Raw genomic sequence first — 72089 nt, 5'->3', positions numbered from 1 at the left:
AAAAGTATAACCATGTTGTGAGTGGTACAGGTACCTATTTGAAGTGTATGAGGTGAGCTCAACATATGCTATGTGAATTGTATTGGATAGTGATGAGTAAGTTGTGCTTATGCCTACTTTTGTATTATGAGCATGATGATGAATGGTAAAGTTGTTGTTATATTTATCTGCATGCAACTTACTAAGCTTTATGCTTACTCCCTCTCCTTTCCATTTTCTTATAGTGCCGCCTAATTAACTCGAGGATCATCGGACGTCGGAGGCATCGATCACACTATCATCCGAAGCACTTGGTACAATTGGTTTTATTATTTTGAATATGGCATGTATAGGTCTTAGACATTTGAGCTTTGTGTCAATGTTATTTTGGCCAAATGTGTTGGCTTGAGATGAATCCCTTCATTTTGTATAAAGCCTTGGATAATGGCTAATGTTCATTTTTAATATATGCAAATGGTGAGATTTAACCATTAGAAATCTGCATGGACAAATATGGACAACCATTAAATGAATTATAAGTTAAATAGCCAAGGGTAAACTAGTAAATTATGCATAAATTAAAGATTAAATAAAACAAATTAAATATGACTGTTCTCATCTTATATTTGTCAAAAGTGATGAAAGAAAAGAAGCTATTTTTCAAGCTTCAGGGTTCGCCCCTTGTTCTTTTTAATTTAGATCAAGGATGAAAGAAATCGAAATTAGATCGGGCAAAGTCAAAAGTTGTAGAATAATCGACTCGTTTAGCCGTTCTCATTTCCGAGGTAAGTTCATATGCAAATAAATGTATTTTAATTGAATAATATATGTTTGATTGTTGTGGAAATGTATTAAATTGCTATGAGAACTGAATAATGGAATCCAAGAAAGTATCAACAAAGTTACAACATCCGAAAGCCCATAGTATAGGATACATATGTCGTGACATAGGATTCCGATGTGTGATATCGTGTACATGTTTGGGACGTTGGCATCGACCTGAGATTTACGTGTAAGATCATGTCTAAGACATCGGCATCGTATATGATTTCGTGTATGACCTTGTCTGGGATAGTGGCATCGATATTTGGTTACATGTAAGACCATTTCTGGGATGTTGGCATTGTACGAGCTTTCATAGGTATCTGAGTATCCTTATTGCTTCCGAACGGTTCAACGGGCATTATCGAGGAAGAAATTAATATGTGAATGAATATCTTTGTAACACCCCTTACCCGTACCTGAGGCCGGGATAAGGTACGAGGCATTACTGGACAAACATACAAACATTAAACTAAAATACGGGCCATAAAATTTCATTCATTTTTCAAAACGTTCATTCACTTACACATAGTCACTTATTTGAGTCTACGGAGCCCAAAACATACTTTAAAAAGGGTTTGGGACTAAACCAAGAACTTACAAAAATCTTGAAAATTTCATGCTTTAAGGCTCCACACGCCCGTGTACCAAAGTCGTGTTCCATACACGACTAAGACACATGGTCGTGTCTCTGCCTGTGTAGAATATACCTAGGCTATTTTCCAAGCTTTGGTCAACCTTAATCTCTTACACACTTATACATTTATACCAAGATTATCATCTTACCAAATATCTTCAGCTTAATCATCAAGCATTCATATTTAAAGCTAGATCATATCTTTGTAAAATACCACAACTCATATGCGCAGAATAACATGTTTGCCTGAAACATTTCAATTCAACTCCATACCCAACAAGCATTACATTGAGACTAGTCATATATATATATATATATACGTGTCATGATACATATCATTCTCTTTCTGTTTTTTTTATAAACACATCATTTATTTCATTATATCAATATTCCATATACCATAGTTTCCATGTATTTCACATATATTTATTTTCCTCCTCCTCCTCCTCTCCATTCCACATCCTTAATGTATATAGCATTCTTGTAAGTACGATTTCACAATTTACTAATAAATGCTAACATCAAACTGTCCACACGAGTCATAGTCACTTACTTATTTATAATTCGAGGTACAGAGCTCCAAATTAAGATCCATAAATTTCCCCTGAAACTAGACTCACATATCTTTCCACCATAAAATTGTCATAATTTTTGGTTTAGCCAATTAGTACAGTTTATTCATTAAATTTTCCCCTGTTTCACTTTCTGACAATTATGACCTCTCTTCACTAAAAATTAATTATCTCACAGTACAGAACTTGGATAATATTATTGTTGATTTATATTTAAAATATACTCATTAAGAATTTTAAAAATATAAGTTTGAGCCTCTAATTATTTTTCTCCAAATTTTTGTGATTTTCCAAAGTCAGAACAGGGGATCACGTAATCATTCTGAACCAGTCTCACAAAAATATAAATATCTCAAAATATAGAACTCCTTTGCTTTCTATGTTTCTTTTATATGAAAATAGACTCATTAATATTTAATTTGATATCTCATTCAGTCTCTGATTCAATTTATACTATTTTTGGTGATTTTTCAAAGTCACGTTACTGCTACTATCCAAAACAGTTTTATTGCTAATTCACTCTTTCACACTTTCTTTGTATTAACCTCATTTTAACATACATATCACAAATCATTTTCATCACATTTCATACATCACAAGTATAGGCCCATGATCACAAGGTCACCATAAATCATCCTCACATATAACTTACTTGTTTATAACCTTACCACATCTCGTTCACTTAATGTACACATCATTCACATAACCAAGTTCCTGCACTTATTCATCACAAAACTCACAAAGCAATACATAGAGAGTCTCCCGTTGAACACTTCGGATCAATCCTCGATACTTGGTGGTTTCAGCACATAGCTCCACCCATCATATAGTTAGGCTCTCTTGTACACATGGTGAACACTTAGTACCACCCATGTGACCTAGCCAGTTTATCTCGTAGCGCGACCTAGCTACATATATCCCGTAGCTCTCTTGTCTACATGGTGTACACATAGTATCACCCATGCGACCTAGCTACATCATAATGTCTTTTAGCTCTCTTGTACACATGATGTACACTCAGCACCATACATGTGACCTAGCTACATACCATCTGTATCATCCAATCTTTCTGAAGGTTCAACCGGGATTTCTCTCTTTTCCAACAATTTCACCAATCAAGTAATTATCAATAAGCATATCTCCAATATTATTATAAAATATCATAATACAAGTAAAATTGCTGTATTACTTACATATAAACTTACATCTCATTTAATATCAATGCAATAACATTAAATTACACATTGCCTTATTAAAAATCATATGAACTTACAATTTCCCATAATATCCATAATCATAGAAATCACATTTATGTATTATAATTCAATGCACTTCATGTACCATAGACATATTTTTAAATCAATACATAAACCGGGCACCATAAACATTTAATTTAACATAATTCAATTAATTCACTAAATTTAACTTTCAAATATAAATTACAGCATTATTGCTGTATTATTATCACACCAACTTACATACTTTCAACACCTCGGTAATTATAGTAAATATATAAATTTTACATTGAAACATGCATAAATTAATGCTTATTATACATATGAACTTACCTTGATACTAGAACGACCATTTTACCTACTTTTCCAATTTTCGATTTTTCTCTCATTCTAGGTTCAAATCTCATTTTTCGGGATCTAAAACATCATATTTTACTTATTTAATTAATTTACTATTCAAAACAGTCCTTAACTCAAACTTTGGAAAATTACAATTTTGCCTCTAAACTTTTGCATATTTACACTTTTTCCCCTAGGCTCGGGAATTAAACTTCATCCCTTATTCTTATGTTTTATGACATGCTGATCACTTTTCCCTTCTATGGCAACATGAAATTCTCACTCTAACATATACTTATGACTATTAGGTATTTTTACCGATTAAGCCCTTTTACTTGTTTTCACTCAAAACCGAGTAGCACAAGTTGTCTAACATAATTTAAAACCTTATATTCTATCATAAAACATCAAAATAAACACATTTCACCTATGGGTATTTTTCCAAATATGAACCCTAGCTTAAATTATTGCTAGAATAAGCTTAATCAAATTACCGGGATTCCAAAAACGTAAAATACTTGAAAAACAGGGTTAGAACGGACTTACTATTGAGCTTGGAAAGCTTGAAAACCCTAGCCATGGCTTCCCCCATGCTAATTTCGGCCTCCATGAAAAAGATGAGTCAATTTTGGCTTTATTTTCCCTTTTTATTTCTTTTAATTACCAAATGACCAAAATGCCCTTCCTTACTAAACTTTCAAAAATTCCATCCATGTCCAATTTTTGTCCATAACTTAGAAATTGGTCAAATTGCTATTTAAGACCTCCTAATTAATATTTCAAAGCAATTTCATACTAGAAACTTCTAGAATGCAAGTTTTGCAACTTATTCAATTTAGTCCCTAACTTCAAATTAAGCACTTTATGCATAGAATTTCTTCAATAAATTTTCACACAATCATGAAATCATATCATAGACCTCAAAATAACCATAAAATAATTATTTCTATCTCGGATTTTGTGGTCCCGAAACCTCTGTTCTAATTAAACCCAATTTTGGGCTATTACAATCTTATTCAAGTACATATGAAATGTATGTGTTATTCAAGAATGAAAGGTGAGTATGTTATAAATGATGATATGTGAACTATATAAAAATGTGAAGTGTTTATAAGCAAGTGATTATGAACAATTGAGTTATATGAGAAATATGATCTTGCAATTGTGTTTTGCCATGATTCATATGTATGAATTGGTCTATAATTGTTTATATAATAAGTTTATTTGTATATGGCTTACTAAGCTTTGGAAAGCTTAATTTGTGTGTTTTTCAATTTTTTTATAGATTATCGATGCTACCGTGAGCTCAAGGATCATCAAGGATCGTCGTCACATTATCCACGATATTTTGGTACTTTAGAAGTTGTAAATATTAATATATGGCATGTATAGGCTAGTGATGTTATGATATGTGCTATTTTTATTTCTTTCCATGTGATATTTTTTTATAGGATTTGTTTTGATATAGACTATGTGATGGAAAAATGATATAATTGATGTCAATATATGGTCTTGTGTGAATGGCCATCTTGGTATTGTAACATCCCGAATTAGGGCCTAGTCGAAACAGTAGTTTCGGGACCACAGTAAGAAAATTTATTTTTGTTATATTTATAAGGATTACGATTTCACGAAATAATTTCGTGAAAATTTCGTTTGAAAATTTTGACGTTTGGGCACTCAATTTGGTCAAGAGGACTAAATTGTGAAAAGTGAAAAAGTTGAGTTCTACATGTTAAAGGTGTCTAATTGTTATGAAATTTTAAATGGGAGGTCCTTAAATGGTAATTAGACCATTAGTTATTTGTTGGACAAAAATAGACATGAAATGGGTGTAATAAAATATTTTTAAGTTAGGGGCATTTTGGTAAACTAATAATTAAAAGAATTAAAAAGCCAAAATAGCCAAAATTTGGTCATCTTCTCCATGAACCAGCCGAAACCCCCATGGCAGCCATGGTTAGGGTTTGGTTCAAGCTTCCAAGCTCATTTGTAAGTGATCCCGAGCCCCGCTTTTAAAGTTCTTTACATTTTTGAAATCCCGGTAACATGTTCTAGCTATTTCTACCATTATTTTGAGCTAGGGTTTATGTTTAAAAATTTACCCATGAATGATATGCATGTATTTTGATGTTTAATGGTAGAATATGTAGCTTGAAATCGTGTTAAACAACTTTTGCTAAGCGATTTTATGTGAAAACGAGTAAAACGGCATAATCGGTAAAAATACCTAATGTTCATGAGTACATGTTAGAGTGAGAATTTGATGTTTCCATAGAAGGAAAAAATGATCAGCATGTCATAAAACATAAGAAAATAGGATGAAGTTTAATATCCGAGCCTTGGGGCAAAAGTGCAAATATGCAAAAGTTTAGGCGTCAAAATGCAAATTTGTAAAAATATGATTTTTAGATCCATATGAATATTGTGACTAATTAGTAGGCTAAATGTGATATTATAGATCAAGGAAATTGAGATTCGGGCTTAAATCGAGAAAATACAAGGTTATGGACTAAAATAGTAAATTGTCGTTTCTGGATCGAGGTAAGTTCTTGTGTTAATAATAATGCAATACCATGCTTAAAATGTAATTCTCTATTGATTTGGTATGAATTGTATGAATTATGAATCCATCATAATTGAACTTATTAACGGCATAAAAATTCATAGATATGCATCTTTGATGATATTATGTTGAAAAATTTCTTAGTTGAGGTTAAAAAGGGGAAATTCGATGGATGAACCATGATTGACATGTGTAATGAGATCCTGCATGTGTTGCAATAAGGATTTAGCCCGGACGGGTAATCCGTGATCTCAAGTATGAACAGGATCTAGCCCGGACAGGTGTTCCTTGAATGATCGAGCCCCCCGAAGAATATGTATACATTATGGATTTAGCCCAGACGAGTAATCCGAGTAGGGTCTGAATTTAACCTGGACTGGTCATTCAAACTCGAGCTTAACAAAGGTGTCTATCGTTATAAGGGATTTAGCCAGGACTAGTAATCCCGACATCACCTTATGAGTTCACTATACGGGGGATTTAGCCTGGACTGGTAATTCTATCATAAGATGCGAGGTTCGCGGGAGTGCATACCTGAAATGATCATTCGTATGAATTGATGGTAAATGGATAATCCATCGAGATTTCCTAGAAGCTCAACGGGATTAACTTGATGTGTGTAGATGAGATGATGAATAATGGACTCATCTAAGACAAATTTACATGGTGCATTGTCATGAGACTAATTTGATGATTGAGTGCATGTGATAAGGAATTATCCTATACTTGGAGGGTATGATTAAGTGTGCCTATGAGAAATTATGACATTGATATTGAGCTTCATTATGAAAAATGAGTAAGGGATCCATGAAATGGTAAGTTCATGATAGCTGGAAATGATCTTATGATAGTGATCATTATATTGTACCAAAACAGATTTGGACAGTAGCATTGGTCCGACTTTGAAAATCCACTAAAAATAATGGAAATTGACTTAGAAGCTTAACTAAATATGAAATGAAATCTTATTGAGTCTAGTTTCACATAGAAGAAATGGTACAAGCAAAAGAATTTAATATTATGAGATATTCGAGTTCTCGTGAGACAGAGTCAAAATGAGTTCGGAATGCCATGTTCTGATTTTGGAAAATACTAGAAATTTTACAAATAATTATGAGTTAAAATTTATATGAATGAAATCCTTAATGAGTCTAATTTCAAGAGAAAGAGATGGGAACATTATTCGACTTTCGTACTAGGAGATAAATAAATTTTAGTGAAGAAAGGTCGAAGCTGTCAAACAGCAAAACAAGGGAGACTTTGAGTAATAAACTGTACTTTTGGCTAGACCAAAAATTCTGAAAATTTTATGACAAGAAGAGATATGGGTCTAGTTTTAGGGAAAATTAACGGATCTTAATTTGGAGTTCCATAACTCTAGATATAAATAATTAAATGGCTGTGACTCGGAAAAACAGCTTAGCTGGAATTTAAATAAATAGAAAGAATATGAAAACAGCATGTTATCCCACTGCTTATTATTTTCATGCGAGCTTACTAAGCATAAAGCTTACTCCCTACTTTCCATTTCTTTTAGTTTTGTCAGGTCAGCTCGAGGTTGGAGTTCGTTGGAGGCATCATCACACTACCAAGTTATCACCTTCGGAGTGTTAACATGTATGTGTTAGGCATAGACAAGTGAGTGGCATGTATGGGGTCTTAGTTTTTATGATGGTTGTTATTATGATTAGCCAAATTTATTGGCTTATATTGACGTGTTGCATATAGCCATGAGATTTGGCTTATAGTGATTGTGGCATGTAAGCCTAATTATCCTTGATATGTTCTAATGCTTGTGATGCAATGATGTGTTTATGCTTGTGGGATATATATGATTGGTATTATGACATATATGCATGATGGATGCTTCTTGACCAAATGAAGTGGTCATAACCATATGGTAAATATATAATATGGAAATGAATCGATAATGTTTTAGACATAAATACATGTTAGTGATTAAAAAAGGGTGACCAAAGGCTTGGAAAATAGCCTATTAGGGTCCACACGGTTGGACGCACGGGAGTGTGCCATGGCCATGTTTTAAAGTCAGTATTGCACACGGGCTAAGGGCATGGGCGTAACCCAAGCCACACGGGCGTGTGTGACCACGCGGCCCCACTCACACGTGCATGTGATACTTTAAGGTAAGGGAAATTTTCTAAGCTGCCCAAAGTTATCAAATGTTCACGGTTTTGTCCCGAATGGCCCCTAGTTATGTTATAGGCCTCGAAGGCCTATATAAGGAATGAGATGTACATGTTTGAAAATTTTTAAATTTGAGCGAAACTTGACGACCAAATTTAATATATTTGTGAATGTGAAATCCTGGTAATGCCTCGCACCCTATCCCAGCGTCGGATACAGTTGAGGGGTGTTACAGGTATGATTTGATAGTTGAAATGGTAAGGTTTTGGTATGATTTTAGTTAATAAAATTCGTATGCTTTGATATGAAAATGAGTATGATATTGATTGGTGCTATTGTGGATTGAAATATGCATGTTTGGGTATAGTTTTGGTTGCTAGATGATCATAAATTATGCTTTGGTTGATGCTTGTATAGATGACCCTTTTTGGGTGGCATGTTCGCCTTATAAATGGCCTATTTTTATCGACATGAGTAGAGACACGGGCGTTTTTCTCATCCATGTGCGACACACGGTCATGTTACATGGCCGTGTGTCCCCTGGGGTACCCTTCGATTTAAAGTCAGTATACCCTACAGTTTTGACACGGTCTAGACGCACGAGCGTGTCTATTGGCCGTATGTGGCACACGGGCTTTCACATGGGAGTGTGGTCAGGCGTGTGACCCAGGTCAGCAACGCCCTTAGTTTTCACATGGCCTGGCACACGGGCGTGTCCTCGGCCGTGTGGTACAAGTCAGTACATATGTCCTGTTTTCACACGGTCTAGGATAGGGGCGTGTCTGGTAACTGTGTGAGGCACACTGCCTGTTCACACGGGCGTGTGACCCTGAAATGTTTGAAAATTTTCTATGTTTCCAAAGTTTGTGAATTATATCGATTTAGTCTCAAACCTCTTATAAGCACGTTTTTAGGTCTCAAAGATCTATATAAGGGACAAATGTGTTTATGAATGAATGAATGAGATATGATATATATATATGTGTGTGTGTGAACAGTGTATGAAATATGATTTGAATGATGTGATATGATCAGTAATGCCTCGTAACCCTATTCCGTTGACGGATAAGAGTTTGGGGTGTTACAATATTGTTAGATACGCGGGTGGTACACACAAGGTGTACTGAACTGTAATCCTTCAATTCTTATGCATATATGCTCCTACGAGCGATAATCGGTAAGCTCCTCTGAGCTGAATATCTATAAGCTCATATAAGCTGAGTATCAGTAAGCTCTCACGAGTTGCAAATAGGTACGCTCATACGAGCTGTGGTGAGCCCGCAACACATGTAGGATCTTAACCAAAACAGTAACCCTAATGACATGTCATTTATATCCTACGAATTTCTAAGGTTCAAACGGGGCTCAGAATTCTTCGTACATCATTGGTTATGCTCTCGATAATTATACATAATAATTAAATTATTCACATACAAATATATTTCAATTAAAGCATAAAAATAGCAATTTAATTACACGAACTTACCTCGAACTCGTACGATGAAAAATGATAGTTTAATCAATAACTTTGTCTTTCCTCCGATCTGATTCCGTACGTTTCTTTTCTTGATCTATATAATCAAATTTAACTAATTTAAGTCTCATTCTATTCAAATCAATCCACAACCATGTTTTGGGAAAATTACTATTTTGCCTCTATACTTTTGACTTTTTTACAATTTAATCCCTAGGCTCGTAAAATGAAATTCATATAATTTCATCCACATATAAGCCTAGTTGAATTTATTGTTTACTTATACCAGCCCATATATTTCACAATTTCTCACATTTAACACAATTTTCACATTTTTCAATTTAGCCCTTATTTAACAATTTCATTAAAAATCTCTTTACGAAAGTTGTTTAACTAACAACAAATATTTATTTTCTTCCATTAAACTTCAAAACCCTAGCATTTTCATCAATGGAAAAACTCACACTATTCAATAGTTTTGCAAATTAGCCCCCTAGTTTGTTAGCTTAAGCTACAACGATCCTAAAAATGTAAAAATCATCATAAACAAGCTTAAAAATCACTTACATGCAAGAGGTTTAATATGCTGAAATTTTGAGCTCTCCCATGGCTATTTCTTGCTATAAAAATCAGTTGGGGAAGATGAATAAAGATGGTAGCTTTAATTTTTTTGTTTATTTTATCTTTATTTGCCTTTTTACCAAATTATCCTTACCTAACTTTAATAATTTCATATTTACCAAGCCATGCACATCCACTAACTCATTTAATGGTATAATTACCATATAAGGACCTCCTCTTTAAAGTTCTATAGCTATTTAATACCTTTAGTTAATAGAACACAACTTTCGCCCTTGACGCGATTTAGTCCTTTTTCACGAATTGAGCATACAAACAGTAAAATTTCTTAACAAAATTTTTTATACTATAATACTATCATGCTATAGACCATAAAATAATATTACAATAAATTTTTTGACTTCAGATTTGTGGTCTCGAAACCACTGTTCCGATTTCACTGAAAACGGGTCGTTACAAGTGTTTTCATTCTCCTAACTATTAAGCATTACAACCAAGACCATAAATTAAACGTAGCATTTTTCAACATAAAGTTTAGTTTCCTAGAATCATACAGAATCCCCAAAATGGTTCTAAAAACCTGTAACACCACTTACCCGTATCCGATGCCGGAACAGGGTTCGAGGCATTACCGGACTTAAACGTAAACAAACATACAACGTCGAGCCATAAAATTTCATTCAAATTTAAAACTTTCCAATCACTTGCAAATTGTCCCTTATAAGGGACTACGACGCCCAAAACATACATCAAAAGTGGTTTGGGACTAAACCAAAAACTTTCGGAACCTTTTTGACTCTTAGAAAATTTTCTTATTTTGGAGAGTCACACGCCCATGTGGGTAGGCCATGTGGTTACACACGCCCGTGTGACTTGGGACACGTTCGTGTCTTCAGCCCATGTAACTCTCTAACTATGAAAACATCATACAATTAAGGTCACACGGCCAAGTCACACGCCCGTGTGTTTAGGCCGTATGGCAAATTAAATTCTCGAAATTAAGTGACGACTTCACACGGCTTGGGTATATGCCCATGTCCTAAGGCCTTACCCTCCATACAGTTGAGACACACTATCGTGTCTCTGCCCGTGTGTTTACTACTGAGCATTCTGTTTTGCATTAATTAAGGTGTAGGGGAAACACGGCCGGTTCGCATGCCCATGGGGAAGACCGTAGCATGTGTCTAACCATGTGGAAAATTTCTAGGCTATTTTCCAAGCCATTTGCCACCCTTAAACACTCACCTACTTACACTATCTTCATGGCATGCAACATAACACCTTTTGTTACTCAAGCATCCACTTGCATGGTTAATTTATTACTTTGTAATGTCAACCTATCACATACATAAACCATTAGGCTTTCATATGGCATTCCACACCAATTTCATATCTATTCATCATTTTACCACATTTATTATCATACTCACTAATCATATTTCATCCATTAAACATACATGCCATCCTTCACTCTCATTATCACAAGTCTCATCAAACACATACTTTTAGCATATAACCATATCAAGCATAAACATATTCATCAAACAACCACAATAAGCATAAACACATTTGCATGCATGCATAATTGATTAGGGTTTCAACCCAAATAATCAATATGAGCCACCTCTCATGGCCATATACAAAATAATCATAATACTTTCATGAGCCAACTCATTTGGCTAATCAATATGACACATAACAAAAAGACCAAGTCCCTATACATGCCATATTTATAATGTTGAATCTAACTATACCAAATCTTCCAATTGATAGTGTAATCGAAAACTCCGACGTCCTCCGATCCCTGAGCTAGCTTGGTGACACTATAAAAGATGGAAAGGAAATGGGGTAAGCATTAAAGCTTAGTAAGTTCACATGCAAATAAAATGCAACTTAAACAAGCATTAATCATACATTTAACATAATGAACATAATCTTGCATTTTGTCAAAACTCTTAAACTTATTCTTCATATATATATATATTCTTATTCTTACCACTAGTTCATCATATCTCATATCATTATATTCTTATTCTTACCACAAGTTCATCATATCTCATGTCATTCTCATGAGTTCAATGTACATACCTGTGCTCACTTGCACATAATAGTTTACTTTCTAGTCTTTAACGTATTCATCAAGGCTACCCCTTTAACTTCTCTTAGAACTACCCGTTGAACACTTGGAATACCATTGGATACATCGGAATCTTGCACCTAAGTGCCTCATATGTTGCCAATGCTATCTCATATCACATACCACATGTCGCTCACTTTCGAGCTACTCATGGGTTTGCTCACACAAGCTATTGGTCAGAATGTAGCTGCACGGCTGTTCAGACAAGCTGTCAAGTATCTGCAACACATGCCAGACTACCCCGCCACAGGTAGAACATACAAGACCAGTACCCGGAACACCAAAACATGTGTCATATACATCATGAACTCAGACCACAACTCAATGAGTTCAGATGTCACATATATCATGAACTCAGATCACAACTCCATGAGTTCAGATCACATAATTCCTAGTGACATGTCACTTGTATCTTAAACTATTCCAAAGGTTCAAATGGGATTCTTCGATACCATATTTCTGTTGAACTTACTCGTAATGTCAATTTTAATATCCATAGCACCAATCACATGCTCATGGAAAAATCAAAGCATAATTCATAATACAATTTAATCATTAAACACATGGTACAACATTACATTAATTATATATGTACTTACCATACATGCAATAATAAGGAATGGTACTTATTGCATTATTTGCAAATGAACTTACCTCGGTACAAAACGATAGAAACGAGTCTAATCCTCGTAAACCTTATTTTTCTCCTGATCAAGACCCGAATCACATTTTTCTTGATCTCTAATGCCAAATTTAACTTATTTAATACTTACATTATTCAAATCGACCCATAACACATAATTTGGTAAAATTTCCTTGTTACCCCTAACTTTTTATTATTTACACTTTAGTCCCTAGGCTTGTAAAATGAAATGCATGCATTTATTTGTTACCCCAAGTCTAGCCGATTCATATTCTAACTCGTAACAGCCTATATTTCTCATTAAACCACATTTCTACTACCCATTTCTTCATCTTTTACACATAAGTCCTTTTTAGGTGTTTTCACTAAAAATCACTTAGTAAAAGATGTTTATCACATATCAAACATTCATATTCCTCCATTAATCATCAAAGTACATGCATGTCACACATGGGTAAGCTTTTGAACATGAACCCTAGGTCAAAATAATGGTAGAAATAGCTAGATCGGTTGATGACAACTTCAAAAATGTAAAGAACATTAAAAAGGGTGCTTGGGAGCACTTACAATCAAGCTTGAAATGTTGAAAACCCTTGGTATGGAGACTCCCCCAAATTTCGGCACCCTTAGAGAAGATGGGCATCATTTTTGCTTAATTTTTCCCTTTTTATTCTTTTATTAACCAAATGACCAAAATGCCCTTAAGGCCTTTCTTTCAAATTTTTCTTATTCATGCCCATTTTTGTCCAAAATTTTAGAACTTCATCAAATTGCTATTTAAGGACCTCTAATTAATGATCCAATACAATTTCATGCTTGAAGCTTCTAGAACACAAGTTTTACAACCTATTCAATTTAGTCCCTAAAGTCAAATTGAACACCTTAGGCATAGAATTTATTCATGAAAATTTCACATAAGCATGCAATCATACCATGGATCATCAAATAATCATAAAATAATTATTTCTATTTCAGATTTGTGGTCTCAAAACTACTATTCTGGTTAGACCCTAATTCAGGATGTTACAAAACCCTTAATATTATTTTATAAATCTTACATTTACCGAGGGACTTCGAACCTTATCAAGTTTATGGATTCTCAACTTTTTTACTCAAATTTCATCATTATTGCTCCATGCAGAGCTTCCTATAAATATCTCATCTTCAAGGCAACCTAAGGAAGAAGATGAAGAAGAGATGAAAATGAAATAGAAAGGGGAAGAATTCACCCCCGGAAGTCATTTCCCAGCTATTTATATCTCTTCTCACCTGAATATCAGCCCCACAAAAACTGTCCATTAGTATTCATTTTGTCTCCCACCAAGGAAATTGTTGGTTCTAATTCAACCGAACTAGACTTGGGATCTCAACCCTGTCCAATTTCAATCACTAACTTTTCCTGATTTTCTAATAGAGGCTATCAACTTATGATTTTCTTCCAATTTAACCCCCAATTGTTCCAAATTTATGGGTTTAAAGGAAAATGGGTGTGACATATTTAAGTAAGACAGGGACATGAAACAAAGTAATTCCTTATCAGCTTATCTTTTCTTACTGTGTATGGATGCCCTTTTTACTTTGTTGATGAGAGCACAATTTCATGGATTGGTTCGAGGTATTAGGGCGACTTAAAATGGCCTTAGAATGAATTATTTAATCTTTTGAAAATAATATAGTTTTGTTTGTTCATAATATGCAAGTTAAATTTGAGGTCATTAAACACATTTTGGCTATATTTGAGAATGCTTATAAGCAAAGGTTTACTTTAGCCCAAATACTAGTCTTGAGCATGGGGCGTAGATTGCCACTATCTTAAAGATGTGAGTCCTTGATTTTTCAAAGGCATATTTGGGGGTTCCTCTTCTAGTGAGTAAAAACAAAATGATAGCTTTTTCAAGTGAGTTCAATAAGAACAAGGAATTGATTTACAGCTAGTTTAAATAAATTTTGTCATATAGGGGCAAAGGGGTATTCATCAAGGTTGTATTACAGTCATTTTTGACGTATGTTATGTCAGGTTCTTGATGCCTAGATTGATTGTGGATGGTGTCATTGGAGCTATATGAAGATTTTGGTGGGCGGTAGTAAGGTGGGAGGTGGTTGGGCGATGATGGCTTGGGAGTATCTTTGTCAACCCAGAGATATGGAAGGATTGGATTTTCGTGACTTGCAACTATTTAATCTAGCTCTATTGGGAATATAAGTGTAGCCTCTCATACAAGTAGGGAGACATTGAGCTTTCGGGTCCTTAGTGCTAAAGACTTCTCAGTAGGTTATGCGTTTAGACTAAATAATGTAGAGAAATCATCAGATGTTTGGACGAGTATTTTACTTGCATCTTGCGAGTTGTCTAAAAGGATTCATTGGAAAGTAAGGAAGAATATTTTGACTAGGACATGATTGTTGTGGGATGGGGGTTTGGTTGGTTGATAGTTGACCTATAATGGGAGGTTCCCTAGCAAGGCATTGGTAAATGAGTTATTTCGATCAGGTAAAAGGGGTTGGCATAAGGAGAAGATCTATAAGTTGTTCTCTTCAAATAAAAGGGACTGCATTTTGGCTACCCCAGTTACTAGTCCTATCCCAACTGATGTTCTTATTTGGGGCCTCTCATTGAATGATTGTTACTTTACCAAACTACTCTATACCTAGTAGTCGTTAAGAAATATCAATTTAGGACCTCATTAGTTTTGGAGGGTAATATGGAAGGTGAAAGCCCTCCCAAAGATTAAAGTGTTTACTTGGCAAGTTGGGCATGAATTGTTGCTGACAACACCTAAGATAGCTATGACCCCACTTTCTAAATATGAACGTTATCGCCATTGTAGAGCCCTAATTAAAATGATCTTAATGCCTTGCAAGATTTCCATGTATCACATAAAACTTTTATGCTTGCTGGCATTAATGACAAATTGCTTAATGTTGTTGGAGTTAGTTGCATTAACCGACTAGATTTGGCTATAAGGACATTAGAAAAAGAAGCATTCACAGACTTACTAGTCCTTTTACGAAACTTATGAGATGAAAGCAATAATGTTGTGTTACGAAAAAGGAACATGACCCCCCACTTGATACTTGATCATGCGAGAGGATTGCATGTTGAATTTAAGGTCTATAATCTCATTCATCATCCTATGATACCTCACTATGCGAGATAGAAAGAATGGAAGCCACCAACTAGGAGGGCCTACAAGGTGAACATTAATGTGACCTATGAACCAGTAAATAACCAATCAGGGATCGGGGTGATGATGGGTGATGCAGATGGGCTCGTTCATGGGAGTATAGAGTATAGGGTAGGAGATTTTAAGAAACTGGTTTGAGTGGTGGCTCAGGTGGCCAAATGTAAATTAAGGCTTGCGCATTCAATGAGATTTCTACATATTTGAGAGTGAGTATGCACTTATCATTAATACACTTACGAATGTTTTAAGTTTGTGGATTTGGTACGTGATATTTGTGACAGGTTTTAAATATTTATAATGAATCGTTCTTGAAACTAACTATTATCATGATGAAGGCAAGTGTACCTATCGAACAGTAATATAGCTTTAGCAAGACTGGATTATTGAACCCAAAGGAATTAAAAGTACTAGTATCAACTTTCTTTTTATTATCTAGCCTAAAAAATAAAAGGGTTTAGTTTATCTAACTAATTAATTAAACTAAGAAATCACAGAAAAGAAATGTGGGGAAAATACTTTTTGGAAAACTCGACTGATTAAGACAATACCTAAGGAAAAATCTACCTAGACTTCACTTGTTATTTGACTCTGAATTGGACGATTTATTCATTCAACTTGTTCTGTAGAGATCCCTAAGTTATATTATTATCTCTCTCGAGACTAACAACGTCTAACCCTAGATTGAATAATTGAAATCTCTTTCTAATTAACGCCCTAGGGTTACATTAACTCAATCTATGGATCCCCTTATTAGGTTTCACCCTAATCCGGTAAAATCTTGTCACCCTATCTCTAGGCGCACAATCAACTCCACTTAATTATGACAAATTTACTCTTAGACAAGGTCTATTCTTCCTCTGAATAAGAGCTTAACTTGAATCAATATCCTGGAATATCAAAATAAGAATTAAGAACACATAATTAAGAACAAGTCAAATATTTATCATACAATTCAGATAATAACAACAAGATCCGTCTTAGGTTTCATTCCCCTTAGGTATTTAGGGGTTTTAGTTCATACTAATGAAAGAAAACATCTCAAAAGAATAAAAATAACAAAACATAAGAAAACCCAAAACTCCTGAGGGAAAATGAAGGGAGATCTTCAGTCTTGATAGTGAATCCGGCTTTTGAGATGGATCGATCGGCTTTCCTTGAGCAATTCCTTGCTTCCTCCTGTGCGTCCCCCGTCTAAGTTCCTTCTCAGGTGTTTAAATAGGCTTTGGAATGCCTAAGAGCCCTCAAAATTGGCCTTTTTCGAATTGGACTAAACTTGGGCTCGGCAGGGACACGCCCGTGTGCGATTGCTTAAGGCCGTGATCAAGGCTGTTAAATGGGCACGGGCGTGTGATCTACTCGTGTAAATCATGCTTTGACCTTGCCAAAGGGACACGACTGTGTGACACGCCCGTGTGAGGAAGTCCAGGCCATGTTGTTTTCCCATGTGGGTCCATTTTCTCCATTTTCGGCTCGTTTCTCGCTCTTTTTATTCTCCTATGCTCACCTAAGTATAAAACATGAAATTAAAGGATTAGGAGCATTGAATTCACCAATTCTAAGGAGAAACCATCCATAAATGCATTAAGCATGGGGTAAAAATATGTATAAATTACAGTTTATCAAATACCCCCACACTTAAGCATTTGCTTATCCTCAAGAAAAACCCTCAACTCACAATCAAAATAAATTCTTCTTAACTTATAATTCCTATTAATAATATCTCAAAATAATTCATAAGTAATCATACATTGAGAATTTGACTGAAAGAACATCAAAGTCTCAAACATTCCAAGTTGAGTATTTTATCATGAAAGCATAGGTGTCTCCCCTCATCTAAGTAATTACCTTCGACTCAAAATATCATAGATTTTTACATCCTCACTAAAGATTCACTCAAATCACTCGAGGTGTTTAAGGATAATACATGAAGCACTCAATAGTCAATAATGAAAAGTCATTACCATAGGCTTGCATGAAAATCAAATCTCCACCACTACATATTGAGATGAACATCAATCAAAAGGTCTTTAAAGGGTTGTAACGTGGCTTTGGTTAGGGGTTGTGGTCACAAGCTAAAAGAAAATGTTAAAATCGAGATTGAATTAAAAAAATTGCCTAACTAGAAAAAGTAATTAAACATCAATTGAGTACAAGTGAGCTTCTGCTCAGAAGATAGAATTTAGATACTGCGGCTCAACAATATCGAATTACTACTAATATGTAAGTATGAATTTTTTTTTATTTTTTTATTTTAAGAACAAGTCAGCTACATAGAAGAGCAAAAACATAGCTAAGCAATTAGTTCAAATCAAATCTCGACAAAAATAGGGATCAAATTAGGGGATTTCAACAATAATGGTTTATGGGTTAATATTGAGGGTAAATCAATTAATGGCTTGTTAGGCTCAAAGGGATTCACTAAAGGTTAATTATGAAGGTAGGATTTTTTGGAGTGAATGAGTTAAACCTAAGTGCCTTTATCATTTTGACATATCAACTCAAATGGTGTGGTCTTGACATGCATAATCGAGCAAGTTCTAGAATAATAATTCAATACTGACGCACTCAGAGCAACAATAAAAGTGAGCATGAAAGAAATGATAGATACTCTAAAGGCTCAAAATCTAACAAAAATTATGGTTTTTTGATGTTTAAACCTGTGAATTTCAACTCAAGATAATACCTAAACTTGGGAAAAACAACCTAAAAGTTTTTAATTCTTCAAAAATCAACTTATCATGCTTGATTCCCTAATGTCTTAAAGTTTAAACATTCAATTCATAAATGCCTATGTTTTAATTCAAGACATATCAATAAAAAAACATAAATTAATTAAAAGTCATTCTAATAGTGATATAAATGATTTACATGAGAATAAGACACAATTCAGGGACTTCTAATGATGATATAAAAGACCCCCCACACTTAATATGTGCATTGCCCTCAATGTACAAAGATAGATATAATGAAAAAGATAGATTTATAATCATAAGATAGGGAGAGAAGTAAAACTTCCTGACTGATGAATGAATTCCTTGAACTGGAGTTTTGGAGGATAATCAGCGTGAGAGTGGAGGAGGATACTCCAGTGGTGGTAGAGGTTCATTAGTCCATAAGTCCTGCGCCAAAAGAATATTATATCTGGTGGTAGCTATGGTCGTGGTCAAGCAGGACATAGTAGTCGTGGAGAACCTTTCCCGGTGGAGTTTTAGTTCCTACGCGAGGATGAGCTCTGGAGCTCTTTTCTGACTGTGATAAAACCAGGAACTCTTTAAGAGGTATAATGAAGCATAATTACTTGTAATGAAATAGCCAAGAATAAAAATTGTAAAAACTCAAGATAAAAAAGTATTAAAAGGAAATAAAAAAATTCAAAATATAAAGATAAAAATAAAATAAAATAAATAATAGGTGTTTATAGAGAAATTGGGGCACACGGTCGTGTTGCACGCTCGTGTTATTTTGGTAGTTTCGCTCACGGCCATGTCGCACGGTCATGGCTACTTATCGCATCCCGTGTTGGGGAAGAAATTTTTGCCCTGTTTTCACACGGCTGTATTGCACAATCATGTTGCATCCCGTGGTATGTGCACGGCCTATGGCACACCCGTGTGCCTGGCAGTGTGGTTCTGAACATCCTGTGTTCAATGACTCAGTTAGTGAATTAAATGTTAAAGACTAAAATTTAAAGATGTTAGCACCGTTACACTACAGGAAAATAGGGCTTTAGCGGCGTTTTATCAAAAAATGCCGCAAAAATTGTAAAACACAGAGCAATAGCGGTGTTTTTGGTAAAACTCCGCTAAAAACAGAGAAATAGCGGCGTTTTAGTAAAAAACGCCGCTAAAAACAGAGCATAGAGGCGCTTTAGTAAAACGCCGCTAAAAACCAGAGTATTAGCGGCACTTTTGGTAAAACGTCGCTAAAACCCAGAGCATTAGCGGTGCTTTTGGTAAAACACCGCTAAAAGTCATATAACCCCACCCAAAAAAATCGAAAACACTAATCTATAACCGCTAAAACAATAATTATTAAAATTTATGGTTATACAATATATTAAATATTTTCTTATATAATCGTAAAAGAGATAGTATTGAATTTAAAATATTGAATTAATTATCATTATAGTTTAAGGTTTATGGTTTAAGATGGTTTAGGGTTTAAGGTTTATGAGTTAACTATGGTTTAAGATATATGGTTTAGGGTTTAAGGTTTAGGAGTTAACTAGTATTTGAAGGTTTATGATGAATTATGGGTTTAGGGATTATAATTTAGGGTTTAGGGGTTAGAGTTAGAGTTTAAGGTGTAAGGGTTTGAGGTTAAGGGTTTGGGGTTTAGATTAATTAGTATTTTTTTATTTATATATTAAACGATTTCTTATATAATTGTAAAAGTGATATATTAATTTGAATATATTAAAGTTATGATTATAGTTTAAATTATTTAAGAGATAATAGATAAACTTTATATATATATATTAAATGGTTTAAGATTTAATCTAAAAATATTTTGATATATTAAAAATATTTCAATTCAAATTAATTCCTCTACACTTAATTTATTTAAGTGAAATTTAAACTTAAAATTTAGTCCTTATATTTTAATTTGATTAGTTTTAGTCCCTGTATTTTTCAAATCGATCAATTTTATCTTTTTTACTTTTCAAAATTTAAAATTTTAGTCATGATCACTCAAATGATAGCAATTATATATATTTGGTTAAATTTTGCTATTAGTCTTAGTATTGTGCGTAAAGTTGTAGGTTGAGTTCATGTTATCTAATTATATATTATCATGTAATATTTTAATCAAAAAATTAATAATATTAACATTTGGATTAATTAATAATATTAAAAATATATAGACTAAATGATATTAAAAATTAAAGTATATACAAAAAAAATTGAAATTTAAATATATTAGAGAGACCAAATTAAAATTTAACCATTTTAGTAAATAATAATAATAATAAAAGAGAAAAAAAAAAGAAAGAAAAAATTGTTGGGCTGCATACTTACCACAAAAGATATGAATTACCGTCGTTTTCATAAAAAAACGCCACAAACATCTCTCTTTACTTTCCTCAATTCAATTTACCCCCGAATATCTTTTATCTTTCTCCTTTTACTTTGGTTTCGAATTTTTACTCTATTTGACATGAGAGAATTTCTAAGCCTTTTGCGGCGGAAGCCAGGGCCTGTGTGAAGGCGTTGAGGTTATGCTCCGATCTAGATGTACAAAACCTGAAGGTGGAGGGGGACTCTCTAACGGTGAATAAGAAGGCGCCCGACTACAGATGACACAGATTCCTTAGAAATAACGGGATATATAGAAGATGTGAAGAGACTAAGTAAAGTTTTTCGAAGCTGTACCTTTTATGCATGCGAAAACATCGGCCAACGAAGCAGCGAACTAGTTAGCCAAAGAAGGCCTTCAACAAGAACAAGAATTATTTTTGAGGAATGGGATTCCACAGGTTGCGGCGATTCTGGTTGAGCGAGACCGCAGTTTGTTGGACGCCCCGGACTGAAGAGCTCTGGTCGATGAAGGAAAGGGAAGCAGCAGGAGTTCTGTTCGTCGCGTTTCCCTGGCAGATGAGTAGTTTCTCCTGGGTTTGTTGCTTCTGTCATTTCTACTGATATGCTAGAATGTTTATTTTTTCTGCGTATTTAGAAATCTTTATTTTTAGTTAACTTTTGGGGGCAATCTGTTGTCCCATGAGTTGGTGTGTTTATGCTAATTATTCTGGTAGCCCAATCGCCTTGTCTTGGGTTTGATTTACCAATTATCAATATAACACCATATACTTAAAGTGAACGATGTTCGATGCCCGTAATCGATGGCTTTTTTCATGTCCACTTCATATGCCAAGTACTTTTCGTTAACAAAAATATTAGAGAGAAGCGCAAGTAAAGTAGAGAAAAATCGCGCTACCACTGCCTTTACACCCCATTTGTTTGCATTTCTCGATTACACCATATCTATGTTTCTATATAGAAGTATATTTATATATTTTCCTTAAAGAAGTATATGTAAACAAATTTTTTTCTTTGTTATTACTGATGAAAGGCCTTACATCTGCAGACTGTCTCTCAACTTTGCTCCAATAGGAGGTAATGTCTGGTTTCTTATATATTTTTTTCTTTGTTTTTTGTATCAAATTCTTCGTCCCTTTTAGGAATTGACTTTATGAGTTTTTCTTAAACACCAGTTTCCAGACTCTTCTGGATATCATCCCCATTTTAGACAATTACTGTTGCCACTTAAAACTTTTCACATATCCTAACAAATAGTCCATAGGCTTTTGGCTAAGAATTCAATAATCTTTCATGGTCTTGCCTGTTTGATACTTGTTATTCAGTTATGATAAATATTTTGTCAAGATGATTATGATGTTGATGATGTTTTGGCTGATATAAAGCCCTTTGCTTTTAACGCTACAAAGAAACCTGCTTCTGCTGTATCTCATGGTAAATAATGATTTCCTCTCTTGATTTTTCTACTTTTGTTATTATGTGTTACTTTTTTTTTCTTGGTAGAAATTAACCTTTTCCTTCATTGCTAATCTTTCATTTTTATTCTTCCTATAATAAATTTGAAGGTTTAATTGGGTTAGATTATTGATTAATTGCTGGTGACATTTTTATTCTTTCATTTTTATTCTTCCTATAATCCTGGGTTTTTGTTCTTTGAATATTGTTAAAATTAACTTTGAAATCTTATATTTTTTCTGTTTATTAAAAATATATTTATATTGAAATTGAACTTTTCTGTTGTTTGCTAATCACGTTGAACAATATCTCTCCCTCATCTTCTTGATTTTTTCTTCTTAGAGAATCTTGTTGAAGAACAATACTGGACAAACTTCTGTATTGGATTCATTATGAAAATCATTTGTGTCATTTACTACTAATATTTATACATCAACCACATTTTCTTGTGAGCATGCAAAATAGAATTTCTATTATTATTATTATTGAATATATTTTTTATGCATGTGTGGAAGTGATTCCTTGTTAATTGTTATTCTATATCCAAAATGTCGGTCCTATCAATTCTCTTGCATTCTGCATCCTAGTTAAGTTCATCTGATAAATGCTACAGACAACTGATTTTTTTCATCTTTGAACCACTCTCTGTTTAGGAGGAAAAAAAATGATGTAACGGATTGAGCCATGTTCGATCTTGTTTCACGCTAAGCGCTTATATAAAAGTATACAGGGCCACTACCCTTATTATCCACTTTTGTCTATTAAACAAGGTTTTTCACTAGTTATAGGTGGTTTCAACATTTATGCTTAGGGAAAATATTCTGTCTTTTTCAATGTCTTTTTAAATGTTTGTTTAAAGTAAAATAGGATGGTCAAGGTAAAAGATTTTTCAGTTAATATAGGTTAAATTTGAAAATGTTTTGGTTAAGGAGTGACAAATTTTGCCTTCTACATGATGTTCAAGATACCGTGTAAATTTAATTTAAATTCAGAGTATTCAACAAGTGATCTGATAAAAAACACTTAATATGTGGGACTGATCTTATTTAAGGGAGAAGAAGGTGCCCTCTCGATGACAACTAGGTTACGATCAGCAAGCACGTCAAAAGGCTTTCCTTTAATCTATTGTTTCAGTTTTCGTTCAGTAGGCACGGAAACAGCTTGCAAAGAGGATGGTTCGTATTAAACTGTGTTGTCTTACTCCACTTTAAAAGTAATAAATTCCTTTGTTACTGATAAAATATCCTAATATTGCAGGAGTATCACATCAGAGTTTTAGGCTCGAGGTTAATGTTATGGACTATGGTTTTGAACCAACTGATACACCAAGAACTGATAGATCGGTAAACTTCGAAATTACTTTTCTATACAATCTCGATCATGATCTTGCCTGTCCATTTGTTTCTTGCCTATAGAATGATACAACCGTAGGATGCTCCCAAATCCCATTAGCCTTTTGTTTTATGCAGTATTAAAGTTGCATTAATCTATGTTATTCGGACACTTCATTTTTCTTAAAATACTCGTATCCGACACATATTTGGACCATGATTTTGAACCAACCAATATGCCAAGAACTGATGAGTCAATAAACTTAGAAATTCCTTTTCTGTATAATCTTTGATCATTATAATTAGCCTGTCGATTTATTCCTTGCCTATAGAATGATGCAATTGCAGGATGCTCTCGAATTTGATTCCCATTAGCTTGTTGCTTTATGCAAGCATTACAGTTGCAAAGGAATAATTGAATAATATTCTTTATACTTCCAAATTAACACCCTAAACCATTATGTTATTTAGACTCTTTATTTTTCCTAAAGTACTTGTATCAGACATATATTTGAAAATAAATACGGGGCATTGTAAACTTTGAAAAAATTGAGAATATCCATGCCGGGCACATACTTATATTTAATGTACATAGTCCGAGCTCACTTTGTTCCATAAAATAAGTTTAGCTCAGGCATATTTGAGATAAATAATAACAAATTGTTTCAGTGTGCTAAGCTGTATTTATCCAAAAAAATAATACTGAGTGGTGTTCAGTTCCGCGGTGCTGTTGGTATTAGGTTTTTTCTCTGTTCAGTTAAATGTGAACTTTTCCATTGACATGTTTTGGTGTAGGGATGATGCAGGGCGACTTGTACGCACTGAGAGACTAAGAACCAAAGACATCACCCATCCAGTGAAAATGAAGAATTACTGGCAGGTATTATATATTACAGCAAATAATCTACTGAGTTGATTTAAAAAAATTGTATTCCCGAAGATGTAAGTCGGTGATAGTGAAGAACTACTCATTTGCAACAAAGGTTTTAGGCTATATACATACTCTGAACTGGTTTTTTTCCCCTTTTTATGGCTTCCCTTTTCCAATTTCATTGACTCATTGTGCTATTAGTCACTTATTTCCTTGTTTAAAACTCAATCTTTAGGGAGGAGTCTGCCTGGCATTTGCTGATGAGGTACTGTGCTGGCTTTACGGAACAGTCAAAGAGAGTAAGATTCTAATTTCCATTTCCACAAGCACAATCTTGCCCTGATGCGATTACTAATCACGTTGAACAATCGTAGTTATCGACAGACTTATTTGTTAGTTTGTAATTCAGATAGTTCAAATACAGGATCAAAGCAAAGAGGATGGTTTATATTTTTACTAACTTTGATTTTGCAGATGAACATCACACATGATAAAGTTCCCCCAAGTTCAGCCTTTGTTTGTAAAGGAAAACCCCCCAACTTGGTAGATTCATAAGTTAAAAAATTGTCCTTTGGTAATTGGATTTAAATAGCTCCCATTTTAGTGTATTGATGAAACTCGTGAGAGGTAGATGCTATTTCTGCTGTGCTTTTCTAGAAGCATTATTGCTACTAATACAAGTTCCAAATATTAAACTTCAATGGTTTCTAAAAGTAGGAGTTACTATTTAAATTGTTAAGAATTTTAATATTTAATTAAACTTAAATTAAAAAAAAAAGATTGTATCTTTTTCTGTGGATCTGCTTTGTCTCCTGAGGAAAAGGTTAGATTAGATGAAACCCATTTTTCTGTTGAGTAGTTATCTTTTTTAATAATTATATCTTTGAATTGCGTATGTGTTTTATTGTGCTGAAAGGTAAACTCGTATACTGATGATATTTTTGCAAGTACTAAAATTTCTCGTTAAACAATTCTTTTTGGTGTTAAAAGTTTCATGATTGATGAAATTAGTCTTGACAACCATGGGTGTTGTGATGGTCCTAAAACTGGCAGAGTCAGGGTATTGGATAATGTGAGTCTTACTCTTTTGAGCTCAAGTGTGCTAGTTTTTCAAGTTGGTAATGTTACTTTTGCAAATAATTAACTTCTTTCTCTTGCAGGCACCAAAGCTCTTTGATTATTTGGCAGAGGGTTAGTGAAGCACAGAATATAGCCATAAAATTAGGTGGACAAGTCATTGGTCACACATGGCTTTTAGAATCAATTGCAGCATGTAAGTTGCAGCCTTTTGTCAACTAAATAAATAATGATGATTGAATTTATTTAGCTAAAGAATGACCAATAACTTAATAGACTAGTCCTGTTTTAGAAGGTAGAACTTGCTATTTTTTAGAAGGTAGAACTTGCTATTTCTTTGTATATCTATATTGTAATAGTCATATGAGCTCTTTTGAGTTTGGCAGCAACTAATTGAACTTGGATGGGGCATTTTCATCATTACATGAGCAAAGTTATTTTTGACTTGTACAATACCATTATAACAGCCATGAACTGGAATTACATGTGATATTAGTAACTTGTACCAGCCCTTAAGGCTTCGACTTTACTTGAAACAGGAATTACATGTGATCTTTGGCAATTTTGCCCGATAGAATTAAGTTAATTTTATGGTTCTATCTTTAATTAATGCAGGACTGAGCAATGCTTCCTTTACAGGTTAGTTTCCTGTTTCTTTGTCATGGATGGATGTATTTATTGGAATATGGGACTAAGTAACTTAATACAAAGAAATTTTACATTTGTTTTTCTATGCCTTTTAGATCACCTCTAATTTTAGCATGACAAAAGCCCTCTCTGCTGGGTTTTTTCACCATTGTTGCTGCTATCGCTTTCATTTAGGTGTCAACTTTATTGACAGCAACGTGGGAAATAAGAGCTTGTCAGAAAGGGTGGAGAGAAAAGGTCGCCAAATCTAATGCGCAGACACAAGGTAACCTCTAGTTTGTCTAAACCATCCACCATGGCCTGATAGGAAGAAAATTAGTAGAAAACGTGTTTCTTTCCTTCTTTCTTTTCCACCGTTCAGTGCTCTGCGACATGTTCTGTCAGTTCTGGACCGCGAAACAGAATTTTATAGTCATCATGAATTTTAGAGTTAATATTATAGGCAGTCTAATTTAACATTGTAGTAAACATTATATTTGATAATTTTGGATACGATATATAAGAAAAACGATTAAAATACAACATGATATGAACATCTCAAACAATAATTTGTATGGCGAAAATGGTAAAATTTCCATATTAAGAAGATATGATGGAATTCGTATGGCGAAACGGTAAAATCCATTTATAAACCAATAATTTGTATGGGAAAATGGTTGAAACAGATGGTCAAGGCATTTAGTTGGCAGTAACATCTTATAAATGTTAACTATCAATAATGGAGGAAAAGATAGAAAGCTCCATGTCTAGTAGTATAATCTTTTATTTTCACACGTTGAAAATGTAGGAGGATGGGTTGCTTCACACTGCTTGCGGGACTCCAAATTATGTTGCTCCGGAGGTTTTCACTCATGAACTCAGAAAATAATTAACTGTATTGCTGCAACTCTTCTTCTTTTTTTTTGCTTTTTCATTCTGGTATCTAATATTTTTATTTTCAGGTGCTCAAAGATAAAGGTTATGATGGTACATCATCTGATATTTGGTCTTGCGGAGTTATTCTCTTTGTTCTCATGGCTGGTTATTTGCCTTTTGATGAGCCAAGCCTTATAGGCTTGTATAAGAAAGTAAGTACCCTCCAGATTTGGCCAGTCTTTTTAGATGAGAACTTCATAAAAATTGTTTGTACCTTGATAAATTTCAGATCTGGGAGGCTTCTTTCAGCTATCCATCATGGTTTTCATCTGGTGCTAGGAATTTGATTAAGCGTATTCTTGATCCAAACCCTTACTGTAAGTTTCAAATTCAATTCATCCTATGAAAATTTGTGATTACATGCAATCTTTGATCACAGTATAAGCTTTAGCGTCTGCAGTTTGGTTGAAATTCTGCATGTTCTTTTTGGCAGCGTATAACTATTCCTGAAATTCTACAAGATGAATGGTTCAAGAAAGGGTACAAGCCACCACAATTTGAGCAAGATGAGGATGTAAATCTTGATGATAATATCTTATATTTTACATGGTTATGATTTAAGTTCTTATTTCATTGATATCTTTATATTTAATCTAATTTTTATTATTTATTTTAGTTTTGATTCTAAATTTTTATTTTTATTTTAATATTTTTAGTTAAAATTTTAATAGAAAATTTAATTTGATAATGAATTTTAATAGAAAATTTTTATATTTATATCATGGATATTATTCTTCTCAATATTTTGATAATGAATTTTAAATTTTTTATATTTTTCATGACTTTTATAATATATATTTTTTTAAATTTCATTACCTTTAGTGACTTTTTTGGGTAAAGCGCCGCTAAAGGTCATGATCTTTAGTGGCGTTTCTGGGTAAAGCGCCGCTAAAGGTTATGATATTTAGTGGCGTTTGTGGGTAAAGCGTCGCTAAAGGTCATCACATTTAGCGGCGTTTATGGGTAACGCGCCGCTAAAGGTCATGACCTTTAGCGGCGTCATCTATAGCGGCATTTTTTGCGGTGCTTGTAAAAACGCCGCAAATAGTTTTAGCGTCGCCTAAAGACCTTAAAAAACGCCGCTAAAAGTCAATTTTGCTGCAGTGTTAGTACTCGGGGTGCCTCCTTAGAAGCGCTTATTTATAGTCTAAGCTCGACTTACCTCTCTGATGTGTGATTATGGTGGATCGAGGAGTTTACACTCATCCCTGCTATAAATTTTATCAACATAAGATTTAAGACAAGTACTATTTACCTTGAACGTGCCGAATTTGGGGTGATGTACCTTAACCGTACCATATGGAAAGATGCTAGTTACCGTAAAAGGGGTTTCTTCATTCGGTTCAGAAGTGGCGATTCGAGGATTTATTGCATCTAGTAGTACTTTCTTTCCAACTTGAAGTTGATTTTTGGAAGAATTAGGCTCATCATGGCGTGGTTTTGGTTTATCGTGTTTTCTCGATTTATGTGTCCACCATCCATTTGGCTCCTTGATTTGTAACCTTCATTCTTCATGGATAGGTTCTTTGTTGTTGCTTAGCTTATATATGTTTTTCGGACCTGTTTCCTGCAAAGAAGGTTGCACCATATGGTTAGTTTTAGCCGAATGATTTGTACAGTCACCTTCGATTTTTGATGTGTTATTCGAATTACGGGCTTGAAGGGTGATTGTTTCATCTCCTACACGAAGTGTGAGTTCACCTGTGCCAAAGACAAAAATTGTTCTAGCGGTTGCTAAAAAAGGCCTTCCTAAAATTAAGGGTTCGTTACTATCCTCTTCTATGTTTAGAACAACAAAGTCTACTAGGTATATAAATTTATCAATCTTAACAAGAAATCTTCAATGATACCCCTAGAAAATCTAATGGTTTTATCAGCCAATTGAATGTTCATCTTAGTTTGTTTAAGTTTTCATAGACCTAGTTGCTTAAACAACTTGTAAGGCATAACATTGATACTAGTCCCTAAATCAGCCAACGCATTATTAACATCTAAGCTACCAATTAAATAAGAAATTATAAATCTCCCTGGATCTTTTAGTTTGTTGGGCAGCTTATTCTGTAGAATGGCTGAGTAGACCGCGTTCAGCTTCACATGCGATGCTTCATCTAACTTTCGTTTATTTGCTAGAAGTTCCTTTAAAAACTCGACTGCTTTGGGCGTCTGCGAAAGGGCTTCAATAAACGGTAAGTTAATATGTAGTTTCTTTAAAAGTTTAAGGAATTTACCAAAGTTTTCGTCTCAGTGGTCTTTACTTGTCACCTTGGGGTATGGCACACGAGGTTTATATTCTGTAATTATCGGCTTTGGCTCATTGTGGCCTACCTCATCCTTACCTTTGCTTACCAACGTTTCTGGCCTTGGTTCTGCAACTAGCCCTTCCTCAACTTGAAGGGCAATCTCATTGAGTTGCTCCCTTGGGTTAGATTTAGTGTTGCTTAGCAGGCTACCTTGTGGTCATTCGGAAATCAATTTGGCGAGCTGTCCAATTTGAGTTTCGAGCCCCTGGATTGATGCTTGTTTATTTTTGAGTGCTGTCTCGGTATTCTAAAAACAAGTTTCTGATACTGAGATAAATTTTGTTAACATCTCCTCAAGGTTCGGCTTCTTTTCTTGCTAGTAAGGTGGTTGTTGAAAACCCAGAGGATGTTGTGGCCATTGATTTCCTTGATCGCCCCACGAGAAATTGGGATGGTTCCTCCAACCTGTATTATAAGTGTTACTATATAGTTTATTTTGGGGTCTAGAGTTATTGTTACCCATCTATTGAACTTGTTCCTTCTCGATTCTAGGGTTGAAGGGTTGATATTCTATACATGCTCCTTCTCCATTTGCATTGCACCTCATCACTGGGTGAACCTGTGAACAACTAAGAAAACCATCAATTTTCTTATTCAAGAGTTCTACCTGATTAGAAAGCATGGTAACCAAATCGACCTTATAAACGCCTGTTGTTTTCGTTGGCTTTGTCCTCATGACTTGCCACTGATAGTTATTCAATGACATCTCCTCTATAAATTCATAGGCATCTTCAGATGTCTTATTATTGATAGTTCCTCCAGCAGCTACATCAATCATCTGTCGAGTCGAAGGATTCAGACCATTATGAAACATTTGAACCTATAGCCAAAGCGGTAACCCATGGTGAGGGCACCTTCTCAAAAGGTCGTTGTATCTCTCACATGCATCGTAGAGTGTTTCTAAATCCATCTACACAAAAGAAGAGATATCATTACGTAATTTAGCTGTTTTAGCTAGAGGAAAATATTTTAATAAAAACTTTTCGGTCATTTGTTCCCAAGTAGTGATTGACCCTTGTGGTAACAAGTTCAACCATTGTTTAGCCTGATTCCTTAACGAAAAGGGAAACAACTGAAGGCAGATGGCGTCATCAGAAACGCTATTAATTTTAAAGGTATCACAAAATTCTAGGAAATTTGCCAAGCGAGCATTGGGATCCTCGTCCTGCAAACCATCAAACTAAACAAACTGTTGTATCATTTAAATTGTGTTAGGTTTTAATTCAAAGTTATTTGCAGCAATAGCAGGTCTAACTATACTTGACTCAGTTCCTGTTAAACTAGGTTTAGCATAATCATACAGGAGGTAGCGGATTTTCTTGGTTTTCAGTCATATCCTCGGTTGTGGTTGAAGTATCGTCCTCTTGCTCGTCTTCTGTGTATTTTAGGCTTCAGCTTATTTCTCTCCAGTTCCTGCGAATTGTGCGGTCGATCTCACCGTCAAAAAGTAGTGGTCCTAACGGGTTTCTTCTGGTCATAAACTACAAAAACCTGTCAGAAGAAAATAAATGAAGAATTAGAAAAGAAAAGAAAAGAAAAACATAAATTGCGAATAAAGTGAATGGCTAAAGTAATAAAAATCGAGTTTTCCTAATATCCTAGTTCCCTGGCAACGGCGCCAAAAACTTGATACGTGATATTCGTGACAGGTTTTAAATATTTATAATGAATCGTTCTTGAAACTAACTATTATCACGATAAAGGCAAGTGTACCTATCGAATAGTAGTATAGCTTTAGCAAGACCAAATTATCAAACCCAAAGGAACTAAAAGTACTAGTATCAACTTTCTTTTTATTATCTAGCCTAAAAAATAAAAGGGTTTTGTTTATCTAACTAATTAATTAAACTAAGAAATCACAGAAAAGAAATTTGGGGAAAATACTTTTTGGAAAACTCGATTGATTAAGACAATACCTAAGGAAAAATCCACCTAGACTTCACTTGTTATTTGACTCTGAATTGGACATTTATTCATTCAACTTGTTCCGTAGAGATCCCTAAGTTATATTATTATCTCTCTCGAGACTAACAACGTCTAACCCTAGATTGAATAATTGAAATCTCTTTCTAATTAACGCCCTAGGGTTGCATTAACTCCATCTATGGATCCCCTTATTAGGTTTCACCTTAATCCGGTAAAATCTTGTCACCCTATCTCTAGGAGCACAATCAACTCCACTTAATTATGACAAATTTACTCTTAGACAGGGTCTATTTTTCCTCTGAATAAGAGCTTAACTTGAATCAATATCCTGGAATATCAAAACAAGAATTAAGAACACATAATTAAGAACATGTCAAATATTTATCATACAATTCAGATAATAACAACAAGATCCGTCTTAGGTTTCATTCCCTTTAGGTATTTAGGGGTTTTAGTTCATACTAATGAAAGAAAACATCTCAAAAGAATAAAAATAACAAAACATAAGAAAACTCAAAACTCCTGAGGGAAAATAAAGGGAGAGCTTCAGTCTTGATGGTGAATCCGGCTTTTGAGATGGATCGATCGGCTTTCCTTGAGCAATTCCTTGCTTCCTCCTATGCGTCCCCCGTCTAAATGCCTCATCAGGTGTTTAAATAGGCTTTGGAATGCCTAAGAGCCCTCAAAATTGGCCTTTTCTGAATTGGACTAAACCTGGGCTAAGCAGGGACACGTCCGTGTGCAATTGCTTAAGGCTGTGGTCAAGGCTGTTAAATGGGCACGGGCGTGTGATCTACTCGTGTAAATCATGCTTTGACCTTGCTAAAGGGACACGCCCGTGTGAGGAAGTCCAGGCCATGTTGTTTTCCCATGTGGGTCCATTTTCTCCGCTTTCGGCTCGTTTCTCGCTCTTTTTATTCTCTTATACTCACCTAAGTATAAAACATGAAATTAAAGAATTAGGAGCATCGAATTCACCAATTTTAAGGAGAAACCATCCATAAATGCGTTAAGCATGGGGTAAAAATCTGTATAAATTACGGTTTATCAGGATTCTTGGTCATTTTTTAAATAAAGCCAAAACTTTGAAATTTTTTTTATTTTTTAGAGTTTTGTTTTACAGTTCATTTGGGTTGGATTATCTGCCCATTATTTATACTCGTATGCTTAATGATGTTTCTTAATAGTTGAATGGATTGCACTTTGTGGCCATTTGCTTTAAAAAAAAAAGAAATACATTGCACATTTTGGCTTTGGTATCAAGTATTGGAAAAAAATTTATGAAAACTAGCTTTGCTTGCACACTAAATTTTAAAACTCTTTTTTTATAAAACTAGACCTTGGTTGTGATATTTATAATAACAAATTTGACCAAATTTAGTACTTATTTTTTTCGAGATAGGGAAATTTGTCAAATCTCATATTCAACATTCAAATCCTTTTGGATTTCAGTCGAATGATCTTCTCCACCATACTCAAATCCTCAAATGCTTAGAGAGTGGGCTCTATTTAAAAAAAACCAACATAGAATGAAATCGAGACTTTCTAGTGGGGAAAGTTGACTTTCCCTAGGAAAAATTCAAAATCGAAAATTTTAATTTCACACATTTGAATTATAATTTCCAAGGAGTATGCAGTAATAATCTCGTAAATTTGAAGAACTTATGAAAAATTAAATTTATTTGAGTTCAATAAAATAACCCAAACAAATTTTTCACTAGAATTTGGTAGAGTATCCTCGTATATTTCCTTATGATTTTTTTATAGCCCCTAGTACCTATATATATGAAAAATCACAAGAATTCTACTAGAATAGGAAGAGGGAAAAACAACATTTTAATATAAAACTAGAGTTCTACCATAACTCTAATAGGGTGGGTGACAAACATTGGAACCTCTCTCTAATGTGCCACCCACTTGCCTAGATACTAGGCTCTCTAGGCCTTTCATGTATTAAATACAATTATATGTGTAATCAAATTTTAAATTAAATTAAAACAAGACATAACTATTCAACTCAATAATCAGATTTCTATTCCCTAAAATTTATATATTTATTTATTTATTTATTAATATAATTAAATTATTTTCTCAACCTTATTCTAATTTCGTCAAAATTATAATGACTTTATCGTATTAGAGTTTACGAGTAAATAAATTTAATTGTCTTATTCAATATAACTACAAGGACTAATGAATCTAAGTTTTTACTTTGGATTCAATTATTGAATTGCATTCAATTAAATAACAATCCAAAGAAATTAAATTAATTTCTAATGCATATTTTGTTACTTCAAGAAAATACATTTATTGTGGATAATAATTCAAGAAATCTATTTCTCATACATCATCTTCATTCATTCAAAAAAATGATTCTTGTCATGTAATCCATTCAACTTTTTATTAAATTGAGGGAGGATATGGTTAGACATATTTAATAAGGGCTTAAATAACTTTTAATTAAGTTCCAACTGTACATCAATTAATAACATATTATTTTGTCATAGAGTCAATCCACTAAAAGTGTCAAAACTGATCTCCCCATAATATACCATTACGAAAGCAACTTAGATTTCTATTTTTCTTCAATGACCTTGTCATTTGTGTGTTATCATAATATAATATCCTTAATCCCTTTAGGTTAAATTCGTTTACCCAATCCAATCCAATCCTATTTTATCTCATGGTCACCATTGCACCTTCTAAGATAAAAAAAAAATCATTGCTAACAAATAGTGAAGATAATAATTCATCCTACATGAATGACACATAGGCACGTTTCTTTTTCATAATTCTTGCAAAGCTGATAAAATGATATCATTTACTCTTTCACTGTAATGAATTCAACTATTGTAAATGATGTCAAGCTATACTTAAGTTGTTACTCCCCTTGCCTGTCTCAGTGGCTGGTACGAACATGAGACACTAACAGGACTTTTTGGAATCAAACCAATACTTTATTTAAGACAATAAATGGCAAAACTTTTTTATCAATATATGGAAAATTATTTAAATTCTAGTCAAAATGAGATTTATGCTTTCAAAACAAAGTTAAAAAATCGTATAGTGTCAATTAAAACAAAATAACTAGGTAATTCGTAAAATATAGGAATGTTACTTAATTTGTTAAAGGTTACTCAAGGAATTTATAAGAACTTAAGTAAAATCAAAAAGAGTAATAATATGTTAAGTTGTCGCCCGAGTGGCAACAACTCCTGCCTAGGCAATACTAAAGTAATTAGTTTTTTTTCGTTAAGAAGCCGTTCAAGTAGCTCAAGTCACCACTTAGGTGGTAATGTAGTTAATATTGATGCCGTTAAGCTATTGCTTAGGCAGTACTAGAACTATTTACAACTTTACACATTATTGAATCTTGGCTTATTTCTTAAGCCTTCAACCACTATACCATATTCCAAGTTTCAAGTACTACTTGACATATGAAAAAAAAAGTTCAAATACTTAGATGTCCTAAGTGCATGTCATTCACATTACAATATTTATATTCATTTCGAGACGTAGTATACATGTCACTATTATAGTACAAATTACACTTTAACATTTGAAAAACAACCTTATAAGATTGTTGGGTGATGTGATACTCCCTAACTATCATAGCAACTTATTGGCAAGTCCGTACTATGCATTTTAAACATCTAACACATGAGCTATAAAGCTCATTAAGTAACAATGATAATAAAACTTTTTCCTAATTCTTTATTAACCTTGATTCCTTCATTTGAATCATCATTTTAAGTTTATTTAAGCAACAATGTTACTATTTTAACCTTCTCATGTGATTTTTCAAGTTAAGCCTCAACTTATACTTTGATGATTTATTAACAATTCCCATTATCCATGTGTTCCCAGTTTTGACATTTGATTCATTTATGAATCTCACATTTCAATTTCAATTTCAATTTTCATCTAAAGTACTTACACAATTATTAACTCATCTTAATAACACATTAAAGCTTTCAAATATACCATAATTTTTTTTATCACAGCATTTTCTTAGAGGCTTGTTTCTCCATTTAGTTCTTTTTAGTTAATACATTTTTAAACGGTAATTTAAACTTCATACAATGGTTTATAAATCATTTGAAAGTAGTGCTAATAATGTCAATTTAACAGTTTGAAAAACAGATACTAGTTTAGTTCCATAAAGTTCATAAGTAAACAATGGCATCTGAAAATTTCAAGAATTTTTCATACAATGAAAAAATTGATTTAAATTCAGCCCTTAGTAAGCCTAGAAAAATAAAGAAGGGATATTAGGGATAAGTTATCTGGAATTACAATAACAAAAGTGTTGAAGCGCAGATGTCCTAAGATTAGATCTGGATCACACTGAAGTGCTTAGAATAGGAGCATTAAATTGCAGGTAACAAGAGCATCAAAGTGCAAATCAGAAGTCCCCTATTGACATACCAATCATATCCCAACTATTAATCCAAGCTACCAGATCCTTATTTCAAGCTTTTCAAAATACCAGTAAACTCATGTATCTAACCAAATTACAACTCAATGTTAGTATTCATGGCATAAACCACCATAATTTATATCAATAATTTAAATCATGGCATTATTCCACTACACAAGATTTTAAAGCTTTCATTTTCATCTCCATAAGGAGACATTTTACAAGTTTCATAGTCATTTTCACACTAATAATCAGGATTCTATCATTGTTCGATATAATCAAACTTTACCTGTTTGAAACAACATTTTTCAAACATACGAATATAAATTTACAATATTATACTCTATATAATTTCAAAGAAATCAATTAAAATTAAAATAAGTATTTATGAAATATTTACATAATCTTTTGGTTGCTTCGATATTTTAGGCTTGTATCTACATTTGTCCACTTAAAGTAGGAATTTGCACTTTGACATATTTTTCCCATACTGGCCTTATATAATATTTTTCATATTGTTAACGCAGTTTCTTAACATACATACATGTAACACCCCTAACCCGTATTCGTCGTCGGACTAGGGTTAGAGGTGTTACTGGACGAATCGGAATATTTTACGAACAATTCATAAACATGATCTATAATCATAGTCATACATCATAATAGAGTCTCTTATATAGGTCATCGAGACCTTAAACATGCATTACAAAGGGGTCGGGTCTAAACCGAGCTCATACAAAATTTTTTGAAATTTAAACATTTTTCAAAGTTGTACAGGTCACACACCCGTGTGAACAGGCCATGTGCCGCACACGGCTTTAGACACGCCCGTGTGTCTAGGCCATGTCAAAACAGGACATACATACTGACTTGTCCACACGGCCACAAGACATGCCCGTGTGCCAGGCCGTGTGAAAATTAGGGAGGCTACTGACTTGGGTTACACGACCAGTCACACGCCCGTGTGTCTAGCCCGTGCTCAAAACTGACTTGGCCACATGGCCTAGCACACGCCCGTGTGTGTGACCGTGTGATCTACCCAGGCCTATTTCGGAATGGCCCTCGAGCAACACGGCTGAGACATACGCCTGGGTCTTACCCATGTAAGTAAAAATAGGCCATTTATAAGGCCAATTTGCCACCCCTTTAAGGGCCCTCCCTACAAGCATCAAAATCACAACATTTTATACCAAATTCTAAACCATTTCACAACCAAATCATACACCATTCATTCCATTACATTATCAACAAATTCTAATCTCAATTCATCAACCAAATCATACCAAAGCATATAGTTTATAACCTTGATACATTCAAATCATTCTCATACCAAAACCTTAACCAATTCTAAAATATTCACATACTAAAATTTACCAAATTGATCATTTCTTTTGGCCAACCAAATGAACATCATAATGGCACATTTTCATCACATATCATATATCAAAATCAAACCATAAGTTCAAACACAAACTAGCCATATCATATCGCATGATATATACATTACAAAACATATCCAAATACTTCTAGCCTATACATGCCATATTCCAATATTTACACTTTTAAAATGTACCAAAATAAAGTTTGATAGTGTGGTGATGATCCTCGACGATCCTCGAACTCCCGATAGCTACGATATCTAAAAAATAATGCAAACACACACGAAGTAAGCTTTCAAAACCTTAGTAAGCCATACACAAATAAACTTAACAAACAACATCAATTCATTCATATAATTTAAGGTAAAATACATTCACATAGCCATATATCTCTTATATTTCATTTGAACATGATTCGCATATACATATAAAACTCATTATCATAGCAACTCATACTTATATCATATATTCACCAACGTACATATACTTACTTTCATTCTCAAACATAGTATACAATTCAAACGTACCTGAGTCAGATACAAATTCACATAGTCATCTATTTTCTTGGAATGCCTATTGAACCATTCGAAATCATAAGGATACTCGAATAGCTCGGAAAGCTCATACAATGCCAACGTCCCAGACGTGGTCTTACATGTAATCAAATATCGATGCCACTGTCCTAGACAGGGTCTTACACGAAATCAAATACGATGCCAATGTTCTAGACGTGGTCTTAAACGTAAATCATAAGTTGATGCCAACGTCCCAGACGTGGTCTTACACTAGAACACATATCGGTTCCTATCTCATTACATATGTATCCTAACTATTCCTAGGGTTCGTACAGGGCTTTTCGGATGTCGGAACTTTGTCGATACTTTCTCGGATATCTCATCTTCAAGGCATAATGCCATTCCTCATTGTTCAATAGCATATAAGCATAAATAAACCATTTCAAATACATTTATTTGTATATAGACTTACCTCATACAGATTCAGATAGATGGAATTAGCTACTTTATGGCTTTCGACTTTCCCCGATCTAATTATGTTTTCTTTAGTTCTTCATCTATATAAATTCAAATTTAACTCTTTTATTCACCAAATCATTCAAATCAATCCACAAACATACATTTAGGGTATTTTACAAATTAGCCCTCACATTTTCACATTTTGACATTTTAGTCCCTAATCATAAAAATCACAAAACACACAAAATTTGCATATACCCATCTTAGGCCGAATTCTCATAGTATTCATATAAGCCCATATGTTTCATTTATTTCATAATTTAGTCCCTTAATTTAGAAATTTCACAATTTAGTCCAAATTACTCAAATTCATCAAAAATTCAAATACAAAATATATCAACCCAACACATATCTTTTATTTTCCAACAACTAACATCACAAAGATCACAATTTTATCAATTGAATATTTCAAAATCATCAACAAGATCAGAAATTAGAGCATGGGCTTAATAGATTACTAAGCAACAATCACAAAAGCGTAGAAATTATCAAAAACCGATCAAAAACATACCTTAATCAAAGATTAGAAGTGCCAAACCCTAAACAACTCTTTTTCTTTTCTTTTCTTTGATATATTCAGCCATATGATGGATAATGAACGAAATTTTAAGCTTTTGTTTTATTATAATTATCATATTAACTAAATACCAATTTTACCCTTTTGTTATAAAACTATTTAATCAATAAACATAAGGCCATTTATGTCCAACCATTAAGCTAATGGTTAAATAACAATATAAGGAGCCAACATTTAATAAACATAGCAAATTAACACTTTAACAAATAGAAGGCCACCTTTACAATTTACGTGATTAGGTCCTTTTTATCAAATTAAGCACACAAATGATCGAATTTTCATACGAAACTTTCACACATGTCAATTCACATAATATAAGCACAAAAAAATAATATTAAAATATTTTTCTAACTCAGATTTGTGGTCTCAAAATCACTATTCCGACTAGGCTCTAAATCGGACTGTTACAATTCTTTCCCCTTAGGGATTTTCGTTCCCGAATATCTTACCGTTTAACAGATTCAGATATTGCTGCCTTATAACATCTTCGGGCTCCCACATAGCCTTTTCAACACCGTGTCGATGCCACATTACTTTAACTAACAGAATTTTCTTATTTCGCACTTCTTTAACCTCGCGAGCTAAAATACGGATCGATTCTTCTTCATAAGTCATATCGGACTGAATCTTAATCTCAGACAGAGAAATCACATGCGAAGCATTGGTACATGAAACACATTATGAATCTTTTCTAAATCAAATGGAAACAACAAATGATAAGAAACTAGCCCGATACGCTCGATAATCTTAGACGGCCCGATGAACCTCAGACTCAATTTGTCTTTTTTGCCAAATCGGAGTACTTTCTTCCACAGAGATACTTCTAAAAATACTTTGTCACCAATCTCAAATTCAACATCTTTTCATTTCATATCCGCATATGACTTCTGATGATCGAAAGCTGCTTTCAAACTATCTTAGATCACTTTTACTTTTTATTCAGTCTCTGTTATCAAATCCACCCCGTGAATCTTATTCTCGCTGAGTTCAGTCCAATATAAAGGTGTACTACATTTGCGACCATATAAGGCTTCATACGATGTCATTTTAATACTCAATTGAAAACTATTATTGTATGCAAATCAATTAATGGCAAAGAATGCAACATCTCAACATATCCTCGAGTATCTAAATAACCCGCTCGGATTGACCATCCGTTTGTGGGTGAAAAGCAGTACTGAAATGCAATTTCGTACCCAAAGCATCTAGCAATTTCTTCCAAAATCACGATTTGAATCTTGGATCTCTGTCTGACACAATAGATAATGGCACACCATGCAATCTCACAATATCAAAAATTTATAACTCAGCTAACTTATCAAATGAGTAATCGGATTGTACCAGAATAAAATGGGTTGATTTCGTCAATCTATCAACCACAACCCAAATTGCATCTTTCTTTTGCAGAGATAGGGGCAAACCCGAAACAAAATCCATTGTCACTCTATCTCATTTCCATTCTAGAACCATAATCGGTTGTAACAAACTAGAGGGCACTTGATGTTCAGTTTTAACTTGCTGACAGATTAAACATTTAGAAACAAAGTCAGAGATATCTCTTTTCATTCCAAACCACCAGTAATGCTATTTCAGATCATTATACATTTTCATACTACCCGGATGAACAGATAAACGACTATTGTGAGCTTCAATCAAAATCATCTGAATCGACTCTGGATTTCTCGGAACACAAATCCGATCTTGAAATCTCAAACAATCGTCATTATCAATTTGAAATTCAGAATCAAAATCTAGATCACACTGGGCTCATTTTGCTAATATCTGTTGAATAAATAACATTCATCACTCGCAGAGCAAACAATGATTTCTGACTCAAAGCATTAGCAACAGCATTAGCCTTTCCCGGATAGTAATCAATAACAAGCTCGTAGTCTTTTAACAATTCTAACCATCTTCTCTGTCGCAAATTCAAATATTTATGAGTCATCAAATATTTCAAACTCTTATGATCAGAATATAAATGACATTTCTCACCAAACAGATAGTGGTGCCAAAATTTCAAAGTAAACACAATCGCAGCTAATTCTAGATCATGCGCCGGATAGTTTTTTTGTGCGGCTTGAACTATCCCGGAGCATAAGAAATAACTTTGCCTTCTTGTATCAAAACACATCCAAGACCATTCAATGAAGTGTCACTGTAGATCACAAAGTCTTTTCCCAATTCGGGTTGTACTAACATTGGAGCTTTAGTCAATAAGGCTTTCAATTGATCAAAGCTTTTCTGACACTTTTCAGATGATTCAAAATTCACATCTTTCTGAAGCAGTTTTGTTAATGGAGTTGCAATCATAGAAAAGCCTTTTACGAACCATTTATAATAACCAGCAAGTCCCAGAAAACTGAGAAATTCAGAGACATTTCTTGGTGGCTCCCAATCTAAAATAGCTGAAATTTTGCTCAGATCGACCTGAATACCTAATGCTGATACAATATGGCCCAGAAAACTGACCTCTCGTAACCAAAATTCACATTTGTTAAACTTCGCATACAATTGCTTATCTCGCAAGGTTTGTAGCACTATTCTGAAATGCTCGGCATGCTCAGATTCACTACGTGAATAAATTAATATGTCATCAATGAATACGACAACAAATCGATCTAAATACAGTCTGAAAATTATGTTCATCAAATCTATAAAGATAGCAAGTGCATTCGTTAATCTGAAAGGCATAACTCAGAACTCGTACTAGTCGTACCTCGTTCTAAATACAGTTTTCGAAATGTCTGAGTCTTTTACTCGCAACTAATAATAGCCTGATCTCCAATCTCTTCAAAAACACTGTAGCTCCTTTCATTTAATCAAACAAATCATCAATTTTAGGCAGAGGATATTTATTCTTGATAATCACTTTGTTCAACTGATGATAATCAATGCACATTCTCATCGTGCCATCTTTCTTTTTCATAAACAGAACAAGTGCATCGTAAGGCGAGAAACTTAGTCTCGCAAATCCTCTATCGGTCAACTCTTGCAACTAAAATTTTAATTCTTTCAACTCGGTTAGATCCATTCTATACGGGGCTATCGAAATCAGAGTAGTTCCCAGTACTAACTCAATGCCAAATTCAACTTCTCGTATCAGAGGTAATCCCAAAAGTTCTTCAGGAAACACAGTAGAGAATTCACAGATAACAGGAACTGATTCAACTTTCTTTTCTCACACTTTCAAATCGATCACATAGGTAAAATAAGCTTCACAACCTTTTCTCACAATACGCAGAGATTTCATTGACGAAATCACAGCCGGTCACTAGATTCAATTCAAACTATTTCATCATTCTTACATCTCAAATTAATAGTTTTCTGTTTGCAATTTACAACAGCATCATGCAAAGTTAACCAATCTATACCCAAAATTATATCAAATTCATTAAAAGGTAATAACATTAGATCAGCCGAAAAACAAATGTCTCAAGACATTAACGGACATTTCTTGCAAACTTTATCAACCAAAACACATTTGCCTAGGGGGTTCGATACTCTAACCACAAATTCAGTAGACTCTACAGGAAAAGTCTTACTGGATACTAAATTCATACATATATACGAATGCATTGATCCAGGATCTATCAAAGCAATCAAATAAGTATCGTAAAAAGAAAATGTACCCGTAATCACATCTGGAGACGAAGCTTCCTTATGTGCTCGAATGGCATAGGCTCTGACAGGTGCTCAAGCCTCAAATTGAACAGTAGTATCTTTAGTCCCTCTTTGACTACCACTCACATTTCTCGTATTACTGGGAGGTCTACCTCGAGATGCATTTCCACTTGGCCTCGGATTTTGTACAATTTCTTGCTTAACAAATTCAGGGCAACCACGGATGAGATGGTCTAATGATCCACATTTGAAACAAGCCCGATCATACAATCTACAATTTTTGGGATATATTTTACCACAATGTTTACACTCAGGTCGATTAGATCTGACATTTCCAACGCTGGCACCAGATGTAGCTGGAGCTCTGAAACTCGAATGGGATCTCGCACGATCTCTACTCGAATGTCCCACATTAGCCTTTGAACGGCTATAATCATCTTGAAACTTCTTTGATGTAGATTGAAATGGCTTGCTCTATGATCTCTTTCACACTTCTCTAGCTTCTGAATCAGCTTTTCTTTTCTCCTTTCCGAGCTCTTCAGCTTTACTTGCTCGTTTAACAAGCACTACAAACTCTTTGATTTCAAGAATCCCGACTAACAAACCAATATCTTCTTTCAAACCATCTTCACATCTTTTACACATTATTGCCTCAGTAGATACACATTCTCGAGCATACTGACTCAGTCTTACAAATTCTCGCTCGTATTCTGTAACATACATACAGCCTTGTTTAAGCTCAAGAAACTCTTTACGTTTCTGATCAATGAATCTTTGACTGACCAGGTGACTCGTTCTCCTAGAACCACTGATATCAATGTCTTCCACGAGTGATATGTTGTATTTCTCAGAAGTGAGACGGTACATTTTTATGCATTCATTCGGATTCAAAGACAATTCATCAAATACTCGTATTGTATTTTCTAACCAGAGCTCAGCTCTCTCAGCATCATCACTAGTTGTAGCACGGAAATATTTTCTATTTTTTTCAACTGGTGGCTTGCTTAACTGAATCGGATTCACTTATGGCATAGCAGAGGCTTGTGGAGGATTAGGCAGAATTGAGGGTTGTTGAACAGCCAGATTAGTTCTAATGTACTGACTAAACCAATCATTCATCTTTTGATAGAAGGCTTGTCTAGCCTCTCCATCATGGCTAATCGGTATAGAATCAGATGGCGTTGTCCCTTGCATGGTAGTGGGTACATTGCTCTCGACATCGTCAGCTACCGCTCGTTCGAGATCCATTTTCTATAAAATCACATATTCATTATCAGGATTCATCACACTATCGTAGTTCATAAATATGACATGTATAGCTAAACTCACATACGCTATGTTAGTCCTAAAATCGACTAAACCGTAACTCTGATACCAACCAAATGTAACACCCCTAACCCGTATCTGTCGCCGAACTAGGGTTAAAGGCGTTACCAGACGAATCGAAATATTTTACGAACAATTCATAAATATCATCCATAATCGTAGTCATACATAACAATAGAGTCCCTTATATAGGCTATCAAGACCTTAAACACGAATTAGAAAGGGGGCGGAATTAAACCGAGCTCATACAAAATTTTTCAAAATTTAAACATTTTTCAAAGTTGTACAGTTTACACGCCCGTGTTAACAGGTCGTGTTCCTCACACGGCTTTAGACACGCCCGTGTGTCTAGACCGTATCAAAACAGGGCATACATACTGACTTGTCTACACGGCCACAAGACACGCCCGTGTGCCAAGCCGTGTGAAAATTAGGGAGGCTGCTGACTTGGGTAACACGGCCAGTCACACGCTCGTGTGTCTAGCCCGTGCTCAAAACTGACTTGGCCACACGGCCTAGCATACTCCCGTCTATGCGACCGTGTGGTCTGGCCAGGCTCATTTTGAAATGGCTCTCGAGCAACACGGCTGAGACATATGCCCGTGTCTCTGGCCGTGTGGACAAAAATAGACCATTTATAAGGCCAATTTGCCACCCTTTTAAAGGTCCTCCCTACAAGCATCAAAATCACAACATTTTATACCAAATTCTCAACCATTTCACAACCAAATCATACACTATTCATGCCATTACATTATCAACAAATTTTATTCTCAATTCATCAACCAAATCATACCAAAGCATATAGTTTACAACCTTGATACATTCAAATCATTCTCATACCAAAACCTTACCCAATTCTAAAATAGTACATACTAAAACTTACAAAATTGATTATTTCTTTTGGCCAACCAAATGCACATCATAATGGCACATTTTCATCACATATCATATATCAAAATTAAACCAAAACTTCAAACACAAACTAGTAATATCACATGGCATGATATATAAATTACAAAACATATTCGAATACTTCTAGCCTATACATGCCATATTCCAATATTTACACTTTCAAAATGTACCAAAATAGAGTTTGATAGTGTGGAGATGATCCTCGACGATCTCTGAACTCCTGAAAGTTACGATATCTAAAAAACAATGCAAACACACACAAAGCAAACTTTCAAAAGCTTAGTAAGGCATATACAAATAAACTTAACAAATAACATCAATTCATTCATATAATTTAAGGTAAAATACGTTCACATAGCCATATATCTCTTATATTTCATTTGAACATGATTCACATATACATATCAAAACTCATTCTCATAGCAACTCATACTTATATCACATATTCACCAAGGTTCATATACTTACCTTTCATTCTCAAACATCGTATACAATTCAAACGTACCTGAGTCAGATATAAATTCACATAGTCATCTATTTTCTCGGAATGCCCTTTGAACCATTCGAAATCATAAAGATACTCGGATAGCTTGGAAAGCTCATAAAATGCCAACGTCCCAGACGTGGTCTTACATGTAATCAAATATCGATGTCACTTTCCCAGATAGGGTCTTACACGAAATCAAATACGATGCCAACGTCCCAGACATGGTCTTACACGTAAATCATAAGTCGATGCCAACATCCCAGACATGGTCTTACACGAGAACACATATCGGATCCTATGTCATGACATATGTATCCTAACTATTCCTCGGGTTCGTACGGGGCTTTTCGGATGTTGGAACTTTGTCGATACTTTCTCGGATATCTCATATTCAAGGCATAATGCCATTCATCATTGTTCAATAGCATATAAGCATAAATAAACCATTTCAAATACATTTATTTGTATATAGACTTACCTCGTACGGATTCGGATAGACGAAATTGGCTACTCTACTACTTTCGACTTTCCCCGATCTAATTTCATTTTCTTTAGTTCTTGATCTATATAACTTCAAATTTAACTCTTTTATTCACCAAATCATTCAAATCAATCCACAAACATACATTTAGGGAATTTTACAAATTAGCTCTCACATTTTCGCATTTTGACATTTTCTTCCCTAATCACAAAAATCACAAAATACACAAATTTTACATATACCCATGTTAGGCCAAATTCTCATAGTATTCATATAAGCCTATATGTTTCATTTATTTCACAATTTATTCCCTAAATTTAAAAATTTTACAATTTAGTCCAAATTCATCAAAAATTCAAATATAAAATATATCAACCCAACACATATCTTTTATTTCCCAACAACTAACATCACAAAGCTCACAATTTCATCAATGGAATATTTCAAAATTATCAACAAAATCAGAAATTAGAGCATGGGCTTAATGGATTACTAAGCAACAATCACAAAAATGTAGAAATTATTAAAAACCGATCAAAAACATACCTTAATCAAATATTAGAAATACCGAACCCTAAACAACTCTTTTTCTTTTCTTTTCTTTGATATATTTGTCCATATGATGGATAATGAACGGAATTTTAAGCTTTTGTTTTATTATAATTATCATATTAACTAAACACCAATTTTACCATTTGTTGTAAAACTATTTAATCCATAAGCATAAGGCCATTTATGTCCATCCATTAAGCTAATGGTTAAATAACAATATAAGGACCCAGCATTTAATAAAACATAGCAAATTAACACTTTAACAATAGAAGGCCACTTTTACAATTTATGCAATTAAGTCCTTTTATCAAATTAAGCACACAAATGATTGAACTTTCGTACAAAACTTTCACACGTCAATTCACATATTATAAGCACGAAAAATAATATTAAAATATTTTTCTGACTTAGATTTGTGGTCCCGAAACGACTATTCTGACTAGGGTCTAAACCAGACTGTTATAATACAAATCCTATTAAGTTCATATTTTCTTCCTTAGCAACTTTAATAACATTTTCACATTATTGACTATAAAGCCTCACTAGTCACACAAATTTTCTACCGCATTTTAATAACTTATCTCATCACATCTTTCCATAAAATTTCAAACTTATACTAGCACATTTAAACACCTCATTATAAAATTAATTTAACTATTCCAAAGCTTACTAAATTAGGTTCCATGATACTTAACTCAGTGGATGCTTTACAATGCTAAATCAAGTTTCCACAAGCTTTATTCCACCATAAATCAAGCTTGAATCTTGGACATCCCCACTAATCAATATTTCTGTATTTTTCATAAACCAAAAATATAACCTATAATTAATACAAATTCTTTCTAAGGTTTTTTATATCATTCCTCAATAAATATCAACTAATTGAGGTGTAAGAAATCATTTCTTACCTTTGTTTAAACTTTCTCACTCTAGCTTCATCTTTTCTTACAAAAACTTCACAAACCCTAAGCTAAATTTGGTGAAATTTACGATGGTAATGAGTTTAGGAGGTAGCTTTCATAGAGATATTATCAAAATCTTAAAGTTGGCAGTGGAAATTTTGAAAGAGATTGATGAAATACGCAAGAAAACATAATAAGTGGAAACTTCCATGTTTTTCTTCTACTGTCATTGGAAAATAAGAGAATGAGTTAGTGGCTTGATTTCCCATGTTTAAAATACCAAAAAAATGGGCTTTGGGCCCACGCTTCCATTTTTCAAGTTCATTTTATGCCAATTTAACGCACAATTCTATTAACATAAGGTTCAAACGATCAAAAATAATTACCCTTTTAGAAAAATTATAATTTTGCCCTTTTTGTCTTTTTAGAGATTTCTTCTCAAAAATTCTATACTTGGATCAATTTAAGTTAAAATTTTATCATAAATATTTATGATAACTCCATGAGTAATGAAAACCTCACTTTTTCTCTTTTCTAGATAAAATGTAAAAATACAATTTAGTCCCTATGTTATTCAAATTTTTAAATTTAGTCTCAAAAGTGATTTTCATCACACCAAATCATATTCCAATCTATTTCATGTTAAATAATACATAATAATTAATATTTTCCATATTTAGATGATTTTTCATATTAATCCTCATGCTTTTCAAAATTTACAATTTATTCTTTTTTACACATCCTCACTTTTTAAACTATTTTCACATATTTCCATTTCAAATATCAAATTCATCTCATAAATTTTCTTATCCAATTCATTCCATAAATTTTAATAATTTTCAAAATATTCAAGCTCGTATTTATGTAATGTGTCATATCAGAATTTTCGAGACATTACATAACTCATGTATCCAATATACCAACTTTTCTCTCCGACACTAAGTGAGCACAAGTTTTCAATATATCAAAGTATATGAGTTATGTACACATGGTAAGTGACTTAGGATTGAGGTAAGTCATACTATGAATGACATAAGAGAATAAATCCATAAATAGATCTAAGATAAAATCTACTTGGGTCCAGTCCAAGGTATTATTGATCTAGACAATAATATCAATGTTTTTATCTCTAGGAGTCAACTACTCTAATACCTAAGACAAGGTATCTCCTCAATTGGAATTATGGACAACATAATACTCCCCATAAATTAGTTGTTCATTTTGATTCCTTTGGACTACAAACAATTCAATTTACCTACTAATTGTCATTTCGTATCATAATCCTTTTATATAGTGAACCATAATATTAGTTAAACCTTTTACTTATCAATGAGCTAATATTTGTTATACATTTTTCTTATCTTACAAAAACCATCTAGCGCAATCATAAAAAGATATAATAAATTAATTATGAAAATTTGTTTGTTTAATCAATTTGAAAGATTACAAGTAGAATAACGAAATAATTACACTAAGGGCACAAAATCTTAACATGAGATTGCTACACTGCAAGTACAGGATGAAGAAAGTTAGTTTCCCAATATCAACAAGGTAAGTTGTTTTCTTTACTATTTGATGCATGGTCGCTAGAAAATGAAACAGCCCGTTTTTCATAGGCCCATAGCAGATACAGAACAAATATATCATGAATGTAGAAATCCCAACCCAGAGCCATCCATAACACCCCCGTACCAGCCTTACTGTGGGGAGACTACTGGACCCACCCAACCGCTACACAACATAGAAATTGCAGCGAATGAGCCAGATATTGTGACAAAGTCACCAGATACAGATATATGTGGTGAGGCCACCAGATTGCAGCGAGGCTGCCAGATATTGTGACGAAGTCACCAAAACTGTAACACCCCTATCCTGTAACCGTCGCCGGAATAGGTAAGGGGCATTACCGGACTTGTAACTCATGTCAGAACAGTAAAATTTTGAACTTTTCTTGAAATAAAGATCATTCATTTAAATAAGTACTAAGCACAGCCAGGGATAAAATTTAAACTTCCCTAAGTAAACATTCAAAAGATGCCATTTTCGCATGGCTTATATACATTAACCAAAAATATTCTTCCGCCACTAGTCTATTCTATACATGCCATAAGATAATCCAAAACGTAGTGGTACCAAACAATGGATAGTGATAGTGTGACTAGTTGCTGATGATCCCCGAGCCTGTAGCTTCCAAATGAGATCTATAAAACAGAGGAAACAGAGTAAACGGAGTAAGCATTACAATGCTTAGTAAGTTTTAAGCAGTGTCAACAGATAACAATCAAATTATAACATAGTTGTTCGTATTTTTTTTTATTTCACTCTTCCTTCGGGCATACCATCCCTTTACCGAATATGCACATCTCATCATATACAATAGGCAGATAAACTTTCACATAAAAGTGAGCTCATGTGACATAGATATATCGTATGCATCACATAACTACCTTATGATTTAGTGCAAATCAAGCTCACATATAAACTTGGAGTACATACCTGTTTAACCTTTCGCATTGAATATATTTATAAGCAATTCTTATTACGAAGTCTTACCCGGACATAATCTCCACACGAAGTTATCGAGTCTTACCCGGACAAAATTCCCACACGTAGTCATCGGGTCTTTAGAGCTCGGATATAGTACGAGCACGAAGCTTACGGACATTAATCAGTGATAATATTCTCGCATAAAGCCTGCGGGGTTTTAACCCGGATATAGTACTGACACAAATGCCCTTCGGGACTTATCCCATTTATGCACTTTCACATCCATCACGTTGGCCACTCGGCCCTGTCACATATATACACTTTCACATTCATCACATCGGCCATTAGGCCTTATCACATATGTACACTTTCACATTCATCACATCGGCCATTAGGCCTTATCACATATATACACTTTCACATTCATCACATCGGCCATTAGGCCTTATCACATATATACACTTTCACATTCATCACATCGGCCATTAGGCCTTATCACACATATACACTTTCACATTCGTCACATCGGCTATTAGGCCATATCACATATATACACTTTCACATTCATCACATCGGCCATTAGGCCTTATCTCATATATGCATGTTCACATCCATCACATAGAATCCTAAATCAAAATATAGATTTTCATGTATTCACATCACAATTATCCAAATATACTTCACATACCACATATACTTTCACGTATACACACTGTCTTGGCTGAATCTACATCTATCATTTTTCCAATATCACAATTTAGAATTCACGTATGGGTTTAATCAATAGCTTATGAGCAACTAAAACAAGTTTATCAAGGTTTACAACACAATCTCAAATTCAGCACAAGCTGTTTTTCCTGAGCAATAGTCACTAAATTATTTATAACTGGAGCTACAAAACTCCAAATCACTTTCCGTTAATTTTCCTGAATATAGACTCATATATCTTCCATCCATAAAATTTCCAGAATTTTAGGTTTGGCCAATCAATACCAGATTTTTCTTAAAATTTCCCCTGTTTCACTGTTTGACTAATCTGACCACTCTTCACTACGAATCAAATTTCTCATTTTCCAGAATTCAAAATGTGTTGTATTTGATTTAATTTGAAACTAGACTCATTAAGGAGTCTAAGCATATAAATTTATCTTATAACCATTTTTGTACAATTTATAATGATTTTCTAAAAACAGAACAGAGGATTACAGTGTCATTCTGCGCTGTCTCACACAACTTTAAGTATCTCATTATCGGAAATTCCTTTGCTTACACGGTTTCTTTTATAAGAAACTAGACTCATTAAGCTTTAATTTCATGTCTCATTCAGCCTCTAATTCAAATCCATAAATTTATGGTGATTTTCTAAAGTCACGTTACTGCTGCTGTCCTAAGCAGACTATTTCAAATTACCCTTAAATTCCCAAGCTCAAACACTTAAGAACTTACCATTTGAGCTTAGAACATATCATGGCCACATCATATCTTATTAAATCAACTCATCATGTCCTATTATAATTGAATTTACTCAACGTTTAATCACTTAAAACTTACCTCGGATGTTATCGAATTATCACGAATCGACTATTCAGCTACTTCCTCTTTCCCTTATCCGAAATTTGTGCCCCTTTTTGTCCTTGAGCTTAATTAAACAAATTCAACTTATCACATCTCTATTATTCAACAAAAATCACATTCGGCACATTTAAAAAAAAAACATTGATAAGTCTCAAAACACAAGCAACACTTATCAAAGTCATGTAATTTACGCACTTTACAAGGCACTACTACATTTATAATCTTACTTTCATACAACCATTCTTCTTTGACCGAATGCTTCCACACTCATGTCTTCATTAACAACCTCTGAAACTACAATTTTTTCACATCCTTATTTATGTTACATTTGGCTATCATAATAAAAATATATAAATAGTTACACAATAACCACTTTAGCCGATTACTACAATTAAAACAGTCACAAAGACTCAATTAGGTTCCACCCAAACATGCTTCAAACACTTTTCAATCAATTAGCCTGCCCAAATACTCATTTTATAACATACACATTTCATTTGAGGCCATTCAACAACAATTCACTATCCTTTAGACCAAAACCGAATGCTCCTTTATGGATTTAGGCTACCAACAAATAGCATAAATTCCATCCTTATGACATTTACCTATGGCGAATGCTATACTAATATTTTTAAAGAAATATCAATTGGCATATTCACCTTACCACTTCTCAAAATTACAAACAATTCATGTCATCAATTTGGGAGTATATTCGGCATTCAAATAACACATAATAAATTTCTCAAAAAAAAAAAATTCTATAAATTAGCCTCCATTGCCGAATTTACTAATACATTACCCCTTTAGCCTAAAGTCATTTTAGCATATAATGCACAAACATTATACCACCACCATTAAATACATGACATAACCGAATCAACAAAATCATGAGCAACATGTCAAATATAATTCACACTTATCATTACACTTGGTCAATTTATCAAAATCATTAATAATCATCATTTGATGAAATCACCATAACCAACTTAACAATATAAACAAGCCATTTAAACCCCCAATTTATCAACTTTGACAAGTTTAAAACTCACCTAATGACTAATTACAAATTAAAGCTTCAAGCAATCAAATTTAACTCATCAAGAACTTGGCCGAATACACATTCTTTGACCAAAATCGAAATTCAACGTGGGGTTTATAAGGGATTGCATCTAGCTCATAAATTAAGTTCACAATTTCCTATTGATGTGAAATTTAACCTCATGGAGTCTATTAAGTACTCTTAATCCCTTTTCTAACAACAAATTTCAAACATAGGATTTTCTATACAAAACCGTACATGCTTCCATAAAAAAAATCTAAGAGAATAACTCATGGTTTAAGATAGAACTAAGATACAAACTCAATTTCACAAGTTTTCAACAAAAAAAATGACATAAACTCATACCTTAGAATCAATCTATGCTAATGGCCAAATGTGTCTTGAGCCTTTTTTCCCTTCTTTCTCTTTTCTACTCACGGCAATGGAGAAGAAGAAAAGACCCAACTTTGTTTTTCTCACCCTTTTAATTATTTAATTCCTCTTATAACTTATGACATATAATAGCTTGATTTATTATAAAACTATTTGATATTATTTAACTAAAATATAACATACAAAATGCCAAAATGTGTCATTCATGCCCATCCTTGCCGTCCACTACCAAGAAAAAGGAATGTTTGACATGCAAGTCCCTCATGCTTCAAACCATGCAATTTTTAGCCACTACCAATTAATCTATGACATTTCAAGATTTTTCACATAAGCCCCTTTTTATTTATTCATTTAACATTTAATTTATTAATATAAAAGGCATATATTTTGTATCCCATACTCCTTATTTATTGTTCCTAACATCCATCACTAACAAAACATGTTTGTGACATGTTTCCACTCATAGCATGGCCGGCCACTATGCCTTAATTGGGTAAATTGACATGCAAACCCATCATTTTCACAATATGCATTAATAGGCCACTTTGCATTTGCCTAGCACATTTCTAAATTTTCTCACATAAGTCCTATTTGATAAAATTCACTTACAATTAACAAAATTCAAACATGAAATTTTCACACATGCACATGTACATATAATGAGCATCAATTATGACGGTTAATTATTTTTATGACTCGGTTTAGTGGTCCCGAAACCACTTCCCGACTAGGGTCAAATTAGGGGTGTCACAACTCTTCCCCCCTTTAGAGATTTTCGTCCCCGAAAATTTCTACCGATGCATAGTTTAGGATAACGTCCTCTTATTGAATTATATTCATATAAACATTAGCTCATCGATGGCAATTGTAATTCATTATTGATTTCGCATCGATCTATAAAATCATTTTCTTATCTTAAAACAAATACATAAACAGTTCTACAAGTATGCACATATATCTCATTTCTTGATTTCATAAGTAATAATCACTTAATTTAATTCACAATTGCTTCTCAAACACATATTAAGCACATATTAATATGTATAATTCACATCATCAACCCACATATTTGTAACCCATGTTTTCATTCATAAATAAGCTGTAACCTAACCGAAAGTACACATATACTCAAACATCCCAATAAATATCCTTTATAACTTTATCACATCTCAATATTCAACTTAACTCATTTCCAAAAGAAAAGTCAACTTCCACGTACCTGAACATTTAGCTCATTTAGCACATTCAATCGTAGTTAACGTTACCCGTATACAGTCGAATAGGCATAAAGCCTAATATAATACTCTGGCCTGAGATTTATTCTAGCGCATAACTCGTATATCCAAAATTATCAACATTCATCAAAAATTCTTTCAAACTTTCGAATGTCGAAACTTAATCAAAATAATTCTTAAACAAGATTAACAAAATAGTGTCCATTCAGCAATAGCACATATAGCTCTTACAATGCCATATCCTAGATATGGTCTTACATATTCTCACATATCGAGCCGATGCCATGTCCCAGACATGGTCTTACACACTATCTCAAATCAATGCCTTCGTCCCAAACGAGGTCTTACATGAATTCCACTTCACACACTTAGTGCCCACTGACCGATCTCGCACTCATAGTGCTCGGTTAAAGGAATTCGCACACACACAGTGCCTCTAATTATTCACATACATAGTGCTCTTATTCATTCGTTAATACACATTGATATGACTTAACCAAGTCTATAAACATCATGTATGTACACTTTGCTCAAATTACCGGCACGAAGCCTACTAGGCACGAAGGCCCGAATACACGTCACCAGCATGATTGCTCTTCGGGATTTAGCACGGATATATCACTAGCACGAATGCTCTTCGAAACTTAGCCCGGATACATCACTAGCATGAATGCTCTTCGGGACTTAGCCCGGATACATCGCTAGCATGAATGCTCTTCGGGACTTAGCCCGGATTTAGTAACTCGCACCAATGCCTTGGATCTTAGTCCGGATATGGTCACTTAGCACAAAGCCTTCGGGACTTAGCCCGGACATCATTCGAATAACCATGCACATTTAACAATAATCATGACACATTCGTATTCATTTTCATTAGCAAAACTCAAACACAAGACACTTATCATTTCAATTTCGGCTCAATGCCACAAAGAGCATGATTTTATTTGCTTAAACATAATCTAATCAATCATAATTTAAGTCCATTACTCAAAACTTACCCCTTTCCGCTGTCGAAATCGACTTGGTAAGGTCGCACCCTTAATATAAATAATGATAGAAAATATATATAGTGGGTTCACACACATAGTGCTTAATAATCAACCACGCACACTTAGTGCATGTACTTTAAACTCGCACACTTAGTGCCATGCATTTCAAGCCCGCACACTTAGTGCCAATCTCACAACCGTGAACACTTATTGCCCGCACACTTAGTGCTGAAACCAACCACTCTATACGCTTCACTGCCTTTTTACATTCGACAATTTCGTCTCTACATACATATACACATATAGCAATACACATTAGTATATCATTTACATTACTTGAATACAAACACACATGCTTATGACCATTCAACTTCCAGTTCCATAGCCACATACAAAAATCACATTATAGTCATAACACTCATTCAAAATTGCATCACTTATACCCTTATAATTCAATCCAAATCGAAATTCAAATACGAGTACATGATACGTACCTGATCACTTAAAATTTAGGCATATCTAAATGAAGTTATATCGCAAATTCTCATAGTCAGAAGCTTGCTACAGCTCGATCGGGATCAAGATTCATTACAATACAGCAAACACATTTTAATAGCCAAAAATCATCACACTATCATTTTATCACTTTATGGCATGTATAAATAGACTCACGCGTGCTACGTTAGTCCTAGAATCGACTAAACCGTAGCTCTGATACCAATAAAATGTAACACCCCTATCCCGTAACCGTCGCCGGAATAGGTAAGGGGCATTACCGGACTTGTAACTCATGTCAGAACAGTAAAATTTTGAACTTTTTCTCGAAATAAAGATCATTCATTTAAATAAGTACTAAGCACAGTCAGGGATAAAATTTAAACTTCCCTAAGTAAACATTCGAAAGATGCCATTTTCGCATGGCTTATATACATTAACCAAAAATATTCTTCCGCCACTAGTCTATTCTATACATGCCATAAGATAATCCAAAACGTAGCGGTACCAAACAATGGATAGTGATAGTGTGACTAGTTGCTGATGATCCCCGAGCCTGTAGCTTCCAAATGAGATCTATAAAACAGAGGAAACAGAGTAAACGGAGTAACGGAGTAAGCATTACAATGCTTAGTAAGTTTTAAGCAGTGTCAACAGATAACAATCAATTATAACATAGTTGTTCGTATTTTTTTATTTCACTCTTCCTTCGGGCATACCATCCCTTTACCGAATATGCCCATCTCATCATATACAATAGGCAGATAAACTTTATCATAAAAGTGAGCTCATGTGACATAGATATATCGTATGCATCACATAACTACCTTATGATTTAGTGCAAATCAAGCTCACATATAAACTTGGAGTACATACCTGTTTAACCTTTCGCATTGAATATATTTATAAGCAATTCTTATTACGAAGTCTTACCCGGACAAAATCCCTACACGTAGTCATCGGGTCTTTAGAGCTCGGATATAGTACGAGCACGAAGCTTACGGACATTAATCAGTGATAATATTCTCGCATAAAGCCTGCGGGGTTTTAACCCGGATATAGTACTGACACAAATGCCTTCGGGACTTATCACATTATACACTTTCACATCCATCACGTTGGCCACTCGACCCTGTCACATATACACTTTCACATTCATCACATCGGCCATTAGGCCTTATCACATATATACCTTTCACATTATCACATCGGCCATTAGGCCTTATCACATATATACACTTTCACATTCATCACATCGGCCATTAGGCCTTATCACATATATACACTTTCACATTCATCACATCGGTCATTAGGCCTTATCACATATATACACTTTCACATTCATCACATCGGCCATTAGGCCTTATCACATATATACACTTTCACATTCATCACATCGGCCATTAGGCCTTATCACATATATACACTTTCACATTCATCACATCGGCCATTAGGCCTTATCACATATATACACTTTCACATTCATCACATCGGCCATTAGGCCTTATCACATATATACACTTTCACATTCATCACATCGGCCATTAGGCACCTTATACTTTTCATAATCGATTAGGCCTTATCCATATATCATTTCATCATCACATATAATCCTAAATCAAATATACTTCACATACCACCTATACTATCATTACAGACTTGGTCTTGGCCGAATCTACATCCATCACTTTCCAATGAATAATTTAATTTTACGCCATACTATCATTTCATATTCGAATACTCATAAGCTTACAATATCACGATTTAGAATTCAAGTATGGGTTTAATCAATAGCTTATGAGCAACTAAAACAAGTTTTATCCATGTTTACAACAAAATCACATATTCACTACGAGCTGTTTTCCTGAGCAATGGTCACTAAATTATTTATAACCGGAGCTACAAAACTCCAAATCACTTGCCGTTAATTTTTCCTGAATATAGACTCGTATATCTTCCATCCATAAAATTTCCAGAATTTTAGGTTTGGCCAATCAATACCAGATTTTTCTTAAAGTTTCGCCTGTTTCACTGTTTGACTAATCTGACCACTCTTCACTACGAATCAAATTTCTCATTTTACAGAATTCAAAATGTGTTTTATTTGATTTCATTTGAAACTAGACTCATTAAGGAGTCTAAGCATATAAATTTTATCTTAAAAACATTTTTGTACAATTTATAATGATTTTCTAAAAACAGAACAGAGGATTACAGTGTCATTCTGCGCTGTCTCACACAACTTTAAGTATCTCATTATCGGAAATCCCTTTGCTTACACGGTTTCTTTTATAAGAAACTAGACTTATTAAGCTTTAATATCATGTCTCATTCAGCCTCTAATTCAAATCCATATATTTATGGTGATTTTCTAAAGTCACGTTACTGCTGCTGTCCTAAGCAGACTATTTCAAATTACCCTTAAATTCCCAAGCTCAAACACTTAAGAACTTACCATTTGAGCTTAGAACATATCATGGCCACATCATATCTTATTAAATCAACTCATCATGTCCTATTATAATTGAATTTACTCAACGTTTAATCACTTAAAACTTACCTCGGATGTTATCGAATTATCACGAATCGACTATTCAGCTACTTCCTCTTTCCCTTATCCGAAATTTGTGCCCCTTTTTGTCCTTGAGCTTAATTAAACAAATTCAACTTATCACATCTCTATTATTCAACAAAAATCACATTCGGCACATTTTAAAAAAAAACATTGATAAGTCTCAAAACACAAGCAACACTTATCAAAGTCATGTAATTTACGCACTTTACAAGGCACTACTACATTTATAATCTTACTTTCATACAACCATTCTTCTTTGACCGAATGCTTCCACACTCATGTCTTCATTAACAACCTCTGAAACTACAATTTATTCACATCCTTATTTATGTTACATTCGGCTATCATAATAAAAATATATAAATAGTTACACAATAACCACTTTAGCCGATTACTACAATTAAAACAGTCACAAAGACTCAATTAGGTTCCACCCAAACATGCTTCAAACACTTTTCAATCAATTAGCCTGCCCAAATACTCATTTTATAACATACACATTTCATTTGAGGCCATTCAACAACAATTCACTATCCTTTAGACCAAAACCGAATGCTCCTTTATGGATTTAGGCTACCAACAAATAGCATAAATTCCATCCTTATGACATTTTACCTATGGCGAATGCTATACTAATATTTTAAAGAAATATCAATTGGCATATTCACCTTACCACTTCTCAAAATTACAAACAATTCAGGTCATCAATTTGGGAGTATATTCGGCATTCAAATAACACATAATAAATTTCTCCAAAAGAAATTCTATAAATTAGCCTCCATTGCCGAATTTACTAATACATTACCCCTTTAGCCTAAAGTCATTTTAGCATATAATGCACAAACATTATACCACCACCATTAAATACATGACATAACCGAATCAACAAAATCATGAGCAACGTGTCAAATATAATTCACACTTATCATTACACTTTGGTCAATTTATCAAAATCATTAATAATCATCATTTGATGAAATCACCATAACCAACTTAACAATATAAACAAGCCATTTAAACCCCCAATTTATCAACTTTGACAAGTTTAAAACTCACCTAATGACTAATTACAAATTAAAGCTTCAAGCAATCAAATTTAACTCATCAAGAACTTGGCCGAATACACATTCTTTGACCAAAATCGAAATTCAACGTGGGGTTTATAAGGGATTGCATCTAGCTCATAAATTAAGTTCACAATTTCCTATTCATGTGAAATTTAACCTCATGGAGTCTATTAAGTACTCTTAATCCCTTTTCTAACAACAAATTTCAAACATAGGATTTTCTATACAAAACCGTACATGCTTCCATAAAAAAAATCTAAGAGAATAACTCATGGTTTAAGATAGAACTAAGATACAAACTCAATTTCACAAGTTTTCAACAAAAAAAATGACATAAACTCATACCTTAGAATCAATCTATGCTAATGGCCAAATGTGTCTTGAGCCTTTTTTCCCTTCTTTCTCTTTTCTACTCACGGCAATGGAGAAGAAGAAAAGACCCAACTTTGTTTTTCTCACCCTTTTAATTATTTAATTCCTCTTATAACTTATGACATATAATAGCTTGATTTATTATAAAACTGTAACACCCTGTACCCGAGACCGTTGCCGGAGTCGGACACGAGGGTTCACAGACTAAATTCGCTTACTATCGCAGTCCATTTTAAATTTTCCAGGCAGTTGGCTAACTGCGACACTGTCACCTTAAAAATCATATCTTGAGTTTCACAACTCGAAAATCAGTTTTGTAATTTTTCCCTGAAACTAGACTCAAATTCCCATCTACATATTTTTTTCCAGAATTTTTGGTCAAGCCAATTAGTACAGTTTATTAGTCAAAGTCTCCCATGTTACAGGGATCGACTACACTGACCTTTGCGCATTACGACTTGGATATCTCCCTCCACAGGCTTCAATACTGATGCCGTTTGTTTCTATAGAAACTAGACTCAGAGAGGAATCTATACATATATGGCATGACTCCTAATTGTCTCTGGTTAATTTATAATGAATTTCCAAAGTCGGAACAGGGAGTCCAGAAACCGTTCTGGACCTATCTCACGAGAACCTGAATATCTCTTAACATACTGTCCATATTATCGTTTCGTTACTTTCCTATGAAAATAGATTCATCAAGGTTGATTTACATAATTTATTCATTATTTAATTCCAATCCTACTATTTTTAGTGATTTTCCAAATCTACATCACTGCTGCTGCCAGCATCTGCCTTTAAGGTAGACTTTACCTATTTCATAGTTTCCATGATTCAACTAGCCCTTTTAGCATAAATAGCACAAATTATGATAGTGATTAAGCATTCCATACCAAATGATTATAACATTATGCTCAAACATATATAAGCCATTTTTGCATGGCTATATACATTAATCAAAATATTCTTCCGCCACTAGTCTATTTTATACATGCCATAAGATAATCCAAAACATAGCAGTACCAAACAGTGGATAGTGATAGTGTGACTAGTTGCTGACAATCCCCGAGCCTGTAGCTTCGCAATGAGATCTATAAAATAAAGGAAACAGAGTAAACGGAGTAAGCATTACAATGCTTAGTAAGTTTTAAGCAGTGTCAACAGATAACAATCAAATTATAACATAGTTGTTCGTATTTTTATTTCACTCTTCCTTCGGGCATACCACCCCTTTTACCGAATATGCACATCTCATCATATACAATAGGCAGATAAACTTTCACATAAAAGTGAGCTCATGTGACATAGATATATCGTATGATTTCACATAACCTCTCACTCTGATCCGATGTCACATAATCATAGGAATAGTCTCATAGATTGCTCTCGTATGCGTCACATAACTACCTTATGATTTAGTGCAAATCAAGCTCACATATAAACTTGGAGTACATACCTGTTTAACCTTTCGCATTGAATATATTATAAGCAATTCTTATTACGAAGTCTTACCCGGACATAATCTCCACACGAAGTTATCGGGTCTTACCCGGACAAAATCCCCACACGTAGTCATCGGGTCTTTAGAGCTCGGATACAGTACGAGCACGAAGCTTACGGACATTAATCAGTGATAATATTCTCGCATAAAGCCTGCGGGGTTTTAACCCGGATATAGTACTGACACAAATGCCCTTCGGGACTTATCACATTTATACACTTTCACATCCATCACGTTGGCCACTCGGCCCTATCACATATATACACTTTCACATTCATCACATTGGCCATTCAGCCTTATCACATATATACACTTTCACATTCATCACATCGGCTATTAGGCCTTATCACATATATACACTTTCACATTCATCACATCGGCTATTAGGCCTTATCACATATATACACTTTCACATTCATCACATCGGCCATTAGGCCTTATCACATATATACACTTTCACATTCATCACATCGGCCATTAGGCCTTATCACATATATACACTTTCACATTCATCACATCGGCCATTAGGCCTTATCAAATATATACACTGTCACATTCATCACATCGACCATTAGGCCTTATCACATATATATACACTTTCACATTCATCACATCGGCCATTAGCTTATCACATATATACACTTTCACATTCATCACATCGGCCATTAGGCCTTATCACATATATACACTTTCACATTCATCACATCGGCCATTAGGCCTTATCACATATATATACACTTTCACATTCATCACATAGGCCATTAGCCTTATCACATATATACACTTTCACATTCATCACATCGGCCATTAGGCCTTATCACATATATACACTTTCACATTCATCACATCGGCCATTAGGCCTTATCACATATACACTTTCACATTCATCACATCGGCCATTAGGCCTTATCACATATATATACACTTTCATATTTATTCAAATATAGTTCACATACCACCTATACTATCATGTACAGACTTGGTCTTGGCCGAATCTACATCCATCACTTTCCAATGAATAATTCAATTTTACGCCATACTATCATTTCATATTCGAATACTCATAAGCTTACAATATCACTATTTAGAATTCAGTATGGGTTAATCAATAGCTTATGAGCAACTAAACAAGTTTTATCCATGTTTACAACAAATCACATATTCACTACGAGCTGTTTTCCTGAGCAATGGTCACTAAATTATTTATAACCGGAGCTACAAAACTCCAAATCACTTGCCGTTAATTTTTTCCTGAATATAGACTCGTATATCTTCCATCCATAAAATTTCCAGAATTTTAGGTTTGGCCAATCAATACCAGATTTTACTTAAAGTTTCCCCTGTTTCACTGTTTGACTAATCTGACCACTCTTCACTACGAATCAAATTTCTCATTTTACAGAATTCAAATGTGTTGTATTGATTTCATTTGAAACTAGACTCATTAAGGAGTCTAAGCATATAAATTTTATCTTATAACCTTTTTTGTACAATTTATAATGATTTTCTAAAACAGAACAGAGGATTACAGTGTCATTCTGCGCTGTCTCACACAAATTTAAGTATCTCATTATCGGAAATCCCTTTGCTTACACGGTTTCTTTTATAAGAAACTAGACTCATTAAGCTTTAATTCCATGTCTCATTCAGCCTCTAATTCAAATCCATAAATTTATGGTGATTTTCTAAAGTCACATTACTGCTGCTGTCCTAAGCAGACTATTTCAAATTACCCTTAAATTCCCAAGCTCAAACACTTAAGAACTTACCATTTGAGCTTAGAACATATCATGGCCACATCATATCTTATTAAATCAACTCATCATGTCCTATTATAATTGAATTTACTCAACGTTTAATCACTTAAAACTTACCTCGGATGTTATCGAATTATCACGAATCGACTATTCAGCTACTTCCTCTTCCCTTATCCGAAATTTGTGCCCCTTTTTGTCCTTGAGCTTAATTAAACAAATTCAACTTATCACATCTCTATTATTCAACAAAAATCACATTCGGCACATTTTAAAAAAACATTGATAAGTCTCAAAACACAAGTACACTTATCAAAGTCATGTAATTTACGCACTTTACAAGGCACTATAAACATTAATAATCTTACTTTCATACAACCATTCTTCTTTGACCGAATGCTTCCACACTCATGTCTTCATTAACAACCTCTGAAACTACAATTTATTCACATCCTTATTTATGTTACATTCAGCTATCATAATAAAATATATAAATAGTTACACAATAACCACTTTAGCCGATTACTACAATTAAAACAGTCACAAAGACTCAATTAGGTTCCACCCAAACATGCTTCAAACACTTTTCAATCAATTAGCCTGCCCAAATACTCATTTTATAACATACACATTTCATTTGAGGCCATTCAACAACAATTCACTATCTTTTAGACCAAAACCGAATGCTCCTTTATGGATTTAGGCTACCAACAATAGCATAAATTCCATCCTTATGACATTTTACCTATGGCGAATGCTATACTAATATTTTTAAAGAAATATCAATTGGCATATTCACCTTACCACTTCTCAAAATTACAAACAATTCATGTCATCAATTTGGGAGTATATCGGCATTCAAATAACACATAATAAATTTTTCAAAAAAAAAAATTCTATAAATTAGCCTCCATTGCCGAATTTACTAATACATTACCCCTTTAGCCTAAAGTCATTTTAGCATATAATGCACAAACATTATACCACCACCATTAAATACATGACATAACCGAATCAACAAAATCATGAGCAACGTGTCAAATATAATTCACACTTATCATTACACTTTGGTCAATTTATCAAATCATTAATAATCATCATTTGATGAAATCACCATAACCAACTTAACAATATAAACAAGCCATTTAAACCCCCAATTTATCAACTTTGACAAGTTTAAAACTCACCTAATGACTAATTACAAATTAAAGCTTCAAGCAATCAAATTTAACTCATCAAGAACTTGGCCGAATACACATTCTTTGACCAAAATCGAATTCAACGTGGGTTTATAAGGGATTGCATCTAGCTCATAAATTAAGTTCACAATTTCCTATTCATGTGAATTTAACCTCATGGAGTCAATTAAGTACTCTTAATCCATTTTCTAACAACAAATTTCAAACATAGGATTTTCTATACAAACCGTACATGCTTCCATAAAAAAATCTAAGAGATAACTCATGGTTTAAGATAGAACTAAGATACAACTCAATTTCACAAGTTTTCAACAAAAAAATGACATAAACTCATACCTTAGAATCATCTATGCTAATGGCCAAATGTGTCTTGAGCCTTTTTTCCCTTCTTTCTCTTTTCTACTCACGGCAATGGAGAAGAAGAAAGACCCAACTTTGTTTTCTCACCCTTTTAATTATTTCATTCCTCTTATAACTTATGACATATAATAGCTTGATTTATTATAAAACTATTTGATAATATTTAACTAAAATATACATACAAAATGCCAAAATGTGTCATTCATGCCCATCCTTGCCGTCCACTACCAGAAAAAGGAATGTTTGACCTGCAAGTCCCTCATGCTTCAAACCATGCAATTTTTAGCCACTACCAATTAACCTATGACATTTTCAAGATTTTTCACATAAGCCCCTTTTATTTATTCATTTAACATTTAATTCATTAATATAAAGGCATATATTTTGTATCCCATACTCCTTATTTATTGTTCCTAACATCCATCACTAACAAACATGTTTGTGACATGTTTCCACTCATAGCATGGCCGGCCACTATGCCTTAATTTGGGTAAATTGACATGCAAACCCATCATTTTCACCAATATGCTGAATAGGCCACTTTGCATTTGCCTAGCACATTTCTAAATTTTCTCACATAAGTCCTATTTGATAAAATTCACTTACAATTAACAAAATTCAAACACGAAATTTTCACACATGCACATGTACATATAATGATCATCAATTATGACGGTTAATTATTTTTATGACTCGGTTTAGTGGTCCCAAAACCATTCCCGACTAGGGTCAAATTAGGGGTGTCACAAGTATCCTCTGCCAGAATCGATGATTTGTTCGACCAATTAAGAGAAGCATGATGAGTATCTTTGTAACACCCCGAACCCGAGACCGTCGCCCGGAGTCGAACACGAGGTGTTAACAGACTTCAAACCACTTATTTGACATTTCCCAGAGAAGCTGCCAATCTGCGTACTAGTCGCTTTAAAATCATATCTTGAGTTCTGAAACTCGAAATCCAGTTCCATAAATTTTCCCTGGAACAAGACTCATATACCTATATGGTAGAATTTTTGTAGATTTTTGGTCGGGCCAATTAGTAGTTTATTAGTTAATTCTCCCCTATTACAGGGTGCACTACACTGACCTTCATGCATTACGATTTGGATAACTCCCTGCCAGAGCTTCAATACCGATGCAGTTTGTTTCTATAGAAACTAGACTCATAGAGGAATCTTATATATGGCTGACTCTAATTATCTCTGGTTATTTATATTAATTTCCAATTCGGAACAGGAATCCAGAACCGTTCTGGCCTGTTCACGAGAACCTGAATATCTCTTAACATACTGTCCATATGATCGTTTCGTTACTTCTATATGAAAATAGACTCATCGAGCTTCGATTACATAATTTATTCACTATTTAATTCGATTCCTACTAAGTTTTGTAATTTTTCAATCTCACGTCACTGCTGCTGCCAGCATCTGTTACTGAGCAACTATGCCTATTCGTGATTTCTCATTGATCTAACTAGTAATTCATCTACATATCACAAATTATAATCATGACTAGCCATACCAAAGGCTAATCATTGTCAAACATCTCCCTATACACTATTGCCATATCATGAATCTTAACGCCAAAATAATCAACCATGACATATGGCATAAAAAAATCGAATTACCAAGACTTCGACCTAACATTATAAAACCAAATCCAACCGAACATTTATGCCATTTTCGCATGGCTAAAAGTTTACATACCAAGTTCAAACACAACATAATAGCCTATACATGCCGAAATGTTTCCTAAGCCGACTAAGAAGAAAGTACCAAAACTGCTAGCTGCTGTGATGACTTCGATGACGGCCCGACCACGCGAAGGAAACGAATCCAAGAAGCCTAAAATAGGTGACAATGAAAACACCGAGTGAGTATATAACTCAGTAAGTCATAAGCAATGCACTACATCCATTAATAACATTATCACAAGAGGAAACAAAATGGAACGAGGCTAGTTACTCCATCCACACCGAACCATACCATAGTTCCTTAGGCCTATCGGTTCCATCTCATACCAAGTCATGCATTCACATTCCATATACTAATTGATAGGATATTTGAGGCATTTTCATACATCACTTTATTTTCATACAATCATACAACTAGACGACCTTTCACCTACTCCACGATAAATCTTATATACGTGACTTCAGTATAATTGTCACATAGGTTCAAACTTACCAAGCTCAACTCCAAATATAAACGTAGCGCCTATTAGCCATGAACTCAAGGTACTTACCTTTTTCCGCTGTCCAAAATCGACTCGGTAATGTCGCATCCTTAATGTAAATAATTATAGAAAGTATATATATATAGTGGGTTCGCACACATAGTGCTTAATAATCAACCACGCACACTTAGTTCCATGTACTTTAAACTCGCACACTTAGTGCCATGCATTTCAAGTTCGCACACCTAGTGCCAATCTCACAACCGTGAACACTTATTGCCCGCACACTTAGTGCCGAAACCAGCCACTCTATGGCTTCACTTCCTTTTTACATTCGACAAATTTCATCTCTACATACATTACATTTGTATACATTTCATCTCATTAAACACAATTGTATAGGTATTACGATCATTAAATCAATACCAAGATATGCTTAATGACTTACCTTGTGTTAGGTAAATAGTTCCAAGTCGGCTACTCGATGACCTTCGATTTTCCCTTGTTGGACGCCTCTCCTTTAGAGTCTTGAGCTTAAACAAATAAATTAACTCATTTAACCGCTTTGCTACATATATTGGTATCCACATTTTAATGATTTTATGACATACGAAACGACATGGGTAAAATTTTCATCTTGCTACTTTATGTTCTTAGCTATTCGGCTAATAACCTCATGCAATTACCATACTATCAATAATCTAATCACATGCATATGCATACTTGGACATTCGGTAATCACCTTTGCTAATTTTAAACTCAACATCACATAAGCTCCCAAGTGATGGCCGAATGCTCATTTGTTACCCAACTAACCATTCAACAACCTCAACCTCATTACCACCCTTTTATGCCTAATTATCTAAGTCAAGATAAGATCATCAACATGCCTACTATAGCCGAATGTGCACATTAATCTATCATTTCTATCTCATTTAACACTAACATTACCACATATCGATTCACCAACTCTCCATCTATTCATGCTCTCATATTCGGTCACCATACCATACTAACCATATACTAATATCCTAGGTTAAACACCAGTGCATATTGAAGCACCATGGCCGAACCTTCAAGAAGTTGCTAAGACCCCTCATTTCTACTCCTCACACACTCTCACATCCAAACTTTTATTAAACACCAAGCTCATCATCTTCATGCCTCATCACCACAACATCAAAACACCAACCAAGAAAGACAACACCCATGGCCGAATATCATCTCCATCACATAGCAAGATTTAGACCATGGCTAGGTAGAACTCAACTAACAACTAAAACTGCATGCATCTCATGGAACATCATCAACATACTTAGCCTAGTTACATGCATGGCCGAATCTCTTCAACCTTTCTTCTTCCTTCCTCCTTCAAATTTTCGGCCAAGTGTTAAAGGATGAACACCCCTTTCTTTTTTTTTCTTTTCTTTGTCTAGTTACGGCAAATGGAGGGGGGGATGGATGAGAACACTTTGTTTTCATCACCCCCCTTTTCATTACTTATACTACCCTTTATTTATTCTTTCTACATACACACTAAGCCAATGTTCACTGTTTCACCCATAGCATGGCCTATTTATTTTGGTATTTGTAATAATTTTTTTTTTTGTCTTATTTTGTGATTTTTTTTCTATAAGTTATTTATAATTCATTTATAACATATTAACATTGAAATTTTTCACATGTCTATAATTTTCAATTATATGGCTATTATTATTTAATGTTTTTCCTACATTCAGTTCTTTTTCTTACATCTTTTTGTACAATGTACAGACTTTATGGTTTGTGGATTTTAGATACTTTCTTTGTTTTCCGAAATTCCCCGATGAGGCATTTTGATGGCCGGTCGTACAGCTCGAAGTTTTCTGAGGTTGGCAGGTTTAGTATTGGAGTTTGTGGAAGGATTCTTGTATTGGCAGCCCGGTTAGAAACTTATAAAGAAGGAGCACCTTTTGTGTGGCACGATTAAGCAGCAAGAGGCTTTTGAGAAACTGGAAGGTTTAACAGAAGCGCCAGTGTTGATTCAGCCAGAGTCTGGTAAGGATTTCACTTGTATATAGCGATGCGTCACATGTAGGTTTGGGCTGCGTTGTTGATGCTGCAGAGGGTAAGTGGTCGCTTATGTTCACGACAGCTTAAGGGCTCACGAGGTAACACTCTATGCATGACTTGGAGTTGGCAGTGTGATTTCCGTTGCTTAAATATGGAGCACTACTTTGTATGGAGGAGAGATGCTTTATTTATACGATCACAAGGTCTTAAGTACTTGTTAACTCAAAGGAGCTGAATCTTAGACAGCGAGGTGGATTAGAGTTGTTAAAGGACTATGACTGTTCGATTGAGTATCCATCCAGGGTAAGGCACATGTCGTGTTGATGCTTAAGTTGAAGGACTTGTGGCGTGAATTGAAGCAAATGCTGCTCGTTTAAGTTTGATTACCAGAGCTTATTTAGAGTTACAGTGGACCGAGCTTCGGTGGAAAGTTAGAAGCACGTTGGAGTGATGAGTTGTTGGTTTCTCGGTTTTAGCAAGTGAGAAGGGGGAGATCCAGATTTTGGGTAAATACATGATGGGGTTCTTTGCTTTTGAGACGAATTTGTATGCCGGGGACTCTGACTTTGGATCTGATTTAAGAGACTATGGACTTGTGCCTATTGTCAGGGAGGGAGTAGTTTGTTCGGAGGACTTGCTGGCTATATTGGTGGTAGGACTTAAGCAAGAATGACCGAATTTGTGGGAACATGTTTCACGTGTCAAACAGTAAAGGCCGAGCAGAACTGCCTTCATGATTTGTTACAGCCACTAAGTAACTTTGAAGTCGAAAGGGTAACTATGGATTTTGTAAGTGGGTTGCCGTTGACACCTTCCAAGAAGGATTCAGTTTGGGTAATTGTGGATAGGCTCACAAAATCTGCCCATTTCATACTTGTTTGAACCGACTATTCACTATAGAAGCTGGCCAAGTTGTATGTGGCAGAGATAGTACAGTTGCATGGGGTGCCAATATCGATAATTTCTGACCGAGACCCAAGGTTTACATCTCGGTTTTGACAGAAATTGCATCAGGCGTTGGGAACGCGATTGGATTTCAATACGGCCTTTCACCCCTAGACGGATGGCAGTCAGAGAGGGTCATTCAGATCTTAGAAGACATGTTGAGAGTTGTGTTATTGAATTTAGAGGCAGTTGGGAGGATTATTACCATTGGCGGAGTTTGCATATAACAACAGTTACCAAGCAAGTATTTAGATGGCTCCTTATGAGGCACTATATGGGCGAAGGTGTCATTCGCCTACGTGTTAGGCAGAATTAGGGGAAGGCAAGTACTTGGTCCAGAGTTGGTAGCAGATACTGAAGAGAAAATTAAGGTGATCAGGAATCGATTAAAGGAGGCAGTGGATCAACAAAGTCTTATGCGATTTGAAGCGTAAGGATATTGAATATGCGGTTGGGGACATGGTCTTTATGAAAGTTTCACCTTGGAAGAAGATATTGAGATTTGGTAAGAAGGGCAAGTTGAGTCCACGGTTTATTGGGCCTTATCGAATTATTAAGCGGATAGGGCCGGTGGCTTATCAGCTAGAGTTACCTCTAGAGGTGGATCGTATTCATGACGTTTTTCATGTGTCCATGCTAAGCGATATCGTTCTGACCCAACTCATCGTGCCAGTTGCAGAAATCAAAGTACAGTCGGATTTGACCTTCGAAGAAGAACCTATGCAAATACTTGATCACGACGTCAAGGTGCTGAGAAGGAAGTCAGTCCCATTAGTGAAGGTACTTTGGAGAAACCATGGCAAAGAAGAAGCTACTTGGGAGACCGAGGAAGCAATGCGTCAGCAATACCTCAACTATTTGGAGCAGGTAAAATTTTCGAGGCCGAAATTTCTTTAAGGAGGGTAGAGTTGTAAAATCCTGATTTTCGAGTTTTGTCGTGATTCTCGATATTTTGGTAAAGTGTTTAAAATTAGGTATTTGGTTGTGAAATTCATAATTGAGGGTGTAAATGGGCTTATGGAAAGCCCATGTGTTGGCCAAAACCCGGAAGAATTTTGAATTTTGGACTTAAGAAGTTAGGGTTTTGGACAGGATGATATTCTGCTTAGGTTGCATATGGGTTGGGAATTATGGAACAGAGGAAGTATATGAGGATCGCATGGTTGCCTAACAATCGTGGATTCATTGATAGCTTTTAAAGCCCAATATGTAAATGAAGGTAGTTCCGCAACCGGGCTACCATGGTGTGTGGGCTGGGTGGGTCGATATTTATATCCCCACATAGTGTGACAGGGACGGAGCTGGTGTGTAGCGGATGGATAATTTGGATGGTATTGCATTGCATGATTGATGAATGATGTTTTTTTTGAATGCTTGTTTTCCGTCGAGGGTTGTACACACTGAGTTTGCGAAAAACTCACCCCCCTTTTATTTTATTTTCAGGTGATGCTCAGTAGAAGGTTCGATGTTTGGAGGGACTCTGGGTGGCCAGCTAGTAAGACAACTTGGACTTGTTTCTCTTTTAAAAGCATATAAGTTCTTTACTTTATTAAGTATTTTTTCGGACCGAAATGTAATAAGGCTTCCTTCTTATTATTATTCAGATTATTATTATTTTCATTGTAATTACGAGAAGTTGAAATGGTATTCCTAAATTATAGTATGTTTTTCTACATTTCCGCAACTTAATTTTTAAATGATAAAGTTTTCTTAAATAAAATGTTTTAAACAAGGCTTTCGCAACTGAAAGGTGTGTTTATTTTTAAGTTAATTAAGGTTTGTTTTGTTTAAGAAGGGTTTTCAATGAAAACATGGTTTTCGCTAAAACACTTCAATGTGACACGCCAGATTCGACCATAACGTCTGGGCCGGGTTAGGGTGTTATAGAGAACTCATGAAAGTTTTTAACACTATCTTAACTTTAGATCTTTCTATGACATTCGATACTTTAATTCTTGAAATCAAGGAACATGAGGCACCTTTCATCGAATAAACGATATCACCAAATTCTCAATATGCACATAAAGTGATTGTCTCTACATCACTGGTTGAATAGTTTTTTTTAATGTGACATTAACCGTATGAAAACATGAATCATCACTTTACATTCTAGTAATAAAATACATTCCAATCCATTCAATAGTGCATCATTGAAAAATCATAAATTCATTACTCAATTCAAATTGAACATAGAACCAGAGCTTCGGTTAATAATATCTTCAACTATTTTCAACTTGCTAACTCCAAATCAATTGCCGTAAAAATTTCCCTGAAAATAGACTCATATATCTTTTATCCATA

At 34.3% G+C, this 72089-nt stretch overlaps 1 protein-coding gene and 1 non-coding gene across 19 annotated transcripts; both read left to right on the top strand.

Moving 5' to 3' along the window:
- Nucleotides 1–21406: 21406 nt before the first annotated feature.
- Nucleotides 21407–28259, top strand: LOC107937145 (CBL-interacting serine/threonine-protein kinase 9). 18 transcript variants are annotated; one of them, XR_005925823.1, is made up of 14 exons: nt 21427–21928; nt 22401–22429; nt 23859–23982; nt 24065–24150; nt 24934–25018; nt 25245–25308; nt 25484–26081; nt 26170–26282; nt 26702–26725; nt 26909–26999; nt 27522–27575; nt 27676–27801; nt 27879–27966; nt 28083–28259. XR_005925823.1 is itself a non-coding variant. In XM_041111657.1 (6 exons), the coding sequence occupies exons 2-6, from the start codon at nt 26985–26987 to the stop codon at nt 28097–28099; spliced, it is 300 nt and encodes a 99-aa protein (XP_040967591.1). In that variant the 5' UTR covers nt 26098–26282; nt 26909–26984; the 3' UTR covers nt 28100–28259. The 18 variants fall into 18 exon arrangements, 3 of the variants coding, with proteins under 3 accessions (XP_040967595.1, XP_040967591.1, XP_040967587.1); XR_005925813.1 differs by having other exon boundaries at nt 21407–21928; nt 25245–26081; XR_005925820.1 differs by having other exon boundaries at nt 21423–22429; nt 26000–26081.
- Nucleotides 28260–30785: 2526 nt separating this feature from the next.
- Nucleotides 30786–30892, top strand: LOC121206693 (small nucleolar RNA R71). Its single transcript, XR_005901841.1, has one exon. It is a non-coding gene; the product is annotated as a small nucleolar RNA R71 (small nucleolar RNA).
- Nucleotides 30893–72089: the final 41197 nt, after the last annotated feature.

This window comes from Gossypium hirsutum, chromosome A01, assembly GCF_007990345.1.
Source record: "Gossypium hirsutum isolate 1008001.06 chromosome A01, Gossypium_hirsutum_v2.1, whole genome shotgun sequence".
In the NCBI taxonomy this organism is placed as follows: domain Eukaryota; kingdom Viridiplantae; phylum Streptophyta; class Magnoliopsida; order Malvales; family Malvaceae; genus Gossypium; species Gossypium hirsutum.
The sequence above is the reverse complement of the archived record's forward strand: the minus strand, read 5'-3'. Positions and strand labels throughout refer to the sequence as shown.

Coding starts and splice junctions, on each gene's coding strand:
- LOC107937145 (XM_041111657.1), top strand. Junction 27,576..27,675: donor CAAATTATGTTGCTCCGGAG/GTTTTCACTCAT, acceptor TTTTATTTTCAG/GTGCTCAAAGATAAAGGTTA. Junction 27,802..27,878: donor TTATAGGCTTGTATAAGAAA/GTAAGTACCCTC, acceptor GATAAATTTCAG/ATCTGGGAGGCTTCTTTCAG.